Source organism: Gymnodraco acuticeps, unplaced genomic scaffold (assembly GCF_902827175.1).
Source record: "Gymnodraco acuticeps unplaced genomic scaffold, fGymAcu1.1, whole genome shotgun sequence".
Taxonomy (NCBI): domain Eukaryota; kingdom Metazoa; phylum Chordata; class Actinopteri; order Perciformes; family Bathydraconidae; genus Gymnodraco; species Gymnodraco acuticeps.
In genome coordinates this window covers 946,287-1,018,375 of record NW_022992187.1, presented here as the reverse complement: position 1 = coordinate 1,018,375, position 72,089 = coordinate 946,287, and the positions used below count along the sequence as shown (strand labels likewise).

The 72,089-nt window shown below is 40.8% G+C and overlaps 1 protein-coding gene across 1 annotated transcript; it reads right to left on the bottom strand.

The window, feature by feature from the left end:
- Positions 1-27,900: 27,900 nt before the first annotated feature.
- LOC117539128 lies at positions 27,901-43,613 on the bottom strand. The gene is made up of 10 exons (XM_034205159.1): positions 43,454-43,613; positions 40,380-40,467; positions 39,912-40,015; positions 39,116-39,388; positions 38,944-39,037; positions 30,073-30,140; positions 29,819-29,965; positions 29,262-29,345; positions 29,032-29,161; positions 27,901-28,222 (listed from the first exon to the last, which is right to left on the bottom strand). The coding sequence occupies exons 1-9, from the start codon at positions 43,592-43,594 to the stop codon at positions 29,066-29,068; spliced, it is 1,095 nt and encodes a 364-aa protein (XP_034061050.1). The 5' UTR covers positions 43,595-43,613; the 3' UTR covers positions 27,901-28,222; positions 29,032-29,065.
- Positions 43,614-72,089: the final 28,476 nt, after the last annotated feature.

Genomic DNA, 72,089 nt, shown 5'->3' with positions numbered 1-72,089 from the left:
AATCTTCATTCAGATGTGAATGTGTAATCTAACATTTTCAGCAAGAATAACGGACAAAAGGAGTGCAAATACAATTTATTGAAATGTGAACTAAAAGTTATCAAGCATGAACCATCACCATTTTTTTTTTAAAATAAAAACGAAATAATATACATAAGTTACACTAAATGTTAATTGACAGGCTAGGCCTGTGCAGGTGGTAACAGCTATGCCCAGCATGGGCTAAGTTCTGTAGGTGCAGCTGGTGTAAGTCCTCCTCCATCAGGGCTGAGGGTCTTTCCCTGCGAGGAGGACTCCTCGCAGGGAAAGACCCTCAGCCCTCTCTGGCCAAAGCAACAGACAGGACGTTCATGAAGCTGAGGTCTCCCCCAAAGTCTCTAATCATCCATCCTGTGAATATGAGAGGGGGAAAAATAGTGTAATAGATGCTTTGGACAATAAGAAATATAAAGTTAACTGTTGAGTTGCTCAGTTTTTTAGATTGACAGGGTTTAATAATACAAACAAAAGGAGAGAAATAAAGATTGGTCTTTCAATAAATTGTGTTGATTTTGTCTTTTCAATCAATCAATGTTTATTTATATAGCCCAATATCACAAATGTTACATTTGTCTCAGTGGTCTTCACAGTGTGTACAGAATATCAGTATGACAATACTGTCATACAATACAGTCTTTTGAATTGTTTGTCTGAAGTCAAGTAGCTAGAACTGTTACTTATAGTTTGAATGATACAGTCTGGTTATAATGTGTGGAGGAGGCATCACAAGTAAGAGCACCATTTGTTGTGTTCCATCCACAACAAATTGATGTGTGTGTATTTATTTATCTACTATTTCTTGAATCATTACTGTCAGTCCAAAACAAGAGATTTTGTTTTGGTAACATTTAAAAAAAAAACATTATCTCTTTTCCACTACACTATCTTGAATACTTTAGTTTTTACGTCACTACATTTATCTAACAGCTTTAACATTGTAAAGGTGTCACTTCGGACTCTGGGTAATTATGACAGCATGTCCTACTCAGAGCCCTAGAGTCTCTCGGGCTCTGGTCCTACTATTTTGAGAGTTTGAACAAACCAGACCTTCATCTATTAATGTAGAAAATAGTCGGCACATTACACCATTATGAAAGTAATAATTAGTTAGCTCATTGTTCAAATGAGCTCCAACTACAACAGTTAAGTCAACTCGTGCATCGGTAATAACAATAAATCAAATGATATAATATAATAGTATAACTTGTGTCTACTTTAAATACTCTAACAACACTTTCCTAATTATACTAGCATACTTTTACTAAAGTAACATTAACATGTTTAAATGCAGGGCTTTTGTAAGAGAGTATTTCGTATAGTGTAGCATGGTCTACTTGACTTATCTAACCGAAGTGATCGTTACGTTACTTTGCAAACCGTCACCCCCCCCCCCCCCCCCCCAACCACACACACACACAGTAACGTTGTGATTCACTTCAATTAATGATAAATGAAAGCTTTAGCGCAAGTTCAATAAGGAAGACCAAACACGAGTCACTTACACGTCACTCTATGGCTCCCTTCCCCCCTCATTAAATACGAGGGCGTCACCCCTCAGCAGCCAATCGCTGCACATGCTAAATTCCTTAAATGCCTGCTCTTCCTCCCTGTCAGTTGTCATTGCAGATGATCACACGCAACCCGCCTCCACCCCTCTCGCCTCCTGTCTCCTTCAGGACAAAGCTAAACCTTCCTCTTTCAGACCGGTCTCACCTACTCATCACCACCACCAGTGTCTAGACCCCGGGGATTTCTTCGGAGCGGTTCTTTCCCTCCTGAATGATTATCCTGCAAACCGGGGCCTAATCGCCAAACACCATTACATTCTCCTGTTGTATTATCATGGCAATCATTTCATTCATATGACGTGTAAACAATAAATATGTAATTCTTACATTACGTCTCTCCGGTTTGAACTACGGAGCTTGCTAACAGCAAGGCACAAGGCTACTTCACTCATTTAGCTAGCTAATGTAAGATACAAATGCTGTCGAGCCCTCACTGCTTGTAAAATAAAGAGCACAAACTGACTACTTACCCGAGCGGCGAGCCCCACTGTTCTCCGTCATTTTTCTCCCGGGTTGTTGTGATCACATGACTGACAAAGCCGTGCTCTGATAGGCCAGAAGTCGGAGTTGCATTAGGGCTCGATTGCTTATCCTGTCTGAGTAGTGTGTTGGAGGAGGGACTCTGTAAGAAAGTCTGAAGGAAGAGGCATATTTTTTCCGGTTGTGTACTTTCAAATTCTAGCGCACTCGAGCTGGTTTCTCCATTCTACCTTTAACTATTTTTAGGGTGCAGCTATATGTTTTATTTATTTCAAAGTGGGCCCATTTTAATAATCTTTTTTTCCCCTTCAAATGTGCAGAGAACTCCACAAGTGCTGTGTTTAATTTATTTTAAAGTAGGCCTGTGTATTATTTTTAATTCTCCTTATAAGAGTTATTTGTTTCTTATTAGAGGTTAACAGTTTTATATCATGTAATAAATAGCCTAATAAATGCCAAAAAACTGTAGTTTTTGTCTGATATAACAATAAAAACTATGAAATATGTTTTGCGGCTCCAGACAAAAAAATGTTTTGGAAAAAGGAGCAAAATGGCTCTTTTGGTCAAAAAGGTTGCAGACCCCTGCTCTAGATGGTATCATGAGATGGACCTTTTCTAAAGCAAATTGGGAGATGTTTGCTAAATTGTGTGATAATGAATTTGATCAGATTGATATGGCAGGAAGTATTGATGAAATAAATGAACAATTTACTTCAAATATAATTAAAAGCGCTAATCAAACTATTGGGAATAAAACTGGTAAACTTAGTAGATGTGTTAAGATGGTACCGTGGTGGAACAAAGAATGTAATGATGCAATTCGAAACAAAATCAGGCTGTTTGGAAAGCTAAGAAAGACACATTCATTACACAATTTATTAGAATATAAAAAGGCTCAGGTAAGGAACATTGTTAAAAGAGCAAAAAGGGAGTGTTGGAGAGGATTCTGTTCAAGTATTGGGAGAACTACACCATTAGATAAAGTATGGGGAATGGTTAAGAAGATGAGGGGAATAAGACAGCAGAGTAACCTGCCAGTGTTAGAGAATGGAGGGGAAATTGCCACTGGTGCTATGGAAAAGGCAGAAATTCTAGCTAAAAATTTTGTCAAAGTTCATTCTTCGGAACATTTGACAGAAGAAGGTAAGATCAGGAGGCAGGAAGTGTTAGATGAACATCCTAATGTATATGAAGAAAGACATTCGTCGCAGAGTGTTGTAAATGTACCTTTTTCTATTCAAGAGGTGAGAAGAGCATTAAGTAAGTGTAAAATGACTACTCCTGGGAAAGATAATGTATGCTATATAATGTTGACCAAATTAAGTGATTTTGCATTAGAAAAGCTGCTGGAGATGTACAATAAGATTTGGGAGAAAGGGAAGCTGCCAATAATATGGAAAGAGTCTGTCATTATTCCTATTAGAAAACCTGGGAAAGATCCAACCAGTGCAGGCAGTTATAGACCTATAGCTCTGACATTGCACTTGTGTAAAGTTATGGAAAGAATGATAACAGAAAGGCTGACATACTACATTGAGAAAAATGAACTAATGACTCCTTATCAGAGTGGGTTTAGAAGAGGGCGGAGTTCTTTAGATCCACTGCTGTGCCTGGAATCTGAAGTCAGGAAAGCACAAGTGAATAAGGAGTGTGTTGTAGCTGTATTCTTTGATGTGGAAAAAGCTTACGATATGATGTGGAAGGAAGGATTATTAATAAAACTGGACATTATGGGTCTGGGAGGTAATGTATATAATTGGATTTTTTGTTTGGCCGTGCCATCAGAGTCCGAGTTGGCAATTCATATTCTCGAAGGCATGAAGTTGAAAATGGAACCCCGCAGGGGAGTGTAATTAGTCCTCTTTTGTTTTCTATCATGATAAATGATATATACACACAAGTAGGATCTGATATTGGTAAGTCACTTTTTGCAGATGATGGAGCTATTTGGAAAAGGGGCAGAAATGTAAATGATATTGTAGCTAAGATTCAGGAAGCCATTACGGAAATTGAAAGCTGGTCTCTGACATGGGGGTTTAGATTGTCGGTGGAAAAAACTGAAACTTTATTTTTTACGAGGAAAAGGATTGGTGAGGAGGTTAGGTTAAAACTTTATGGACAAGATCTAAAGAAAGTGAAGACATTTAAATTTCTGGGAATATGGTTGGACGAGAGAGTCACATGGAGTACTGATTGATTGATTGATTGAAAAGTTTATTAACAGCTTGTATATTGGGTACAGTACAGTACAGCTCAAAACATACAATTGTTAAGGGGATGCAGACCAGAGAAAGACTTTCGTCTTGTTTACATCAGCGTCCCCCATTTCCAATTCATCATATCATTTAAGACATATAAGACATATTTGACATACAGATGGCTTATTTACAATTTACATACAGGTGGTTTTTTTACATACAGATTGCTTGTTTACAATTTTCATTTTAGATGTCGTTCTAATACATCCTAACCGGACATTTAAGACATACCAAGTCTACAGATATACAGTTAGTAACAGAGTCTAAAATGCGAGTATATACATAGATGGGGGGGGGGGAAGCTGTCCATTGAACGACAGGTTGAGATTTGTACCATTACCGGGGCCAGTTTTGCAATGCTCTCCCCCGAAGGTGCTCTTTAAGAGAGGTTTTGAAGGTAAGTATAGTTTTACTTTCCTTTACAGTTGTGGGAAGAGCATTCCACCTTGATGTGGCATAATTGCGAAACGTGTATTCCCCCTTTTTTGTGCCAAATCTGGGTTTCACATGATTTGTGGAGCTCCCTCTGGTGTTATGATCATGGTATTCCTTGACCTTTGGGAAGAATTTTGACATGTACATGGGTACCATAGAGGTGTAGTGGATCTTGTAGACCAGGCCCATTGCAAGTAGCTGTACTCTGTCATCTACTCTAAGCCATCCTAGGTTGTCAAAGTGGGCAGAGGTGAGGTGGGTTCTAGATGAAAGGTCAAGCAGTAGTCTGACCAGTTTATTTTGCGATGTTTGAATTTTAATTTTTAGCGCCTTGGAGGTGCTATGGTACTCACATTGATAAAGTAGTGGATAAATGTAAAAGGGTTTTAAATGTTATGAGGTGCTTGGCAGGCACTAAGTGGGGGGCTGATAAAGCTGCTTTGAGGAACGTATACACAGCCTTAATAAGATCAGCCATAGAATACGGACTAATAGTGTATGGTTCAGCTGCATATTCTTCTCTTCAAAAATGAGATAGAGTCCAGGCACAAGCACTAAGGATATGCTGTGGGGCAGTCAGATCTACACCAGTGTCTGCACTTCAGGTAGAGGTCGGAGAAATACCAATTTCTTTGAGGAGAAAACAGTTAATTGTTCATTACTGGGCAAATCTACAGGGCCATAAAGATACTCACCCTACCAAACAAACTGTACAAACAAGTTGGGAAAGTAACAACATAAAAAAAGAAAGTTTTTGTGTTTGTGTTTCGGAAATATGTAAGGAATTAAAAGTTAAAGAATGGAAGTTATCAGCTGTTCCACCATGGTTGCTACCTCAACCTATAGTAGATGTATCACTATTGAAACGGTTACATTCAATGAAAAACAAAATCAATGTACAGGCTTATGTGAATACTGTTTGTGAAGCTGACCGTTGAGCGGCCCAGACCAAGCAAGGAGGCAGAGGCAGACCGTCCAAAAATATAACCCGACGTGGGCATTTATTAAAATCATGTGCACAAAGTTCACAGCCTCAATCCTGCTGTTCTCCTTGCACACATCCTGCAGCCACAAGGATCTCACATACCCTACCAGCCTCCAAAACAGACAGGGCAACAGACCCTAAATACACACACTCTAATCAGCACAACCAGACACAGGTGAGGGGGGAGGAGACAACACAGGACACCAGGTGCACACAATCATCAGCCACAGACATCAACATATTATGTGCACCCTGATTACTCTCAACCGCTGTCATCCTTACACCAGCATAACTACTCTTGGCGCTCTCGCAAACTCCCCTATCTTTCCAGGCGGAGCCGAGGACCCGACCAGCACCTGCCAGACAACATTCCAATAAATACGGTTTAATCAGTTAAAAGATACTAGCTCAATAATTAGTATGAATTATGTGCAAATATGTAATGTCAACTGTACTGTGCAATCACGCTAATAAAGTGCAATATTACCCGGCCTGAAGCCGTCAGTCCTAGTGACGAAGTTACCTTCGTTACACTGTTCTACATGAACAATATGGGCACTTTATAAAAATATTTACTGATGGATCCAAAAATCCAGAAAATGGTCTAACTAGTTGTGCATTTTATGTTCTTGAATTAATGTTTAGGTTAGTTCATCTGGGAATTGTTGTTCAATTTGTGTGCTTTCCAGCGCATGTGGGTATTAGAGGGAATGAAGTAGTGGATCAACTGGCAAAATGTGGTTTGAAAGCAAACCAGATTGATATTATGGTACCCATCAGTAGAGCAGTCTCCGGCGGAGACGGACCGCTATGCTACCCACAATTCAGTTCGGCGAAAAAGCGAGGCAACGTGACGTCACCCCATTCAAAGTGAATGGGCAGATTGAAGCTGTCGACGCTGTAGTGTGGACGGGCCGTAAAAACTAATTTCCCTGCTTCTCGTGGTTTCCTTGCGTCTCTCCATGCTTCCCTGGTGGGAGGGACTAGTCACAGGGAAACAACGCAAGTGAGGGACGCAAATAATCCATTTAACCGAAGTGAGAAGGGCCCAGAGACTCCCGCAGGCATGGCGGACAGAGTGAAGCTATCGAAGGTCTGGGTGCACTTTAAAAAATGTAGTGGCGATAGTGCAAGGTGCAATCTATGTACTCAATTAGTTGCTTGTAAAGGGGGTAACACAAGCAACTTAATGAAGCATTTGCAAACGAGACACTCATTGAATCTAAAACGGTGCAGCGTATTTGACAGCCTAAACAATGTGGCTGCTAGTGCTAATAGTGCTAGCGGGCTTCAGCCGCGCCGTGTGTAAATGTGACCTGAGCGAAGGCTCGCAGGCAGGTTAGCTGCTGCGCACGGGTAATATGTTTATTTTACCTGAGTGAAGTCTTGCAGGCACATCGCCTTGTCTTTTTTTAGTTTATTAAGACTGACAGTGTATTAATGTGAGCTCCTACACCTAATAATTTGGCCTTTCATTGAATGCTTTATAAACCAGTTAAACTTACAGATGTCATTGTAAATTGGAAAATTTCATTTAAATGTTAAAGGTCAACGTTTCAATGGTTCAGCAATTGTTGATCGTTTACTAGGAATTGACATATTTTAAGCTCAAATACGTTGTTCTACGTATGTTTAAACCTTCAGACACATTTTGACGTGTTTGACACATGATTTATTTTGTGATGATTTAAAAGTACAATCCAGAATAATATACGTACTCGCCTTTATCTTTTTGCCATCTTAGCCTTTTTACCAATTTCTTCATATCACAGCTTTGCATGATGTCACTGTAGGACAATGTTTTAAGGATCTCTTGTCGAGCTAGGTTGTCAGTTTGAAATGTCTGGATGAAGATGTAACTGATTTACAAATGTTAAAACATGTTTAAAAAAATGCCTCTTCATCCTCTGTCTGAGGGAAAACCCCAAAAAGCATGATAGGGCGAGCCAGGCCCCTTTAAGTTATTTTATTTATTTTTTCTCTGCTTCTGAGAAGCTAATGTATAAGTTATACAGTTATCTCTGCAAGAAAATGACAATAAAATGACTGTTTAATCTTCACATCTTGTATTCATGTCTATCATTTTGAGCACCAAATTATTGAAAAGTATCGATAAGAGTATCGAAAAATACAGATACCGATAAGCAGTACCGGTATCGGTATCGGTAAAATCCTAACGTTACCCATCCCTAGTACTAACAGAGGCGGGGGTATTTGTGAACATAACGGGGACAGAGCTGATGCTCCGGAAGAAAGGACGTCCCATTGCTCTTAAAACTAATTTCCCTGCTTCTTGTGGTTTCTTGAGAGGCTTCTCAATATTCAAATGTCCCCTCCTCGACTCCTCGGGGCCCTTCTCACTTCGGTTAAATGGATTCCTTGCGTCCCTCACTTGCGTCGTTTCCCTGTGACTAGTCCCTCCCACCAGGGAAGCATGGAGGGACGCAAGGAAACCACGAGAAGCAGGGAAATTAGTTTTAAGAGTAATGGGACGTCCTTTCCTCCAGAGCGTCACGTGAAGCGACGTCTGTTTGTGATGACGCTGCATAGCTGATCGTCTGACAGCAGCTCTGTCCCCATTATTTCCACACACCCCCCCCGCCTCTGTTAGCACACATGTACTGACACTATCATCTGTTGTAGACCCAAATACATTAAATCAAATAAGAACTCATTCTCAAAAAAGATAAACGCCATTCTTAAAATGTATAAACGAACAATAGTTTGATTAATATTGATTAGAGTGCACAATAGAAATAAAATAATTGAGAGAAGAAAAAGAGATATGTTATCTATCAAAACCCAGTTAGATTAACATTCATTGGATTGCACACTTTGTTTGTTTGTGTGGATATGTAGCACATTAACATTTTAATAGCACTTAATGACTGACTGAATGGAAATGACAAAACGAAAAAAGCGATCATGAAAATGTTTCCAAAAAATGAATAAAATGATTTCTGACCACTTTGTTGTTCAGATATATCACATATTTGTAACTAAATGAAACATGAATTGAAACAAAACACAGTATAAACTGAGGAGTGACTCTCGTGAGGTTCATGTATTTTCTTCACTCTGCTGGGAAACTGCTCTCATGTCAAGAAGCATCAGATCAGTGCATGCACTGCATCGTCCAATCAGTGAGCGATACACAGTAAGGGGGCGGGGCAAGTGTCTGAGGATTTCATCGAAGGATGGTCTGGTGGTTCCTCGGTTATAGCTCCTCCATTATCGCTCCTCGATCCTCGCTCCTCCGGCAAAAATAAGGCCATTGGGACGGTACTCAAGATGGCGCAGACAAATCAACTTCCGGTGAGACCGAGGAGCGAGGAAATTAAAAATAAGAGAAGTGAGAAGGGCTCTCGGTCCTCCGGTAGTCACCCGGAAATGAATTTCAGCGCGCCATTTTGAAGGACATCTCATTTCTCTAAATGCACACCGAGGATCGAGCATCGAGAAGGCTCTCTGGAGGAGCTCTAACGGAGCGTCCACACAGCAGCGTGCGTTGACGCTTGGAGGTGGGCGTATCTGAAGCTTGGGGATTTTTTGCGAGCAACGCGACCAACAACCAATCACATGAATCTCCCGCCCCCGACATACAAAGCAATAGTAATGTTAAAACGAAGTAAACTGGATATAAAATCCCCAAACAGGCGAAAACCTACCCGTTTCACCCACTGTCTCTGCCACCTCCCTCCATGCCTCGCTCCTCCGGTTTGTATCCCGGTAGATGAACAGAGACTGATCATACAGCACCGGGTGATTCACTACCGCTATAATGAATTTTCCCTCCATTTTTTTGAACATGAGGAAATGACCTGCGTAGTCTCTCGCAGCATAAACGCGGTTTGATTGGCTAGCGCTTGTACTGGCAGATTTGCATAAACGGGATTTCATTGGCTGACGCTTCTGCCGAGGCGCCAAAAGTTGAACATTGCTCAACTTTTGAAGCGAGCAATGCCAGCAACGCTCCACGTCGCTTCCCAAAATGCAGTTCGGCTAAAAGTGACGTCACCCCATTCAAAGTGAATGGGCAGAAGCGTTGGAAGCTTCAACGCACGCCGCCGTGTGTAGGGGCCCGTTGCCGCTTGGCGGTGGGCGTGTCTTGAGCTTGGGGAGTCAACGCGAGCAACAACCAATCACATGAATGTCCCGCCCCGGACATACAAAGCAAAGCATTCACGCTACATCCATGCTGGCTAAATATACTGTCTATGCTTGCTAGCTGTCCATTCAAACGAAGTACACTGGATATAAACTCCCCAAACAAGCGAAAACCTACCAGTTTCACCCACTGTCTCTGCCACCTCCCCCCATGCCTGGCTCCTCCGGTTTGTATCCCTGTATGTAAAGAAGGACTGGTCATAGAGTACCGGGTGATTCCCTACCGCCACGATAATTTTCTCCTCCATTTTTTGACATATGGGAAATAACTGCGGTCTGGCTCTCCCAACATACACGCGGTTTGATTGGCTAGTGCTTGTACTGTCAGATTTGCATACGCGGGATTTGATTGACTGATGCCTTCGTCGAGGCGGCAAAAGTAGAACATTGCTCTACTTTTGCAGCGAGCACCGCGAGAGAAGCTATACGCTTTGCTCCCACAATGCAGTTCGGCGAATCGTGACGTCACCCCATTCAAAGTGAATGGGCAGAAGCGTTGAAGCGGCAACGCACGCCGCCGTGTGTAGGGGCCGTAACAGAGGATACACTGATGGTTCCTCCACGGATGCATTTCCGGGAACGGTGGAGGCGTGACGCACGGCCGGACTTATCTCAGCCAATGACAGCTCTGCATGCATCCCCTGGATATTATTTTAGAAACTGCTTTCATCAGACGCGATGTTTCCAGAGAGAAAAGCTGTGAGGTCCGTGCAGAAAGCAGAGCAGTGTGTATAATATATCACTCAGTATAACAGGCCTACTCTCTTTATTTGCTTTAGTTTAGTAGATATCTACAAACAAAGAGTCGATATTTTTCTAAAACCATTTAGTGCTTCACATAATAAAATACACAACCGCTGTAGCCTGATTATGCTTTAGGAGCTGTAGGTGTGTGTGTGGTACAGTGTGTAGGTGTGTGTGTGATACAGTGTGTAGCTGTGTGTGTTGTACAGTGTGTAGGTGTGCGTGTGGTACAGTGTGTAGGTGTGTGTGTGTGGTACAGTGTGTAGGTGTGTGTGGTACAGTGCGTAGATGCGGCGGACAGACGGGTCTCAGTTGGTTTGGTGTCCTATGCTTACTTTTAATACTTGTAAATACAACTTGTGGCCCGTAATTTCAATTCCCCATTTCAGCGACCAGAGATAGGGGGGGGATATATCCAGTCTCTGATTGTGTTACGTTATGAGAGTGCTCTCCAGTGACGTGCGGTGAGATTCATGGCTGGTGAGGCACTGACTCTTTCAGAGTCAGATTTACAAATATTATATTTTGACCTTAATCGAAATGTTCGGTTATTTTCAAAAGCTTTTTTAGTCTGATGCTTCGATTCATTTTAAACAGACCGTTCAACAAAAGGATACCCAACATCTAAATATTGGATTGTTCTTTCTTAGTAAGATCCCATTTTCATTACAATTGTGGTCTTACCTTGACTTGAAGATGAAGTCCATGCTATCCTTCTGGACAACAATCTCTATTGCTTTTTTGTAAAAGTCCTCCTTATCTTCCTCTAGTTTCAAAAGTCTAGTTTGTTGTTTGCGTCTACCGTCTCTGCGTAGAATAACAGTAGCAACAAGAACATGTGGGCTCACTTGCGCCCCCTTCAGTGCGGCAGAGGTTATGGCTGCCTCCCCTGGTGCTTTTTTCATTGCCGTTGTATGATGAGACCAGCGAGCCTAAATATCATATATACAGTGGCGTTTTTATATGTACAAAAGTGGTGGGGCACAAAAAACTTAGATGGCTATATATAAGCTTCTGAGGTTCATGGCTGGTGAGGCTCTGACTCTTCAGGTTTACAAATATTATATTTTGACCTAAATCAAAATATAATATTATTTTCAAAAGCTTTTTTTGTCTGATGCTTCAATTAATTTTAAACAGACAGTTCAACAAAAGGATACCCAAAAAATTTAATTGCATCATTTAAATATTGAATTGTTCTCTCTTAGTAAGATCCCATTTTCAATCAAATTGCAGTCTTACCTTGACATGAAGATGAAGTCCATTTGCCTATCCTTCTGGACAAAAATCTCTATTAGTTTTTTGTAAAAGTCCTCCTTATGTTCTTGTAGTTTCAAAAGTCTATCATAAATCTGATCTAATCAATAGATTTATGATTCGAAAATTATAAAAGTAGGGTAGACACGGATATTATCCGGCTGAACAAAACGTGCATTTATCTAACAGGTTTGTTTCCCACAGATCTTATTTTGAGCTATTTTCTAAAATCCTATGGAGAAATATCATTGCTTTTTTGTGGAGGGAAGCCATGCGCAGTTTATTTCCGGGTTTTAGGACGCCTCACTGCAGCTCTCTCTCCTCCTCTTCACACACCACACTTTTCGCGGCACACGTACTTACAGCCAATCAGCTCTGAATTATGTGAGATGACGTATGGTGGGGATGGCAGCACTATGCCCCTATGGTCATTATTTTTTTGCCACACACATTAAATAGGACAATACTCTGAGCATGCGCAGTGTAGTTTTTACAGTCACCATTGACTTAAACAGGGAGAGGGAGGGGCAGGATCGGGTTTTGTCCCACATGGCTCAAAACAGCTCAATAGGCACACACTGTAGACACTAATTAGAAGAACACAGACTAAAACAGCAATGTACAGACAAATCAGATGATTAAACATGATCTTAAAATATATTTTATATATTTTTTAATTTATTTTTTGCATTTTTTTGTAATCATTACTTTTAATACTTTCTGCTGACACTAGGTGGGGCTGTGCCCCACCTGCCCCTAATGACCAGTCGCCACTGCATATATACGTGAAATAAGTTATTTAGAGACTATGGATGGCGAGGATAAATGTAATAAAGGGATCTACAAACATTACATTGGTGACATACAGTGAGATAGTGCAGGCATGCGCTTAGGGCCCGCTTTCCAACCAGTTTCTGTGAGGTGACGCATTCTGAGGTGAGGCAGATCTCATCTGTGCCTCACCTTACCACACAGTAACTGGCTTGAGCGCGCTCACAAAATAAGTGCCCGCGTTAAATTAGTGCCCGCGCTCCAGCCAGTTACTGTGGGCTTACGTGAGGCAGAGCTCGTCCCTGCCTCACTTCTCATCGCTACACGTAGTTGTAGCGGAGCTCGTCAAATTAGCTGATTTTGACTATAAAAAGCGATTGGAATCATACATAAATCACATTTACAACACAGATCAGTGGAGACATTTTATTATTATTACTATTTAGTTTTTCTTTAGTTGTTTTTCCGTTACATTGGAGTATGACAGGTGAGGCTCTGCCTCCCCTGACTGCACGTCGCTGGTGCTCTCATACTTTAAATTGTATATAAATATATTTGTGTGTGTGTGTCCACATCTGTAGCCTGTTATTGTCTCATTATACCGCACTCTCAATGAATTCAAAGTAAATATGTGGGGGAACAATGTTCAGCTGATCTAACAGAGATTATAAAATACAGCGCTATGACAAAACACTCGACAGCTGATGCAGCTGTTGCCACGTAATAATGAATGGTCGCTTTAATATGACCGCTCAGAGGAGAGGAGTTCTCATTTCTTTAAACGCCTGCTGCTTCCCCTCCTCGGTCCTCCGCTCGCATCTCCTGTGGGCGGGACTGAGTCTCGAGGAGGGGAGTCGAGGAGGGGAGTCGAGGAGGGGACATTTAAGAATTGAGAAGCCTCTCTTGCGTCTCTCCAAGCTTCCCTGGTGGGAGGGACTAGTCGCAGGGAAACGACGCAAGTGAGGGACGCAAGGATTCCATTTAATCGACCTGAGAAGGACCCCCTGGGTTGCGTTCCGATAATCCAAAAATCAGCTCCTAAATTCTAACCCTATCTCCTATTCCTTGACCTCTGAGTGAAACGTCACGGGGTTAAGGGATAGTGGATAGGAGAATTCAAAAGGACTTAGGAGAAGAGACTGCGGTACTTTAGAGAATCCGAATGCACTTCCACTATCCGACGTGTTTATGATGCGCCAGCGGAACTATGGAAACTACAGTTTTCTATACAGCGGACTACAACATGGATGTTTAATAAGAACGAGGGACTACTGTAAACTCATCTAGAGACTCTGCACCGTGCTCTGATGCTGTTGCTTTATGCTTTATGAACGTGGACAACAGAGAAACATATTCTTCATGACCAAAGTTGGAATTGAAATAAAAAAGGAAAGTGAAACTTATGCTCGTCACCCTCTCCCTCCGGTCCACATTAATACAAATGATCCCAATACGTATGATTGTATGAACTATTAAAAGATCTTAAAATAAATACAAATGTATTTATTATAAACGTTAGTCCTTAACATCTATCACTGTGTATATCACCATTCAAACATCTTTTAAAAGTTGAACAAACCCCACACAGCTCAGTGAGATGTTGACTTTATTTGATAATTCCAGTAAAAACTAACGTTCATATTTCTCTTTTTGATTATAATACTGATGAATGTTCAAAACAAAGCACTTTGGCAACTTACCACATACGTTTTAAAATGCTTGATAAGCACCGTAACGTTCATGATATAATTTCTCGGTCATAATCGGTTGTTTTCCTGACTGTTGAGTGATGGCAAATGCTGCGGCTGCAATGCATTGTGGGGCAGCATTTTCTCCTCTCCTTTCGTCAAGGGAGGTCCAGTGGTTCCTAAGCTAAAGGAGGTTATAAAGGAAGTTTGAAACCTCCTTTCCTTTCATTTGGAGAATTGGAACGGCACTTAACATGGCTGCCACTGACGTACTTCCGGGTCATTTCACTTGGTTAGGAAGGTTCCTAAGCTAAATGGACTATTGGAATGCAACCCCGCTTCTCGTGGTTTCCTTGCGTCTCTCCATGCTTCCCTGGTGGGAGGGACTAGTCGCAGGGAAACGACGTAAGGAATCCATTTAACCGAAGTCAGAGCCCTAGAGAGATAAGAGTTACGACACTCTTTGATGTCGCCGCCAGCCGGTCACGTGGTTTATGTATGCCGGGATAGTTCAAAACGCACTTCCGTGGCAATGCTTCTCTATGGCAAAAACAGCACAAACATGGTCAAAATAGTCATAGATTAAACCAACGCTGTTATTTTTTAAAGATTGCTTTCATATTTACATGATGTGGTTACACTTTGTATGGATTGGCACTATTTATAAGTTTCGTTATTTAACGATATTTTGAGGGGAAAGTGTGGTAGCACAAGCAGGCTATGTTGCTGTCACTGCCAGGGCAGTCACGTCCGTAGTATAGTTGCGCTGCGCTGTCATGTTCTTCTATGGGACAGACAGACAGCAGCGATTGCGTTATTGAATGGTAAATATATATTTAAAAAAACACACACACCAAAGTACTTTTTCAGCTGTAATTGCATTATTGCATACTTTTTATTGACAGTTTTGCATTTGGAGAGGCAGGGTGACAACGGAAAGCTTGGTAGCCTATTACTTAGATACATTTTTGGAGGGAAACGCTTGTGTTCATGTTAGCATGGGTAGCATGATCATGTTAAGACTATGAATATCATTTTACCACAACAGTGGATGAACAATTGATATATGTGTTAGAACAAGAACAACAGGAAGAACAAAGTAAAAGGGACGAACAAATGTGTGAACAAGTATTAAGAACAGTGTATGCAAAAAGTGATGTGATGTGGGATGTGTGTTAGAACAAAACAAAGTCAAATGAATGAGAAGGAGAACAAAGAGGGTTAGGGTTCAACAGAAAAAGATTAATTCAGCCAAAAAACACAATTTTGATTAATCTAAAGTGTAAAACAATCTTCAACACAGACCAAATTAGTGCCCTTGGACAACAAAACATGGTGGGGCAAAGAAATGATAAATTAAATTGAGAGAGTGGGAGACTAAAAATGATTACTATGATAAATATTCAAACTATTTACAAAACTATTTACAGAAGCTCCTGTTGAACCAGCAACAAAAACAGGTTTGTCAACAATAACGAGGCCACTTTGCCAGGGGGAGGTGATCCAGCGACGAGACAATAAAGCAATTCATATTAGGTTCTGTTGAGACACTACAGAATATAAAACCTTCCAAGCCATGACCTCTGCCTGAAATCAGGACCACTCAGAGGAGAATGCAGCACATCAAACTGGAGTCAGGAGTGTGAATAACACATTTTGACCAAACAAATTGTTGCTTACCAATACAGTGACTGAACATTGGACACCAAAAAGTTTGACCTCATGTCGTCACGCAACACTGTTACTGCCCTAAGTCATTTCAAGATGGAGGAGTATGATAAGGCCATCAGCTTCCTCCGGGACTCCATCCATCTGTTTCGGGGCCTGAAGATCGGTCCCAATGGCAGCTGGAAACCAGTCCAGACAGGACTGGTGATGGCCACAACAACAATCCTGGAGGTCCAGCATGACCTGTTGAGACAAGGGCACACATTTGTTCTCACAAGCCGCTTCACTCAAGACTGCCTGGAAAACACATTTTCGTCCATTCGTCTGAGGAACTCTGTCCCAACACCTGTAGAGTTCCAATATGCTCTGCGCGCTGTCACTGTGGGTGAAAAAAAAAAGTGCTAATTATTTTTTTTTAAGTGTTTATTTTGTTAAAAATAAACATTTTGGATGCATGAAGGAATGAAGGATGAAGGAAGGATGAGCCTAAAAGGCTCATCCTTCATTCACTGCTGTAGAGTAGCCTGTTCAGTAGGCTATTATTTGTTTAAGACTGAATAATACCTTTGAAGAACAATCATTAAACTAGTGTGTATATTACAATACAAAGGAATCTATCCTAGCATGCCATCAAGCATTAAAAAGTAGCGCTAGGCTAGTTGTACAGTACAGATGAGTTAACACGGAACAGTACCAAAAAAAAAAAAGTACAGTCAACATGTCACATAATGAAATGTTAGTATATCCCGAAATTCAATGAAATATTAAATGAAATATTTATCACAAACGCCACCTCATTTCTACTAGTGCTAGCAGTTAAGTCATATCATACAGAAAAAGCCGACTAAGGATGGCTGACACTAGGGCTGTGCAATTAATCGTATTGTAATCGCGATTACGATTATGGCTTGCGACGATTAGGAAAACAGCATAATTGACAAAATACGATTATTTAGCTGGGTGCGCTTTCGCCCCTCCCTAAAAGCCCACTCGGCCACGTGGGAGTGACATGTGTTGTGAGTGTTCAGCGCAAGCGAAGATGTCAGAACAAGAGCAGCAACTAGTTAAAAAGAAGGGTCGCGGGGAGATTCCCAGTCGATCGCAAGATGTGTCTAAAAATAGAACAACAATATTCTGTTTTATCGTTAATGTCCTGTAACATAATGTTCCCGTGCCAGAATAATGCACTTGAACGCATCAAAGCTTTGTGATTGGCTGGCCTCACCCCATGTGTCCGGGCGTGGCTGGTGAGCAGTGCACTAGTTCGCTGACATTGTCCGTGTCAACAGCATGGATGGTCAACAGGAGTGACAGTCCGCACACACACAAGACCGCAATTATGGCAGAAGCAAAAAAGCCCAAAATATATAATTTTCACTCCAAGTGGGAGGATCATTATTTTTGTTTCTATTCCAATTCAAAGTCCATCTGTCTCATCTGCAATGCGAGCGTGGCTTTATCGAAGAAGGGTAATTTAGGAGCGGCTTTTCAAAACAGTGCACAAACGCTACGAGACGGAATTCCCTCCTAATTCTGCCCTACGCTCCAAAAGGGGAGGGGCCTGAGAGCACAGCTAAATGCACAGCAGTCCATTTTCACCAGGCCCAACAACAAGAGCAAGGCTGCTACCATAGCATCTTATCGTGTCAGTCACGTTCTTGCGAAACACATGAAGTCTTTCAAAGACGGCAAAGTTATGAAAGAAGCTTTCCTGGAGGCTGCGACGCGCTTTTGTGGGACAGTAAAAATAACAGCAGCATTTCAACAGGTTTTTGATATAATAAAAACTCAATTTAGATACCGTTATTAATCTGCTGTAAGTTTTAGTTTGTTTGAATTTATTCATGATAATTATTGTACAAAATGGTATAAGAATGCAAACATTAAGATCTGTTCTGTTTAAATTGATTATAGTCTATCAGTTCAGAAACTAGTGTTGCTTGCATCCTATTTTAAAGGCATTTCTTTTTATACTCTAATAAAATGCAACAAAAAATGGGTTTGATTCTATTAATGTTGTCTTTTTTATTGCACTGTTGCTGCAGCAGATTACTGTGTAGCTTCAGATCTGAGTTGTCTTATTAGTAAGCCTAATTTATACTTTTGTAGCAACACTATTTTTATATAATGGCAAAGAAAGGGTTCTTCAGAGTCTTTTCTTTTTTTCCTGTGTCATATGTGGCAGCACTGCCACAAGTTCCTCTTCAGAGAGGGTCTTCAGTACAGGTGGCAATATCGTCCCCTGTCTGCGCTCATCTCTGAAACCAGACCATGTAAACAGGCTGGTATTTCTTGCAAAAAAATCTTTAAGAGATGACATGAGCAGCCCTACCAGCATTTGCCATGGTGGCCTAAACATTTTTATTTGGTCTTAAATTGTAGTTCAACATTTATTTCCTGTTACTTCTGGACCATGACGGTTGGCCAGCCTTCAACGTTTAACTGAGTGGAATATGTTGAATATGTTTTACCAAAATGTTGGCTATATGTTAAGGAGTTTTCAGTAGGTTGTGACAGTGCACTGCAACATATTTGATTTCATTTATTTTGGTCTAATTTATTTTTATTTATCATATTAATATATGTTTAGTATGGTTTTGGAAGTGCGCTCCAACACATTTATTGATCTTGTTTATTGGTAAAATATTATTTGTTTTAAAGTTCAATAAATGGTCAATGAATAATCGTCAAAATAATCGTGATACCAATTATTGACCAAATAATCGTGATTATGATTTTTGCCATAATCGCACAGCCCTAGCTGACACGGTCAGGTTCAGCGGATAAAAACCAAAATAACAATAAAAACACATAATCAATCTAAATCCTGCTTGTTAGTTACCCAGCATCATTGATATATAAGCTGCTAGCGATTCATTACTGAAATCTTACCTTCAAAGCTGACGAAGTCGCGCTAGCTAACTAGCAGGCAATGCTAGCTAAATTGGTTGTAACAACCAAGATAAAATATAGATAATTACGCTGTGCATATACAAATGAAGACCAGTATAAGCATCATAAAGGGCCTCTGATACAATATAAACAGTTGACAATTCAAAAGAGTTCGATATTTCAGCAACTTACCTCTGGAACTAATCGACACGCCGTAGAATGAGGTTCAACCAAGCCCCCAGGAAGTGCGTCTGATGAGAATATTCGTGCTGGTCAAACGGCGGTACTACACTTCCTTTTGGTTGCTGGGCCCGGAAACACTTTTTCCCATTGACTTACATGGGGAAAGAGTGGTCTGTAACTCGTTGGATACTTTTTTTTAAACTAAATAAACTACCCAGTATGAACGTTTGTATAGCCCTTATTAAAAACATTCGTTCCTCAAGTTGTAAAAATGTGCTAATAACGTTATTCTGAGAGTTATTTCCCTCGGCATTATGAACGCGCATCTAACCCACGGGACCGCGCCGCCCGGCACGTTCATGTTAGGTGTTCAGTACAACCTGATCTCACCAGAATGCGTGACTCCACCACGACTCCTTAACACCGCATTGCGTGGAGGAGTCACGCATTCTGTTACATTTACGTGTCGGCACCACGCAAAAAACCCCAATGTAAAGTGAATGAGGTTCTTTTGTCGTGGTGCACACACGCATTTCTACAACGTCCCGCAGTGAGCTTTTATTCTATAAAACGTTTTTAAAATCTACTATATAGCTTGTAGTAACTCACGGGAGGCTTCTTTTATTTTATTTGTATTCATAATAATTTTTATTTTTCGTCAGAATGTATTATGGTGCATTAGTTACGAATTTTTGTTCTCAAAAAACAGTGCATTGTGTGTAATACAACTGTGATTTTTATTAAATTAGTTAGTTTTTAAGGAAGGCCAGAGCTTCAGCTGTGTCAATAGATTGTTCCCTTTAGTTAACGTTATTTAAAAGATAATGATCATGTCCCCTTTATTGTATTACGAGCGTCCATTCCCATTGGATAACGGAGAATTTTACACCCGGAAGTGAGTATTCTCCTTACTGTCGATTGATTTTACAGTGATATCTGCACTACTCATCTACTCAAAAACACCAGATTATCCTTGTTAATTACACAACATTGATTGGTTTAAATTGTGTACAATGCTTTTGTATTTTTCCCCTTCGATTCGGAGAAACTAATATTTGTTCGGAGTTTTTGGATGGCAGAAGACACTACACTACCCAGAATCCTCAGCTATCGTTTGTGACTACACCATGTGCTTAGCTTGACAAACCCCGTGATCAGTCCCCAAGCTCTGTGATTGGATGTTGGAGTGGCAGTGCGCGAAGTTTACACGGAGCGTCAAAAAGCACCTTGAAATGGAATGAAACCCATCGACGGCACACTATTCAAAACAGGAATCGAACGTGTCCTATCCCCCCCCCCCCCCCCCCCCCTTAGGTCGCAGGCTCCTCCAACAGTGCAACACAATAAAACAGATACACAGAAAAAATAGTGAAATAGTGCAATAAGAGTCTATATACAAGTGATTGGAATCTTTTTTTATTTTTATTTAACCTTTATTTAACCAGATAAAAGCATTGAGATACAATCTCATTTTCAATGCTGACCTGGCCAAGAAGGCAGCAACGTTACACATAACACACACATATAAAAGAGAACATAACTAAGAAAACAAAAGACAAAAAAGCAGTCACTACATTGTGAATATGATATATTAGATACATAATTTATATGTAGCAGCCAGATGAATGTTATGGATGTTGTTTCAAATATCAGGTGTTTAATAATCTTATGGCCTGTGGGATGAAGCTGTCCCTGAGTCTGGTGGTTTTAGTCCGGATGCTGCGGTACCGCCTGCCAGACGGCAGCAGACAGAACAGTTTGTGGCTGGGGTGATGGGGGTCTTTTATAATCCTGAGGGCTTTCTTTAAGGTTAACCTGGTGTTTTTACTCCACTACATTTATTTTAGTTACTTTACAGATTTGGATTAATGATGTGAAATATAAACAACCCTTAAATCAGACTTTAGTTACACCTGAGTAAAATTCAGTGAAGGTGATTGTCAAGTGCCAACAATCAGGAGAGATATTTGATAGTTCGTGCTTGAGAAGACTAAACATTTATCTGCAGATCCGTATAAAGCATATTCATTACTCGTTATTCTCTAATCGTTCATTAAAGACTATATATAATTGATATTTTGCACATCCCTTTCAAGATTTTCTAAGGTTCTAAGGTTACATATCATATACACAACTACGGTGTAGTTATGCAATGAATGCAAAACTTGGGTCACAGGTTCCTCAACAGTGCATTACAAGACATCTATCAATATGTGTATACCTCCACCATTAAACTGTCATATTCTGCACATTTATTATTCTATCTAACATCTTATAAGAATATAATAAATATGTATAAAATCGGTTAAAATAAGTGCTTCAACATAGTTAACATTGCAGGAAAGTTGATTGTCAAGTTCCAAAACAAACCATGCAATATATTAGACGTTAAGTACTTTGTCAGGCTTAATAAGTATCTGTAGATAGAGATACCCCCAAAGCTTTTTTCTTATTTAAAAGAAGACTTTAGCATAAAGTATTCTTTAATGTTTAAATAAAGCCTTATTAGTTTGTTTGTTTTGCACATCCTCCTATCAGGCACTAAACTATTTTATTGTAGATATTATTTACAGTATCTTCTTGATATTTTCTATTCTATATTTATATCATTGACCTTCTACTTTCCCACTATTTTGTATGTACTCTTAATATTGAAATGTTTTCATCAAATATAACACATTCAAAAGTGCTTTACAAAAATGAAAGACATTAAGAAAAAGGCATTTTAAACAGTCATTAAAAAGCAACATAATCTACCTGCATTGCAATTACTCCAAACGTGTAATAACGTGCTTTAACCAGTAGGTGGTTTGGGTTAAAAAGCTGTCAAGTTTACAGTGTTAACAAAATAAAATATACTGCTGTTTCCGGTTTAGTTTACGACGGATATATTTTGTTATTGTTTTGATATTTGTAACACAAAAGCGATGGAAAAACCCCACAGCAACACAGAAAAGATGGTCTTAACAGTCTGACCCAGCGGTCTAGTAGTTAATAAAAAACAATAATATCAAAACAGATGATTACTACTAACTTTATTGTGAAATTAAAACAGAACGGTAAAAGAATAGTTTCCGGTCTATTCTGATGCCCGATCTCTGTAGATAAATAAAGAACTACGATAGATGTGTAATATTTAATGCAGCCAAACCATTTATTACAATGCATTCATGTGATGACTTTCAAAGAGTAAAGCAAGCACTGCTGAATAAAGTATGATTTTATCTTTTACGAAACGTTTTTATATGGAATGCAGTTGGAGGTCAACCAATCACAGAGCTTGAGGACTGATCACGGGGTTTGTCAATCTAAGCACATGGTGTAGTCCCAAACGATAGCTGAGGATTCTGGGTAGTGTAGTGTCTTCTGCCATCCAAAAACTCCGAAAAAATATTCGTTTCTCCAAATCGAAAGGGAAAAATACAAAAGCATTGTAGACAATTTAAACCAATCAATGTTGTGTAATTAACAAGGATAATCTGGTGTTTATTAGTTGATGAGTAGTGCAGATATCACTGTAAAATCAATCGACAGTAAGGAGAATACTTACTTCCGGGTGTACAATTCTCCGTTATCCAATGGGAATGGACGCTCGTAATACAATAAAGGGGACATGATCATTATCTTTTAAATAACGTTAACTAAAGGGAACAATCTATTGGAGCCAGCTGAAGCTCTGGCCTTCCTTAAAAACTAACTAATTTAATAAAAATCACAGTTGTATTACACACAATGCACTGTTTTTTGAGAACAAAAATTCGTAACTAATGCACCATAATACATTCTGACGAAAAATAAAAATTATTATGAATACAAATAAAATAAAAGAAGCCTCCCGTGAGTTACTACAAGCTATAAAGTAGATTTTAAAAACGTTTTATAGAATAAAAGCTCACTGCAGGACGTTGTAGAAATGCGTGTGTGCACCACGACAAAAGAGCCTCATTCACTTTACATTGGGGTTTTTTGCGTGGTGCCGACACGTAAATGTAGCAGAATGCGTGACTCCACCACGCAATGCGGTGTTAAGGAGTCGTGGTAGAGTCACGCATTCTGGTGAGATCAGGTTGGTTCAGTACTACATGAGTTTCTCTTTACCCATGCATGGACAATAACAACGGACCATATCGCCTTACTGCCAGCCCACGGAGCTGTAATAATGGATATATTGCACGTTTGCTGTAATTCATCATTTGTAAAATATTATACTACATGGGCTGTATGATGTAAATCTTGTACCGTAAATGTTGTATTAAACAAAGTTAATATTACCGACGTAGATTAACGTTCCTGTAGCTTCTACTTGCAATTGTTTTAGTTACTTGTGGGCTACTTAACATGAATAATCACAGTTACTATCCTTTTACTCCATCACATTTCAAAAAGAAATAGGCTATTGTTATTTTAACTCCACCACAGTAATCCATCATCAGCTTTACTTTTTAAATAAAGTTTTAACTCACAATTGATCATAACAGGCTTCAACATATACATTTTTATATATTACCAAGTGGTTTCATGTACAACCCACACAAGTATCATGCTAAATGAAGCTCTGTTGCTTGGATATCACTAGATCCTGATGTCAGCGTAATATAAAAGTACATAACGATTGATGTGTAACTTAGCATAATTTACTAGCTAGCCGCTAGCTGCCGCCTCGTTCATATAAATCCAGTACCATGCTGTCATGAACGCGCGGTGCTGTTACGTGTACGTAAATTCACGTGCTTAATGTGAACGAGCCTTTTGGGCGGCGTGGATAAAGTTGCGCATGCTCGATGAGTGCACATACGGGTACTTCTCAGGCATGCCGGGTAATCTGTGACGTTTCGCTCTCTCAAAAGTTGGGCCATTTTGTCATCATGCGCCATTGAGCAACTCTCATAGGAATTAATGAGGCCCCGCCTCCCACGCTGTATCCAGTTCTTATTATACATCCATGGGTTCAACGCATGGATGTATAATAAGAACTGGATACAGCGTGGGAGGCGGGGCCTCATTCATTCCTATGAGAGCTGCTCATTAGCGCATGATGATAAAATGGCCCAACTTTTGAGAGAGTGAAACGTCACAGATTACCCAGCATGCCTGAGAAGTACCCGTATGTGCACTCATAGAGCATGCGCAACTTTAACCAAAATGCTCGTTCACATCAAGCACGTCAATTTGCGTACACGTAACAGCACCGCGCGTTCATGACAGCATGGTAATAGATTGTTGTTATCATGGATTTGATATGAACGAGGCGGCAGTTAGCAGCTAGCGGCTAGCTAGTAATGATGCTAATGTACACATCAATCGTTATGTACTTATATTACGCTGTAACAGGATCTAGTGATATCCAACAGAGCTTCATTTAGCATGAAATAATGATTGCACTGTATATATATATATATATATATTTATATATAGCCTATTTATATACAGTGCAATAAGCTTCTTAGTGCAATACGAAGCTACAGGGACGTTAATAATGTCGGTAATATTAACTTTATTTAATACAACATTTACGGTACAAGATTTAATCATACAGCCCATGTATGATAATGAATTACAGCAAACATGTGCAATATATCCATTATTACAACTCCGTGGGATGGCAGTAAGACGATATGGATCCGTTCTTATCCATGGGTAAAGATAAACGCAACTCACATTGGTTTCTCATACAGCATCTCTGTAAACTACGTGTATTCACTGAATTTCACTCTCTGCCTTTAACGGCTCGTTGTAGCTCCAATAGCTCCAGCCCCACCCTCCCTGTGAGCACAGTGTGCTCTGATTGGTCGGGACACGTAACATGAACGTGCCGGGCGGCGCGGTCCCGTGGGTTAGATGCGCGTTCATAATGCAGAGGGAAATAACTCTCAGAATAACGTTATTAGCACATTTTTACAACTTGAGGAATGAATGTTTTTAATAAGGGCTATACAAGTGTTCATACTGGGTAGTTTATTTAGTTTTAAAAAAAGTATCCAACGAGTTACAGACCACTCTTTCCCCATGTAAGTCAATGGGAAAAAGTGTTTCCGGGCCTGGCAACCAAACGGAAGTGTAGTACCGCCGTTTGGCCAGCACGAATATTTTCATCTTAGTCCGGCACACTTCCTGGGGGCTTGGTTCAACGCCCAAATGACAATATTTTTGAACTATTTCGATGTGCATACCCCGGAAGTAGGCGCCGCCATTTTTTACAACGGAGGTCTATGGGAGTGTCTTAACTCTTATCTCTCTAGGGCTCTGACCGAAGTGAAACGCACCCCAGGACATCATTTCATTCAAATGACTCCATTGAGCGGTCTGGTTTGTGTAAAGCTCATATTCAATTAAAATACAGCGTATTTACTCTAGAGACCTTGTATTCAAATGTGTGATTTATACAATTAAGGTGAGACACCCCAGGTGAATAGGGTAATTTGTTTAACTTAAAGGTATCAGCTAGACATTTCTCTAGTTAATTACTTACAATAAGGCAATTGTTTTTTGTATTACAAGTTTTCGGAAATAGCATGTTTAAATATGCAAATTATCATTATCTCATTAAATATGCACATATTTTAACACATTTCAGGAATCGAAATCTGAACTTTGGATAAAGCCAGGTTCAAAATTCTTGTTTCATTTTGTAGTCATATTAGCATCTAAGGCTTTTACAGAATGGATATTGGATATCTCTTTTTATCACTCCATAAATCAGAAAATATTGTCAACAGCCCTAAAATATCAATTTTCGCCATGTTTTTAGGTATACAATGTTGTATAATTCAGGCTATGAATGATATATTAACAAACTCTTCTGTAAAAGCCTTCATAATATTGATAGGAATATAACTGGAAGGTTTGGTGTCTCTACGTGCTACTGAAGTTCAAATTTCGAACTCGGAGTAGGAGAAAAAACTAATTTTGAGAAAACGACCTTTAAAGATTGCAGTGAGGCGCTAGCTAAACCTTCTTTGGATGATAGCTTGCGCATCGACGCACTCTGTGAAGGTATTTCATGTTCGGGGTCATTTGTTTTTTGTATAACCTTGCTTCGTGCAAGTGACAATTGTTGTCGTCTTTGTCACTGTCACTACCCGATCTGCAGCTCTGCCCGATCTGCATGGTCCGCCATATTGGACAACTCCGGACGGCAACCCAAGTAGAACAACATTGACACAGTGGCTTTTGGCAAAGCTCAAAAGGAAAACTCGAGAGAGATGAGTTATTGTTATTACAACGTGACTTCACTATTATTTAACAACTCTTTTTATTGGGTTCTTTTATTTGGGGTTAAGTACATTGTCAGAATAAGTGAGAAATGGATGTAACTTCTGTTAGACAGCCATATGCCATACATTTTTGCACACATTCACAGTAAATATGTATTCAGTATGATAGCTGTCTAACAGAAGTTACATCCATGTCTCACTTATTCTGACAATGTACTTAACCCCAAATAAAAGAACCCCATAAAAAGAGTTGTTAAATAATAGTGAAGTCACGTTGTAATAACAATAACACATCTCTCTCTCGTTTTAGTTTGAGCTTTGCCAAAAGCCACTGTGTCAATGTTGTCCTACTTGGGTTGCCGTCCGGAGTTGTCCAATATGGCGGACCATCTCGCACATGCGCACTGCAGATCGGGTAGTGACAGTCTTCTCTGTGAACGTTTTTTTCGCCGTTCTTTTGCCATTTTGAGATTTCTAGCGGAAAGCTAACCAGGAAGTGTTTTAGCACACCACGTGACGCATCTGAACGAATCATGTTGTCAGAAATTGACACCAGCCAATGAGATTTCGTTTATTGGTTTAAGACCCCTTTGTGCTTTCACGATTGGTTGCTGATACAAAGGAAATGAACATATTTGGATCCAATGAGATTGTGCAGGAGAGACACAGCTTTCCAGCGATACCTCTGTTGACATGTTGCACACAGCGGTCGCGGTACTTTATGTTACGTTAGAATGCTAACTTTTGGTGAATTTAGGAGAAATCTACAGACGCAAATAGACAAACTATAGTAAAATAAACACTTAAATGTGTATTTTGTACGTTTTCCTTCCAAAAGCCTGAAAGAAAACATGTTATAGAATCAAAATAGCTCAAAATTGACCAGTAGGCCTACTTGAAAAGCGATGTTTTTGCCTGCCGTGTCTCACCTTAACAAAAAAACCTAATATGAATGAAAACCCTTTGGAAGTACATTAAAGGCATATATTTTGCAACCTTGGATGGATGTATGATCTATTCGATTTACACACGTCAGTCCGTCCTGGGAGAGGGATCCCTCCTCTGTTGCTCTCCCTGAGGTTTCTCCCATTTTTCCCCTTAAACTGTGGGTTTTCTCTGGAAGTTTTTCCTTGTACGATGTGAGGGTCTAAGGACAGAGGGTGTCGTTTTTCTCATACTGATATTCTGCACAAACTGTGCTGTTGTATTTACTGTAAAGTGTCTTTACTGTAGGGTATTTTTATTATATGTATTTTTGGCTCGACCAAAAATAGTTTAAAAATGTGCTATATAAATAAAACTTGATTTGATGGACAATTAAAAAGGACCATTATTGTGGCATAATGTACTCTAATAATATTGTTCCAATTTCAAAAGTTCTCAAATGAGATTTCTGATGCAACCACTGTGGAAGCGTCCATTGAGATAACATAAACCGTTTGTCCCTGACCTCCATCACTACTGTGATCAACACCTTCTGGAAGCCCTCAGTGAGTATAGCAGCGTAATGTTAATCAATTCCATTTCTCATTATGGGATGACAACGCACAGTAGGAATACAATGACGTTTTATTACCATGAGGTCAAAGACATTCATTTCAGAGAATTGCACACAAATTAAGCAATATTGATACAATGCACACAGGAAGCAGGTTGTAACAGAACATGTCTCAGAACAATGACATTACACATTTTCTTTCTTCTTACATTTACAGGTTCCTCAAAAGGGTTCCAAATTTGAGGAGCCTTCAATATAACGTCAAATCCCTTGGCAGTAATGAAAATTGTCTTCATTGAAGACAGAACCCCTCTGCGGGTGAAAGACATCACTTTCAGAACTGCCAACCTGTCCAACGAGGGCTCAAACCGGAGACTGGTGGGGTTAGGAGAAGGTGGAGGGTCAGAAACAGACACATTAACATCGCATTCCTCGTAGCAAGTGTGAATAGGATACAAAAAACAAGATCATTACATTAATTTATAGTTATAGTAGTTTCTCTAACTGCTGGATAAAATAAAAGTAAAAGTATTAGAGTGTACTCTGTTACAGTAAAAGTCCTGCATTCAAAATGTTACTCAAGTAAAAGTATACAAGTATGATAATCAAAATATAGTGAAAGTAGCGACAGTAAAAGTAGTCATTGTGCAGATTGGTCCATTTCAGAATAATATATATGATATGTTTTATAATGATTGATCATGAAAGTGTTCTCAAAGCTGGTAAAGGTGCAGCTAATTTTACAAATTAGATCAAAGTCAAGTAAAGTACAAATATCTCAAAATTGTACTTAAGTAGAGTACTTGAATAAGTGTACTTAGTAACTTCCCACCTCTGAAATCAGATATGACTTCAAGTCATGTGATCATTTCTTAGTATTTGATCCTTCAACTTGGCCTCAGGAAATGCAAGGACTTCACAGTTTTGGCAACAAGTTTTGGAGAAAGCAAATCGGAGGCTTACAAAGAGACAGGGAGGTGCATCTTCATCATCTGCATCATCTAGCATGCAAGAAGTGTAAATAGAGGACAGTGAAGGAGACACTGAGGAGGACCACGCTTCGTGTGGGGTGAGTACCAAACGCTGTCTCCTGGTACTCATCTGAGTAACTCACTAAACAAGTGATGTGCACCCCTGATTATAATACTGTCTCTGCTGACAGATCAAGGGACAGAGCTCAGTACCTGTCTGGGTTTAGGAACCGTTGCTGTTGGGTCCTCAGGAGGATGTGATGGAACCACTTTTTATTACTTTCGCCAGATCTTCAGTGCTGATCCTCACACGTTTCAGGGGGATGAAACACTCTTTCATAACCTGTGGAAATCAACTTAGTAAACAGGCAAATACTGCACGTATCAACATCAATAAACAAATCTATATGTAAACATTGAAGTATACCGGAAGCATAACAAACCTGCGGCTGAACCCTCCTCCTTCTGTTAGTCTCCACGGACTGTTGAGGCCCCTCAGGGTGCCCCTCTCCCTCAGGGTGCCTCAGCTGTAAGATAAGACAAACGGGTTCCTGCACTGCCAATATCCATGAAATGACATTCTGGATGTGTCGTTTTGGGGATAGGGACGGTACCGTTGGTCCAGTATAGGGACAACACTCATGTAGCCCACTAGCCCCTGCCTCAGTGATGTGTGTCCTTATATTTAATATAATTAGTATTATTTATATAGTTGTTTTTATTTTCTCATTAAGTATATAATTGTGGGTGTATGTTTATGTGCATATTACATACTATAATAATATATTATTATTAGTTGTAGTAAAACTGTATTGCTAATGATTTGCGAACGCTACTGTAATTGTTTGTATCTACACATTTTCATGTGCTCTGTTCAGCATAATTGCTAAATTAATAAAAATAAGAAACACAACAACGCTCCCTGATCATTCAAATGTAAATTCCTTAAGAAAAGCTTTTCCCATAAATATCTTAACCCCTACAGTGTGAAGGCCATTACCTGCCAGCTCTGTCCTTCAGGCTCTGCCTTCACATCGGGCCCCGGAGCAGGTCCCCGGGGGGGCGGTGGTGACCCCAGGTGCAGAGAGGTGGCAGTCCAGATCAGCTGCAGCAGGAGGGGCATCCCCGCATCGTCACTCAAATGAATCTGCACACATAGGCAATTACAAAAACACTTCAGACGTTTTACTCACAAAACCTCGGCCATAACCTGCAGAAATGTGAATCGACATTTCCCCTTCACAGATAACTTACCCCATCTTTGGCCCACAGGTCATGGCAGTTTGCAGGAAAGTGATTATGAATGGAAAAGTATTGCAGACCTTCAAAAAATTTACATAGAAATGTCAGAGCATTTTCTTACTTATTAATTAAACAACATATCGTATAAAACCCCTTGTTGTTGTTGCTACTTTCCTTTCATTATTCTGAAATGGACCAATCTGCACAATGACTACTTTAACTATATTTTGATGATATTACTTTACTTTTCTTTTTTAAATGCAGTATTTTTACTTGTAACAGAGTATTCCTACACTCTGGTACTTCTACTGTTACCTAAGTACAAGATCTGAGTACTTTTTCCACATCTGCGTATATCTTTACTTGCCTAAATGTACCGCCAAGTTAGGCGCAGACTAGAATGTTCATTCGGTTTTGTGAGTTTATTTATGTGAGTAAATGACAGCTCGACAGCGGCTCCTTCTTGCACCATAGAGAGGATACTGACCTTCTACAGGTGCACCATAGAGAGGATCCTGACCTTCTACAGGTGCACCATAGAGAGGATCCTGACCTTCTACAGGTGCACCATAGAGAGGATCCTGACCTATAGGTGCACCATAGAGAGGATCCTGACCTTCTACAGGTGCACCATAGAGAGGATCCTGACCTTCTACAGGTGCTCCATAGAGAAGATCCTGACCTACAGGTGCACCATAGAGAGGATCCTGACCTTCAGGTGCACCATAGAGAGCATCCTGACCTTCTACATGTGCTCCATAGAGAGGATCCTGACCTTCAGGTGCACCATAGAGAGCATCCTGACCTTCTACATGTGCTCCATAGAGAGGATCCTGACCTACAGGTGCACCATAGAGAGGATCCTGACCTTCTACAGGTGCACCATAGAGAGGATCCTGACCTTCTACAGGTGCACCATAGAGAGGATCCTGACATTCTACAGGTGCACCATAGAGAGGATCCTGACCTTCTACAGGTGCACCATAGAGAGCATCCTGACCTTCTACAGGTGCACCATAGAGAGCATCCTGACCTTCTACAGGTGCACCATAGAGAGGATCCTGACCTTCTACAGGTGCACCATAGAGAGGATCCTGACCTTCTACAGGTGCACCATAGAGAGCATCCTGACCTTCTACAGGTGCAGAAAGGATCCTGACCTTCTACAGGTGCTCCATAGAGAGGATCCTTACCTTCTACAGGTGCACCATAGAGAGGATCCTGACCTTCTACAGGTGCACCATAGAGAGTATCCTGACTGGCTGCATCACGGCCTGGTACGGCAGCTGCCCCGCCCTTAATCATAAGACTCTACAGAGGGTGGTGAAAACTGCACAGCACATCACCAGGACGGAGCTGCCATCCATGGAGGACCTGTACTCCCAGCGGCTCAGGAAGAAAGCCCTCAGGATTATAAAAGACCCCCATCACCCCAGCCACAAACTGTTCAGTCTGTTGCCGTCTGGCAGGCGGTACCGAAGCATCCGGACTAAAACCACCAGACTCAGGGACAGCTTCATCCCACAGGCCATAAGACTGTTAAACAACTGAACCTTTTCAATAAACTATCAATAAACAATTCATCTGTTTGCATTAGGGTTGGGAACCAAAACTCGGTTCCAGATGAGAACCGATAAGAAAATGCCGGGTACCGGGTACCCATAGAAAATACACAACAATAAAAGGCCACTCTGAAACGTGCAGTTTTGCTTTATTGGGGGGGTCTGGGGGGTCCGAAAACCAGTCAGTATCTGGTGTGAGGGGTAGGGTTAGGGTTAGGGTAATGTTGTGAATCGAGTGGCCCATGGTGGTGGTGGGGTTATGGTATGGGCAGGCGTATGCAGTACTCGAGTTGAGGGGGGATGAGGGGGGATGGCATCCCCCCTGAAATAAAAACGGTCAAAATCATCCCCCTTCTAAAACTGCCATTCCCCCTTTCCATCCCTTATGTCATTTTATCAATGAACGTGGCACTGGTATTACTGCTATTTCAACATTAATTTTGCGCATTTTGAGTAAAATACTGTGGGCGAGGGAGCACGCACACATGCAATGACATTTTTACCAAGTCACTGACGCTATACTATGCGAGTGCCCTAGAGGGCGCCAGAGCGCCGTGATGCGCCTATTTGATCGATGCCAGAAGCGCAGGTAACGGTCATCACAATGGCCAAGCGACCAGGAGGACAACGCGATCTGAGGGACTTCATATTTAAAAATACTAAAAATAACATTTCAGGTAAGTCAAGAGTCAGTAATCTTACTCATTACTTTAGTCACCAAAGGTGGAATCTATGGACATAAGCAGCAATAACAACTTAGTTTTGAGTTATACGTTTTTCTCTCGTGTTAGTTAGCTGGTAAGACTCAAAACTGTTGATGAAATGATACCACCAGCACCAGAAGAGCTGAAACCCCTCCTTCAAGCAGTGAACACTCTGGTCATCTCCACAGCTGAGTGTGAACGTGGGTTTAGTCAAATGAACATTTTAACCACAACTAGAAGCTCCCTGGAGGTAAAAAGCATGTCAGCCTTGCTTTTCATCAAGTGTTGGCCCTCCACTGAACAAGTTCAGACCAGAGGTATATGTCAAGACTTGGCTTCAAAGCCATTGCTTAGCTAACAATCCGAAAGCAAGAGCCAGAAAAATTGAGACCAAAAAGCATGATTATGAAAATCTTTGGAAACTTCTATGAGATGGGGGAGAGTGGAATCGGCAGCCATTGACAACATTGGTCCTATTTTGTATTATCTGTATAATCTTTTAATATATTTTCATATTTTGTAAACAATTTCAATTTGCACTTAATGCCCTGTTAAAAAAAGTAACATTGGGAATGTTAACATAAAATATTTGTATTTGAACTGCAATAAAATGATGACGGATCAATATTTTTTTTTTAAATGTCCTCACATTTTTCATGAAGAATTTACATAATGATTTAATTAATTACGATACAAATGTAACACTTTAGATACCAGTTTTGATCGTATACCAGTAACTGCTTTTTTGAAAAAATACACTATAATTCAATATTCTAAAAACTATTTTGACTTTATTATTAGTATAATCAGTTGATCATCTGAATAATAAATGAGGGACTGTTAATCTACAAGATTTGTACCATAGACTTTCATTATAACCACATTTTTGTATCCCCTCCCCCCCTTTAAATTAAAGTGAAAAAAAGATTTAGCACTAATTGTCCTCTGCATTTGACCCTAAATGTTAGTGGTGCCATGGCAGCCCGGGGACCGACTCTAATTCTGAGGTGCCTTGGTCAAGAGCAATGACAGGAGTATCTGAACATCCATAACATGCATGTTGTTTTAGGAGTATAATAATTATCTTTATGCTGGTTGGTCTCCCACCCTCGGCGGGTTATCAGCACATGTCCCCATATGATAAAATCCACCATCCCCCCTGATTTTTTTTTACAACTTGAGTACTGGGCGTATGTAATGGACGACGAACACAGGCCACTCGATTCACAACATTACCCTAACCCTACCCCTCACACCAGATACTGCCTGGTTTTCGGACCCCCCCAGACCCCCCCCAATAAAGCAAAAATGCACGTTTCAGAGTGGCCTTTTATTGTGGCCAGCCTAAGGCACACCTGTGCAATAATCATGCTGTCTAATCAGCATCTTGATATGCCACACCTGTGAGGTGGGATGGATTATCTCGGCAAAGGAGAAGTGCTCACTATCACAGATTTTTCAGATTTTTGAACAATATTTGAGAGAAATGGTTATTTTGTGCATATAGAAAATGTTTTAGATCTTTGAGTTCATCTCATAAAAAATGGGAGCAAAAACAAAAGTGTTGCGTTTATATTTTTGTTCAATGTATATATTTTATTCGTAAAAATGTCAGTTAAAGCTTAAAAGAATAAAGATATTTTTGTTATCTAAACGTTTGACCTCTTTCTTTTACACTTTTGGAATCGAAACGGGGAATTGATAAGAACCGGAATCGATAAGCAGAACCGGAATCGGAATCGATAAATTTCAAACGATATCCATCCCTAGTTTGCATCTTGCTAATTATTTATCCAATATATCATATTCCATTTACTTGTATATGGACTCTTATTTCACTATTTCTATTTGATTTGTATTTACTTGCACATCTCAAAACATTGGTGTTCTCCTGACTGTTCTCCTCACTGTCTTCCTCTCTGTCAGACATGGTAGCTGATGATGTAGGCCTACTTCTTCCTCTCTGGTTGAGTCTGTGATTAGCTGCTTGCATCCACAAGTCAACAGCTGGTTTTGGGTCGAAAGTCTCTGTTGTCATCTTAGACAAGTGGATGTAATCAAATAAGTATGTGAACATAACCAATAACCTACCATAGCTAATAACAAATGAATGTAACTTATTTTATTTGTGTTGTTCATTCATATCTTATTTTACCTTAACATTTATTTATGCATTTTTCTTTATCTCCAGTTTTAAAGGATATTTTTGGTTACTGTCCTATAGTATACATTGGAATGATTTAAAACCTGTTTATCCCAATAATTATAAAGGAGTGCCTTGGAAATATGTGTTTACATAAATTGTGACCAAACTGTTTGAACTTAGACTAAAGCAGCGTTTCTCAAAGTGTGGGGCGCGCGAATGGACGCGATGAACGGGAGATTTTTTTTTTTTTATTTAAAAAAAATAAAAATGTTTTGGACCTCAGGCCGGAATCGAACCTGGGTCCTCACGGGCGGTAGTGGATTATTACAGCCGGAGACTCGCAACGGCGGTGGACTTTCATAGCAACGGCGGTGGACTTTCATAGCACCGCTGCACCGGACCTGCCGGAGCCGCCAGAGCCTCGCAACGGCGGATGCGGTACCGGCGGATGCGGTACCGGCGCAGCGGCGCTGTGAAAGTCCACGGCCCACCTATGCCAGAGCCAGCGGCCCACCAACGGCAGCGGCCCAACGGGAAAAGTCTCGAATCTCCTGATGGCCAATCCGAGCCTGCTCACACACACACAACTGAAACCAAAGTCATTTGCAGACATGTGTAAAAATCTCTCATACACACATGTGAAATGCTCTCACACACACACACACAAACAGCGTTGCAGTCAGGAAGAAAAGCAATGTGGTGCGATACCTCACCACTTCATAAGGAGTTTAACCTTGACGCTTTTCGAAATCCCGTTTGTGTCCCCCCATTTTACAAATAGGCCTATGTTTATTATTATCTTTTAACTAGGGCCGGGACTCGATTAAAAAAATTATTCTAATTAATTAGAGGCTTTGTAATTAATTAATCGAAATTAATCGCATTTTTAATCACATATAAATATTTGACCTAAGAACAGTGAGAAGCAATTTTTTTCACATGGATTTTAGTATACCATTAGGCGCATTCACACCGCAGTACTTTTCCCACAAAGGTTCATGAGAATTTAGTTCATGAGAACTCTTTGAACCTGGGGGTGGATTAGTCAAATTAAGCCGCTGACGTCACTTCTTCTTCTTCTGCTTTGGGTTTACTGGCAGGCCGCAAACCACTTCACGGCGTATACTGCCGCCCAAAGTCCCCGGCCGGAAGTCCCCGGAGTTGGGGACTGGCTTCAGTAGAAGCTGCTGGGAGTCCCAGCAGCCTTCCGAGTAAATCGCCAGAACGCCGACACCTCCTCATCTCCACCGCTCCCATGTTTTATTTTGTGTTGCCATAAGTTAGTCTCTCTGCGTTTCTGCGCTGGGCTAATGCTAATAATGCTAATGCGAGGATAATAAAATGGCGGCTTCACAAAACTTTTTGGGAGTTTTACGGGGCGTGGTTTGCAATCCGCCCAGCCAATCAGAAATATAGCTCTTTTCTCACAAGAGAGCCGTACGAAAGTCCCTGCTCTCTAGCAGCTCTCTGCTCTCTAGCAGGGACTTTCGTGGGGGTAAAAAGGTTCTCATGAACTAATTTTAGTACCGGCTCTTTTTGGTGTGAACGCGATAAAAGAGGCTAACGTCCACGCTAGCTTCCACGCTAGCTACTATATGTTTTGCATTGAGGTGATACTTGAGGCTTGATGTGCTGCGGTGATATGCAAATTCCTTTTTGCATAATTTGCACACAACCGTGCTCTTATCGACGCTTCCATCCGTCCGTTTTTTAAAACAACATTTTCCACTGTTGTTCACTGTGGTTTGTTGTTGTCTGAAGTCATGAACGTTAGTTGGTGCTCCAGTATAATCGGTACGCCTGAAACTCATCCAGTGAGAAACGTTCCGCGGTGCAAAAATAAGTGCGATTAAAATGCGTTAATTTTTTTAACGCGTTAATTGTTGTGTAATTAATTAATCTTAATTAACGCGTTAAAGTCCCGGCCCTACTTTTAACGCAAGCCATCATCGCCACGGAGGAGCACACAGCCTCTGTGAGCGAGCGAGACACACACACACAGACAGAGACAGAGACAGAGACAGAGACAGAGACAGAGAGAGAGAGAAAGAGAGAGAGAGAACCTTTATCTATTTAATATAGCCTAGTTGTACAAGATAAAGTAAGAAATCATTCCAATGTGTACTATCGGACAGTAAACAGTTTAAAAGGGGAGTGATTAGTAATGCATACATTAAAAGAAAGAATGCTAACTAGGTAACATAAGATAAGAATAAACCAGTTTAAATGATTTGTTATTGTGATCATATTCTAAAGATGTTTGGATTATTGAAAAGTATACAGCTCCCTTTCATCTGAGTGTTGAGAGATGTATCCATAAATTCATTTTGTGCTCAAAGTGCACCAGATTGATGCATTTAACTTCAACATTTAACACTAGAACCGCCAGAGGTCGCTGTATACCTAAAACCGCCAACGGGTAAAATGTACCCGCTATTGATTTGCAAGGTACAATGTTCTTTTATTTATCATACAGAACAGTGAGTTTTGATCGCACAGGGATGAAACCTATACCAATAGAATCTGTGGACTCTCAGCTTTTCATATGATATAGTTTGTGCAGATAGCATGAAGTATAAAATATCGCTAAGAGTGCTGATTTAAACACTTGGTGTTAGACTTGTGTTTTGTTTAGGTACAAATCTCTATCTCTCTCTCTCTCTCTATCTCTCTATAACTATCTATCGATCTATCCGTAATGTTCTGTTCTATGTTCATATAATTGTCTACATAAACAGACGACCCGGACTACTTCTCTCATTCCGAGTGTCCATCTTTATTCAACTTGCACGTAACCTGCACACATGCATTACGTCCTCAACGTGAGCTCAGTCATCCAAGATCTTGTATTCTCCAAGATGTTACACTATCTATAACTATCTATCTGTCTATATCTCTCTCTATCCATCTATCAATATATCTATATATCTATCTATCTATCTATCTATCTCTCTCAATCTATAAGGAACCGCAGTAGACAAAAGGCGTTGCTATAGCAACACGTCATGTTTACGCTGCATTTTCTATGAGGTAAATATTACCCGCTGGTGGATATGGGTATAAATGGCATTTTTTTTGCCGATTTTTTCAATCTGACTTCCTATTGACAATTGTTAACAACAGAGGGTGCTACATAACACACATTCAGGAAAAGTCACGGACTGGGAGACTTTAATATGTTATTGAAAAAAAGTTACATACAATCAAAAAACAGCTGCGGGTCAAATTTACCCGTTGGCGGTTCTAGTGATAAAAAAAAAATCATACATTTTCTTTTCACTGCAAACGGGTCCCACAGACCCAAACAGCACACAAAGGTTAAAGGTAAGCATATAATAATGTTAAAATGTGCTAAATATATACACTGCAAAAAAATTTAAAAAGAGGTGTAAAAGTAGCTCACAACTTTTTTTTTTTTAAAGTAGCTCTCATCCTAAAAAAGGTGGAGACCCCCGTTATAGAACGATACATTTGACCATTTTAAGCTTGGCCTACCATTTTATTGGAGATGAGGAACAGGTGGGGCTTGAAAAGGCCCACCTGTTCAAAGTGGGGAATGCCAGAAAAAGTTTGAGAACCACTGAGCTAAAGTGAACTATCTAAACACTCAGAGTCCTTTACCTCACTGAGCTGTAGTCATCAGCCTCTCAGTCTGACTGGAGAGGACTCTCCCTCCACATCATTGTAGAAACATCTTCTTCTTACATCTGTTAGAGCAGCTAGCACCAGATTCTAATAATAACAGCGCCGGTACCGGGCGGTGCGCCCTTCTCTCTCTCCCTCGCTCACTCGCATTTTGGCTGTGAGCTGCGGGCGCCAGATAAGCCAACATCCCCCATTTTCATCACTTACAGCGCCCATCGTACAGGGCAAATGAAATGTGTAACCGGGGTGAAAAGGGTGTTACATTTACTTAATAATGAATATTGTTACATCAAGGCCGAAAATTAGGATGAGCCCCAACGGTCAAAAATGTTTTTTTCCCTCCCAGAGCTACCAGCGCAGCGCCTCCACAGATCTGGCGCCCTAGGCGAAAATCAACGACAGTGCGACGGGCCGGCCCTGAGTTCATATGCAACTCGCAAATATCTTTCTCTCTCTCTCTCTCCTCTCTCTTTCTCAATGTTGGTACGCAAATGCGCCTTTTTTCAAATGACCCGGTGCTCTTTTTTTGGCGGAGGTGCGCATGCGCACCTGCGCATCTGTTATGTGCGGCCCTGTATATAGATGTTTTACTTTGTCTTTGCATTTCAGGTACAACACACGCCTTTTCACTGTTCAATTTCATAACCTGAAAAGTCAATGAAGTTTGTACATGTTGAAACAGACGTTCTTCAGCATCCGTCAGTCACACACACCGTGTCCTCAACACATATGACTGTTGTGGAAAGAACACAATTGATCTGTTTCATAAAAATAAATAACCCTTTATATATTGTTTAATGTACTGAAAATAAATCATAATACATACCCATCCTGGCAGCTACAAGGCGAAACTCCTGCCGCAAGGCATTCTGGTCATCTGCTGCAATGTCCAGACGTGGAGGGAAGTCCACGACAAGCACCTTTACAAAAGGACAATTCATATTGTAACACTCAATATTAAATGTCATTCACATTGAAAACATGAACAACATGCTTACGTTGGGGCAGCTGAGCAGGACTCTGGTCAGGAGAGAGCCAAAATCGGCACCAGCCGCTCCGGGGGTCCGGCTCTTTCCCAAGTTAATGCCGGGGGCCAGAACACAGACTGCATCGGGGGTCGAAGGCAGAACAGCTCCCTCAAACTCGCTCTTCAGAACCTGTGCGCCCCCCCCTGGTGTCGCCATGAGTCCGAAGGAAAGTCCCCCCCGAGGCATCTCCACAAATCCATCCACGACGGATCTGAGATGAGAGTCTCCAACCAGCAGCACAAACTGAAAAACATACCATTTATTTTGTTGATGAAATCACAACGTTTCCACAAACAATGTTTTATTTATAGGGCCTTTATATTTCACATGTATTTGATATATGAATTATGTCCATAGTTATCACGCAATTAATCGCAAATGAATCAACAACAAATGTTATTATACTTATACTAGCCGATTACATTCATTTTATGATTCACTACATTTGTCTGACAGATTTTAAAGATTCAGATTAGTTGCCAATACAAAATATAAATCAACTAATAAAAAAAACATGTACATATAATTATTGGTTAAGACATCCAGCAGCAGTATATCAAGTTATTCAAATTATTGACACCTTTACCAGCTGTGATGAAAATATGAATACTTCAATAATCAAAATCCAGTTATTTAACATATATGATTCTGAAATGAGGCATCACAGAAAACGATTACTTCTGGTACTTTGAGTATGTTTTGATGCCAATACTTTGGTAATTTAAATTAAGTGAAACACAGGAAGTTGAGTAGAGTACAGTTTTACTTTTTCCCCTGGATATCTGTCAGGAATGACCAACTGGTGGGGATGATCAGTCAAGGAGGATGTCGGCCATGTCCGCGCTTCATGACGGTAACCTGTACCGTAACCTTCATTATCGGAAGAAACAACATTTATGGAATGGAGAAAATAACCATGAAAATCAGAAAACAAGTTCATTCTGTTGATGAAAGATTGGAAGAATGGGTCAATTATAGAACACAAAACATTAATAATGACCAGGTGGAAAGATCTGTCAATGAATGTAAGCCTGAGTGTGAATGTTTCATTTATTTAGGTAGCTATCTGTGTTTATTTGGTCACAGTATGTATGCCTTGTAATTCAATAATTTCTTAAAATGCAAATCAAAAAACTAAATTTAAAATAAAAATCGTAAAAAGACATCAATGTAAAATTACAGTAAACAGGAATTGTGCAAACAAATCAGAAGGAACACGTTTCTCTTTACATACATGTTGAACTGGCAGCTGGTTGGGCCTTTTGTACAGCCCAATTCTTCTTAGCAGCCTGAGATCGACGGTACGATTTAAGTCTTGGCATCTTAAGGAATTACCAGAAGAATTATTAAATCAGACACGCATTACAAAATACATTTAGCCAACAATAATTGGATGTTGATATCACTGCTATTATAACAATAAAGGCTTGAAAACTATACATACAAATGAAAACAGACAACAAAATGTGAAATGTTCAACTGGTGGAGAGAATAACAACACATATGAAAGGTGTGATTGTATATCAGGGTTATTCCCACAATTATAAAAAGTTATAAAACCAAATATTCCCTCCTGAACTCTACCTTAATTAAAATATTGACTAATATGAACTAGTTTTTTATTTTATTTTTTTTTATTTTTAAATCGTTGAAAAAACTGAATACCCAGTGGCGAGCCGTCAGGGCCTAAAAAATAATATTTGAAAACATTAAAAAACATATATTTGTCATTAGTTTTACCAAAATAACTTGATTTAATTGTATTTAAAATAACATTTCCACAGAAATAAATCCTTCAAATCTGCCTGTTCAGTTTCTGTTGGAATGTGAAGGGTTAAATGCCGTCTCTGCGAGTTATGTGAAGACGGGAGAGCTTGTTGGTTCCTCTCTACATTCACAGAGGGCCAGCTATAGTAACTCAACGAGAGAGTAATGTCACATGACAGTACAATTGAATTGACCAATCATATCTTCCCTCTAAATGGGTGGGCTTTATTTTCAGAGGGCCTAGGTATAAAAGTCACGGCTCACCAGTGTGAAAACCACTACGCTTTTTTTTTGCCTAAGACCACATTACATTTGCTGTAAAAAATATATCTCTTAAGGACATTATATTATTCGCATGAGGCAGACGTGTTTATATTTCACTCAGTCAAATTCCTATAATAGAACCAGAGAGGACGTGTTGGCACTGCAGGACACCAGGGCACTTGTGCTGTGGTTTCTACAACACGAATGAGGTCTTGTTATCAACAGTTTAAGATGTTGTCCTACACTAAACCACACACAGGGAAGCTTGCTGTGTCCCATAATCACTACAAATACTCCATTATTACTGCTGGGGAGTACCGGAAGTCAAATATAGAGATATAATAGTTGTTAAAACCAGTGGTGTAAAGTAACTAAGTACATTTACTCAAGTACTGTACTTAAATACAATTTTGAGATACTTATACTTTACTTGAGAATGTCCATGTAAATGGTGTACTTTTACTCCATTACATGTATTTAATACCTTTAGTTACTAATCAGACCCGGCGCCAGAACAAATCTACAGAGAGGGCATATGATTTTCATGGGAGGGCACACAAAACCGTCGTGTGCCGCGGCCAGTGGTGGTGCCAGAGATTTGTTGGAGGTGCTGTGGAGTAGCTTGACGCTTCATAGAGGGTGCTCAAACATGTAGGGTTTCCCATCAATGTACCGGGCGGCGCTACAGTGGAATTTTCTACTTAGGGCTGCTCAATTAATCTTATTTTTAATCGCAATTACGATTATGGCTTGCAACGATTACGAAAACAACGTAATCGAAATATAACGTTTATTTTTTTATTATTATTATACATTTTTTAATTTATTGATTTTTCAGTTGAGTTATACTTAAAGTTCAGGGTGATCAACTGTTAAAAACATACTGTTCAAACATTTTTTCTCCAATAAATTGATGTTTTCAAAGTAAATGGATAATAATTTTTAATAATCGTGATATCACTTATTGACCCAAATAATCGAGATTATGATTTTTGCCATAATCGAGCAGCCCTAGTTTCTAGCAAAACATTTTTAAGAGATGACATGAGCAGCCCTACCAGCATTTGCGATGGTGGCCAAAACATTTTTATTTGGTCTTAAATTGTAGTTCAACATTTATTTCCTGTTACTTCTGGACCATGACGGTGGGCCAGCCTTTAATGTTTAACTGAGTGGAATGTGTTGAATATGTTTTACCAAAATGTTGGCTATATGTTAAGGAGTATTCAGGTTGTGACAGTGCACTGCAACATGTTTGTTGATCTTGTTTATTGGTATTTATTATTTTTATATTATTTATTTAAATGTGGATATTAATGTATAATTTATTTTTATTTTATATTGGTTTTTCAGTTGATTACCCTGAACGTGTAATTCAACAGTTAAAAATTCAAATTATTATTTGTATTTGTTTTAAAGTACAATAAATGGATGTTTTCAATGTCAATGAATAATCGCATTTAATAATCGCAATTACAATTATTGACCCAAATAATCGATTATGATTTTTGCCATAATCGAGCAGCCCTAGTTAGAGAGCAACATGAAGAGATCTATGGATACATCTCTCAACACCCATATGAAACAGAACTGTAAACAGATTTATTTTTCTTTATGGATATTTTACAAATCACTCCCCTTTATAACTGTATTCGTATTTTACTGTCGTATTTCATAACTGTTTTTCATGTATTGCTCTTATATTACTATCTGACATCACATACATCGTAGCATTAAAGTTCAGTTTATTTATAATTAAAAAAATAAAAACGTTTTTTGTTTTACTTTTTAAAAATAATAAAAAACGTGTTTATTGGGGGAGGGCAGGAGTGTGGCCCTCCCACGGCGCCGGGTCTGTTACTTTACAGATGTGGATGAATGATGTGAAATATAACCAAGTGTTAAATCAGACTTTAGTTCCACCTGGAGTAAATCCACCAGCTACCCTGCAGTATACAAAATCATTGAAACTAGCTGCACCTTTACCAGCTTTGAGAACACTTTCCCGATCAATCATTATAAAACATATCATATATATTATTCTGAAATTGACTAATCTGCACATATTTAGATACGTATATTTAGATGTCATACTTGTGTACTTTTACCTGAGTAACATGTGTAATGCAGGATGAAGAACTATAATCTGCTTCTACAGAGCTCTGCCGGGACCGTTTCAAACTCCGGTTGCTCCTCTGCTAATATTATATAGAGACATTAATTTTAATAAATGTTTGTCAACTGTTTCTAAATTAAAACACTATCAGAAAAACTTACCTCGAGGAGCAAAGAAGAGTGGGGTCCATGGGTGTTGATTGGTGAGACACGAAGGTAAATTCTTCTTCGTCTCTTGACCGTCCCAGCGCATGGATGTATAATAAGAACAGGATACAGCGTGGGAGGCGGGGCCTCATTCATTCCTATGAGAGCTGCTCATTAGCGCATGATGATAAAATGGCCCAACTTTTGAGAGAGTGAAACGTCACAGATTACCCAGCATGCCTGAGAAGTACCCGTATGTGCACTCATAGAGCATGCGCAACTTGAACCAAAATGCTCGTTCACATCAAGCACGTTAATTTGCGTACACGTAACAGCACCGCGCGTTCATGACAGCATGGTAATGGTTTGTTGTTATCATGGATTTGATATGAACGAGGCGGCAGTTAGAAGCTAGCTAGTAATGATGCTAATGTACACATCAATCGTTATGTACTTATATTACGCTGTAACAGGATCTAGTGATATCCAACAGAGCTTCATTTAGCATGAAATAATTATTGCACTGTATATATATATATATATATATATACATATTTATATACAGTGCAATAAGCTTCTTAGTGCAATACGAAGCTACAGGGACGTTAATAATGTCGGTAATATTAACTTTATTTAATACAACATTTACGGTACAAGATTTAATCATACAGCCCATGTAGTATGATAATGAATTACAGCAAACATGTGCAATATATCCATTATTACAGCTCCGTGGGATGGCAGTAAGACGATATGGATCCGTTCTTATTGTGCATCCATGGGTAAAGATAAACGCAACTCACATTGGCCTTTAACGGCTCGTTGTAGCTCCAATAGCTCCTATGGAGAGGCGAAGTCACGCCCATCTACTTCCGGACCATGGGACCCCGGAAGCGAAAAATTTACATTGAATTCAATGGAGAGAGAACACGTATCTTTTGATCCCGTTTGAATTGTGCCACGAACTACACATATGATGTTTGTCAATCTTAAACAATCATTTCCATGTCAAAAAAGTCACATTTTGTCGTAAAACTGCTGAAATATAAGACTATGAAAAATACGCTACTACAAAGACTACAAATCCCAAATCCCATTCTGGGTCGCGTAAGTGATGTCACAGGCATGCTCGGTGATTTATAATAAGACTCGTAATTAAAGCGAAGAAGAAGAAGATCTCATAACTGATTTATTCCCTCCAATAAATTATAGATCGCTAAAAATAAATTCACTTTTACAAGATGCCTGTGTGCTTTGTACCAGGTTGTAGTCATAAAAGTGATCATACCACTTGCTCCTTCTATCGATTCCCGTCTGATGAAAGGACCAGGAGTCGCTGGATCAGACATATCAGGTAATATCATAGGTAATATACATGTTGTGCATGGAACATAGTCAAGTTAGCTACCTAGCTAGTAGCGACGAGTAGCGAGCACGTTAGTTAGCATTACATTACTTAGCCTTGTCATTTTTAGTAGCCTTACCATGAAGTTATTATTTTATTACATGAAGTAAACCAAAATGTTAAACAGTAACCAAACATGATGGTAAGTATTTCGTGAAACTTTTGAAGAGTAGCCTACTGCGCCCTCCACCGGGTGCTAAGGAAGCAGTTCAGGGAGAGTCGAAGGCAGGCATGGAGCTTTGCATGACATTCTTCTGGACGTGTTTCATTGTGATGACAATCTGTTTGTTGGAAAGACAGTCGTTGTGTGCTTATTGAGAGAAAATTGTTAGAAGAGATAATTATTCAAAGTGTTGTTACTTTAAAGTGTTGTTACTGACCTTTTTCTCTTTTATTTTCTTTATCTCACCTGTAACTGCTGAGACGTTGAGGAACATGCACACTGACCTGCTCTGGCAACCTGATTTCCACTGTACGTAATAGTATTTGGTTATGGTATATTATTTATATACATCAAAGGCACAATGCACCCCCCAGAGACACACATGTATTGAGTGTGATATTTTGCATAGGTCATGTGAAATCATCTTTACATACTAGAAAACTGTAGGAGCGGCAACTTGTTTTGAAATTGAATTTTTAATATCCGATAATAAAGTTGATCTGTTTTCTTTATTCTTCTCTCTTCCCAGCTCCATCACCATTCTCTGTTCCTGCAGGTCCTGCTTGCTAATCAATGCTCATATTTTTTTACACAATTACAAATAAAGTCATTGTATTGTATGACATGAAGTTGTGCTTCATTCGGAGTCAATAATAAATTCATTCTGCCTTCAACTGCACAATGATTGTGGACTGCACCGACATCCATGTAGCTGCCCCCCAGTAAGATGAACCAAGCAAAGAGGGTCACCATCATGCCCAAGGATATCCAGCTGGCCCGCCGCATCCGCAGAGAGAGGGCTTAGACTGACCTGAGACCAGCACACCCAAACACAACAGCTCTTTTAAGAGCCACATACATTTTCAAAGAGTTGCAATCCTACGTTATTATAATGATTAAACTGGTTCATGTATCACTTAGTTTACTGAACCGTGATGAATGAAAGAAATTAGTGAGGTAGTGGTTTACTGAAGTTACAAAGACATTAATATATGAGTAACAGGTCAGTGTAAACACAAGCTTCTGTCAATTATGGATCATTCAAACTATTTATATAAAAATATGTAATAAAGTTCTAAAACAAGTATTCGGTATATTCCTTGATAGCTTTTGGAGAAGGTTGTTTTTAAGTGTACTAAAATCTATCGTTTCAACTGTTTCACTTTATAAAAAGGGAACAGGTGAGTAAAGCATCATTGAGTTTCTTATTCTGTCAGTAAATTATCCAAATGAATGTTTTTCATTATTTTAGTCAACCCTAAACAAATTGATTGCACCTTTTAATGATGACCTTACATGGTCGGCAAAGTTAAATTAACTTCAGAAAATCAAATCTGTTCTGAGAAAAAACTAATAAATGTTTAAAGATAGGAACTTGCCATCCCACTGAAAAACAGTCCGTAGAGATTTAAAGGCGTAGTTGTAGTTCAGTCCAACGTTTCATTTGGATTCATTTGACAACAGTCAACTATTTTCATAAAGAATATATATATTTTTCAAAGTCAACTTTATTGTCAATCTTACTCAGTTTGAGAGATCAAAAAGACGTTTAAATACAATTATACAATTTACAGATATGTATACAAATATATATATCCTATATACACCATCATGTATAATGATGGTGTATGATGTAGAAGGAAGTGTGGTAGATAACAAGTAAATATAGAGTTACATACAGATCCATGTTACAGCAAAAGATGGAATAACTCAGAAGCACGCAGTATAATAATAATTACATGCAACAATTAAATAACTGCTCAGCATCTCCACCACAATCCCAATCTGCTGTGTCCTGTTTTCCTCCCCTCTGCATAACACCCCATCACACATACGAAACACAACGCAGAGTCCGAGGGTGTTAAGAGTATGTTTATTGAAATGTCCTCCTCTCTACTGGCCAACACAGGGAGCATATGCTGGGTGTAGAATTGTTCCAGGAGGAGGAGATTTCCATGCCATGCAGGGTCTTTGGGGATGGGGATGATGATCGCCTCCTTCGTGGTCCACACAACAAAGTAGCAGAGACTCCGGTCTGTGATATGCAGCTGCCCTTGGACCTGATGCCAGTATGGGTGATTCTCCTTGAGAATATATGACCCACCCTCCTCATGGAGACAGAAGGATGGTAACTGGACTGCCTCCGCGATGGTCATGTTCCTCTGGCTGTGTGGACACTTCACCTCCAGCAGGACAGATGGCTGCACAAGTCCATCGGGTGATGCTCCCAAAACACCCGACTCACTCACAAAGAGACCAGACTCGATTCGAACACTGTCACTTGATAGGCCTCCACAAAAGCCTCCACAAAAGCCTTCACCCCTTCGGCTTCGTTTACAACCCCCCAGTTGACAGTTGGCGATGTCTCTGGCCAGTGGGTTGTATGTCTCCTCTCGCTGTTGGTAAAGTTGAGACACCGGCTGGACTACTTTTTAAGTGCCAGGCTTCCTCCACTGGCACTCAACATCTGTGGAGCTGATCTGCCACATGGCAAATATTGCCAATGCTGCAGCGTGGCTGCATTTGTACATCCCCCGTGCACAATCACAGACAGCGCTCTGCATCGCGCCATCGTCTCCCATGCAGATCTGTAAAAATAAAGTAAATACCATTTGTTAGCATGCTATAATAGATTGAATGAGCAATAATACAAGGATGGTCCGGATCTGGGGGTGGGAGGGTTTATTTTTCCATAGTTTTGTCCTCTTGTCTGTTGTTATTGTTTGTTTTTTCTGTATTTTTTGTAATTTGTGTTGTATTGGTTGTGATTGTACATTGTATTTTTCTAAATGTGTATGAATACATTTTTGAAAAACATTTGATCAACAATAAAAAAGGATTTGGTCAGGATCTAGACTCAGTGTGTAGTTTATTAATTAATCAATGCTCTCTACATTAGGAAAACACATACCAGTGTACCAGAGGGAGTCACACACAGCTGTGCCTAGATAACCAAAATCCTTGAATCTACACACAGCAAATAAAGTCAAATGACACAACGAGAAAAAGGAGATCACACATACAGTATAATCGATATAAAACTGGCCGCTTCAATCTGAAGAGCAACTAAAACAAAACACGGGAGTGTACCTTGTTCTTGTGAACACTAATGTTATCCACAGCATACACAGAGACCACGAAGTTCTTAAGGAGAAAACTAGTTGCTAAAACAAAACACGTTAGTGTGCCTTGTTAGCTAATGTTAGCTAGCTGACATTAACGTTAAACATTGCACTCATATTACTCACCGAAACCTTGTAAAGCCGGTCCCGCATGCTGGCTCTTGCAGAACCGACTAACTCCCCTTTCATATAGGTACAGCTCTCAACTTGCCCAGACTTGTAGTGATTTTCACCTCGTAAAATAATTGTATTCTCATTCTGAAAGAATGTGGTGAAATGTGCTAACGTGACGGCCATCTTTATGTTGGTGACGCGTATTGTGCGAGACCAGAGACCTGTAGTTCACTGAGCGGTTTCACACAAACAAATGTGTAACTTCACAGTTTTACGACACATTTTTATTTTTTTGACTTGCAAAATGTTCTATTAAATTGACAAACATCATATGTGTCATTCGTGGCACAATTCAAACGGGATCAAAAGATAACCTTTCTCTCTCCATTGACTTCAATGTATAATTTTCCGCTTCCGGGGTCCCATGGAGGCTTTCGGAAGGGGAGGGACTTCGCCTCTCCATAGCTCCAGCCCCACCCTCCCTGTGAGCACAGTGTGCTCTGATTGGTCGGGACACGTAACATGAACGTGCCGGGCGGCGCGGTCCCGTGGGTTAGATGCGCGTTCATAATGCAGAGGGAAATAACTCTCAGAATAACGTTATTAGCAAATGTTTACAACTTGAGGAACGAATGTTTTTAATAAGGGCTATACAAGTGTTCATACTGGGTAGTTTATTTAGTTTAAAAAAAATTATCCAACGAGTTACAGACCACTCTTTCCCCATGTAAGTCAATGGGAAAAAGTGTTTCCGGGCCTGGCAACCAAACGGAAGTGTAGTACCGCCGTTTGGCCAGCACGAATATTTTCATCTGAGTCCGGCGCACTTCCTGGGGGCTTGTCCCAGCGCCACCGTCCTAATGTGGGTGGCAACCAGCGTTATAGGTGCACTACCGCCACCTACTGGATTGGAGTGTGGACCAGAATTATGAACCCTAAAAATAAAAATAAAAGAAAGATAGAAAAAAAAATAAAAAATAAAATGTTAAGTTCTCTAATTTAGTTAGTCTTAGATAATATAAAATATATCTCTTTGAGTGTTGGTTGTTCCACTCCAAGCTTCCTGATTTCTGTCTTTAGAGTTTGTCTTTCTTGTCTGTATTTTTCACAGAATGACATGTTCTACTGATTCTTCGACCTGGCAGTGTTCACATAATCCTGATGGATGTTTTCCTACTAAATCTAGTGTTTTGTTCAGTCTTGTATTGTATGTCCTAATCTTAGTCTGGTTAATACTTTTTCTTCCTTGGTGCTCCTTTTGACTGTCCTGACTTTGTAGATGTGTGGGTGCGATGCACAAAGGTGTCGTCCTGTGTTTCCTGTGTCCCAATTGTGTTGCAACTCCTTGAAGACATTCCTTCTTGCTATTTATGTTTGCAATTAGAGTGCAATTTCCATTATTTCTTCATGTTTGAGAGATTGCTTGGCTAATTTTTCTACTATTTCATTTATCTAAATTCCTCTTTGAGCTTATCCACATAAATGTAATCTCAATATTTTTACTGCTAAAACTGTATAGTGTTTCATACATTTCATTTACAATATCCTGTCTACTATGGGATGTATTATGACTAAAGTGACATTATATTATGCTATTTTAAAAAGCCAAAAAGACACCGGAGACCACTTTGGATATTACTACGCAAGGAAAGTAATTGAAGTGGTTGTTTGTTATAAATACCTTGGTATCTGGCTTGATGATTGCCTCTCTTTTAAACTTCAGGTCAATAATCTCCTTTGAAAGCTAAGAGTGTAGCTAGGTTTCTTTTTCAGAAACAAGTCCTGTTTCTCACTTGAGGCCAGGAAAAGTCTCTGTGACCTTTTGACCTGTGCTGGACTATGGGGATCTGATCTGAATGCACCTGCACATTACCTGATCAAGTTAGATGCCGCGTATCACAGTGCCCTGAGATTTGTTACTAACTGTAAAGTATTAACTCATCACTGTACCCTGTATGCCAAGGCAGGTCTGCCTTCACTAACTGTACGGAGGCTCGGTCATTGGTACATGTTGATCTATAAAGCCATGTTGGGTAAACTACCAACTTATATATTTGATCTCACAGAGAGTGGCAAGTAGCTATTGCCTGAGATCCCAGGATGTGTTTTTATTACATGTGCCAAGTGCTAGGACTGTTTTAGGTACAAAAGCTTGTATGTGCCCAGCTCCTCTAGCTTGGAACACTATGTCATTTTTTTTTAAACTGAGCATTTTGGTTCCCCTGCATCATTTTAAAGCTCGGATAGATTAAATGTTATTTGATACCTGTCATTGTGAATACGTTTGTAATTTGTACCCCTGTAATTATGTTGTGTGATGTCCTTTTTGTTTTCTGTTGTTTTTATGTGTAACCAATGTGCTGCAGGTCTCCCTTGAAAAAGAGATCGTTGATCTCAATGGGATCTTACCTGGTTAAATAAAATAAAGGCTACAAACAATTATTGCTGAACATGAGTCTGAACAATTTGCATCTCTTCTATCCACTGCAGTGATGTTGCAATTGCCATCATCTCAATTGTAAATACCGATAATGATCTGAAGTAGTCTGTTTAATTGCAATGTTAAATGTTGGTATAGTAAATGCATTCTGTGTTCCCTGTGTTAGGATCCTTTGAACCATCAGTATATACTGGGCCATATGACTGGTATACTGTTTGTAATCATTCCTCAACAGAAGCTGTAATATTGCCAAGACCTTTTTGCCCCTTAATTTTCTCCCGAAAATACAAATCTGTGCCAGGGTGGCGTCACTGTTAATGGAACTGTAGCTTTAAATCTTATTTGGTATAATGACATGTCTTTGGCTTCTCTCTCACTAATCATGCAAAACATTCCTGTTGGCCTTTTCCTCTCTCCGAACATGGGAGAAGTACTTTGGTAGTTGGATGCCGATCTTCTGAATGCCCTTGAAGGTAAGGTATCCTTAACTGCTTACATCTAATGTGTAAAGGTATTTCACCTTCTTCAACCTGGAGAGCTGACAGGTGTCGTTTTGAAAGCACCACAGTAAAGTCTCAAAGCTTGCGCTTGTACTACATTCAACTTTTTTAATGAGGTTTTTGCAACTGAGCTATATGCAATCCATCCGCTGTTAGGGATTAATTTTGTCTTTACTCCTAAGTGTCAAAGAATAATTCTCCTTACTCCTAAGATATTTGACCTTTCGGTCTGTTGACGTTTTACGACGAAGCCGAAGTCTGTTATCTGTCTTAAGGAATGGGAACTGTCAGCTATTGCTGCCATTATGAGTTTTATGACCGGTCAACTCTCGGTCACAAGAGCCATAGAGTCAGATAAAGTGATTCAGTGCCCCCAGGTGTTCACAGATGCTTTCCCCAATATGGGGGTTGACTCTGAGTGAAGCTAATTAAAGGTCTGCCAAAATGAGAAGGGAGGCAGAATTGACATGGCAACCCACCGGTGCAGTCAGAACTTTCTGATGCTGTGACTTGTGATATGAATTCTCCGGCCGATGCTTGTAATAAACTGCTAGTGTTTGACATCAGAACTCCTGCTCGTCCCGTGTCTCTCTGAGTCCTGACTCTCCATTGCTACAGAAGTTTCCCTTACAAATGACGTTGTCGGCAGGATACCAATACATCTTCAGAACTGGTAAGTGTAATTTCAAATCCACATTTGGACATTGCCTTACCAGAATCTGTGATTGACGGTATCCTAAAATTACCTGTGAAACTGAGCGGTTGTGTTTCATTTTTGGTTGATGAACATTTGGCTGATTGCCTCTGTGCATGCTGCTTGGGACGAAATTACCATACAAGCATGCACAGCTTATGTTCAGAGTAACCTTAAAGAGATACATCAGTAAAGTGTAGCTTCTGTATGAAAGCAATGTAAAGATTTGTATTGAACAAATCGCCGAATTCTGGGGTTTCAGCGGCCAAACACAGCAGTTAAAAATAAGCAGCCAGAGATATTCCCCCTATCGCCTCTGTGAGCACGGCTCCAGCAGCAGCCGCGGGGGTGTGTGTAAACATCCCCCGTGTCTGGGTGGCTGCAGCCATGCAGCTGAGAGGAAGAAAGTCACAGTTTCTGTCTATATCTTTAACTCACACCACCGCCATCCCTATTAAAAACGAGATGGTCTAAAAGCACTCGTTGTTTGTGACAGTCTTCTGGATTGCTGGTAAGGCTGGGGCAGCACGAGGTGCGTGCATCACCTGATGCGCCACGGCTCTCTACTCTGCTGGAGGAACATTTCCTACATTGCTTGGAAGTGTTGCCTACGTTGCTGGACCAGCTGGTGGCGGTCCGGGGTGCATACATAACAATTATAGGCTAATTGATCACAGGTGGGCAGTGGCAAGCAAGAGTGGAACAGAAGCTGTGTTTCACCGTTGTGATGAACTCGATGGCGGGTGTATAGGCTGGTCGAGTAGGACTACAGTTAACTGGGCTGTTTTTGGAGAGAAAGGGTAGAGAAAAAAAAGTCTATGTTCTCCTGGTCGGGGGATCATAGCACCACTAACTAGTGGTGTCGCAAGAGGATAAGCTAGTTATCGCTTTTGGACGGTCTTCAGGCACGATCTTAGCACTTGTACAAGGGTGGATGCGCGAGTCAAGGTGCTCCATTTCTATAATTCCCTACCCCCTCTGAAAACCTCCTAATTCGGACTAAATTGAGCTGAATGGACTTTGCTGTCGCGCTGGTGTTTATTGCGAGTTCATGTTTGTTTGTCTAATTATTTCTATATTGGTTTGCCTACCCGCCGCCTTGTGTATGCTTTGTAACAACTAATAATGAATCAGTCCATAGCCAGGGTCAAATGAACTAAACTTTAGTTATCTCACCAAAAGTAAATGACTTGAGAAAAATAAATAATGTAAAGATATAAAGCAAAATTATACATTGTAGTATAAATGTGCTGTAAATGTGCTGCAAAATGAAAATAAATAGCAAAAGAGTGTTTTTATGTCCTGCATCTGTCTCACACCCTGAGACCCTCAGAGGCATCACTGCTGGTCATAAATACCGGCCTGAGGAAATCAGGGTTGCAAAAAAATCGGTCTGCTCAAATAGGTCAATGTTATATTATTTGTTTCATTTATTCTTAATCTATGTATTGTATGGTAATAATGAATAAAAAAAACGTAATGTATTGAACACATTCCGAAACAAAGCAGATAAGACAGAACTAGACTCAGACATAATTGTGATTGAAACCTTTTGCGCTGTTGCTGCAAAATGAAAACGTTGTTGATTGTCTATTCCAACTGGCCACTGGAATTGGACAATTGATATAAGTTGAAGTTCAATTACAGTTTTAAATATAGTTTAACATTCTTTATTAAACTGTTTCAAATTATTTCTAGTACAATTGGTCTACAGACATTACTACAATTCTAATAGTTGTTAAACTACTGAGCTTATGAACAATAGAGTAGAGGTAGCTGGTTAAGCCAGGATCAATATATTTGTTGAGGTTTTTATTGTGTACATAATAAATGGTTTTAAATGAATTGAGCAATTTTTAAAGGAGTATAATGTTGCAATCTCTTTAAGATAAGTAATTGCAGTTCCAAGATAGATGTTGTTTTCCCTGGGCCTCTCCTTCACAAGCCCACACAATAAATCATGAGACTTCCAAATCTGAACAGACAGAGATCAGTATCACAAATCCATGAAGGGGTTCTACTTGGCCCAATTTAAATACCATAAAGAGAGTATTCACCCAGTTGTTTTGATTTCTTAAAAAAAATGTTTTAGTCTAGTTTCCTTCGAGTTCAGTCTAAGCTACGAATTGTTTCTCATAAACATTCGCACCGTTGGTTTTAAACCTTGAGCAGACAAGCTGCTCGCTCACACACACACACACACACACACACACACACACACACACACACACACACACACACACACACACACACACACACACACACACACACACACACACACACACACACACACACACACACACACACACACACACACACACACACACACACACACACACACACACACACACACACACACACACACACACACACACACACACACACACACACACACACACACACACACACACACACACAGTTTTGTCTGCCCACATACATATCCCATAGTGGTTGAATGCACAGTATTGGGAAACACTAAATGCTTACTGGACATGTTATACTCATTACATACTGTATATAAAATATGACCAAGAATGTGAGACAACTTTATAGAAATTCATATCACATCTGTTACTGATGCCATTTGTCATACTTTGTTAAACTCACAAATAATAAAGTTCCATAACTTCAGTTGGGAACAAAGACCACACCTTATCTCCCCAAGGCAATTTCCCATCCAATAGGTGTGCTATATAGGTGTGTATAACCCTTTCTCCTGTCTGTTTATCCCTCTTTCAGCACAAGAACCAGAGGGGGATTCAATGGAGCCTGAATACCTGCACTGAGACCCTCACCCTGAGTCTCAACTCTCAGAGTTGTTCAAGCCTTTCCCTGTTATTTGTATTAAACCAAACATTAAGCTTCCCAATGGTGTGTTCTTCGTTTTGTGAAAAAGTGCAAATGCAGTGTTTGAATATGATTACCTCACATATTTTGTTGTGGTTGTCTGTTTTGATAGTTAAGTTGCTCCTGCTGACTTGAGCTAGCCATTTTCTCCTCTCTGTGTCAGTCTTTTTTCGGAACGATTGGAGCATCCCCAGGCAGCACAGCAAACCATGGTGGAGACTATATGCCAGGACAACACAGAGGAAAAGGCACAGACAAACTGCATGACATGCTATTCCATGTTTATTGAATTCCATGTATTTACAATGGATGTTCCTAAAACAACACATTTAACGTCATAATCATGCTGCTGCTGCTAGTCCTTTGATAGTCACCTGTTGGTCTCCTGTCCTTTCTGAAAGTCATAAAGATTAGATTAGTCATTTAGATAACTTGTGTCCTCAATTACCATGGGATTACTGAAACCACCATGAAATGAGGCGAAGCCTGCGAGCTAGTTCAGGCAGTCAACTCGAGCACTTATGCTGCATTCATACATAACGCCCCTTGCCACTCTACAACCAACCAAACAGAGTCTCCTTAATATGCCGCTCTATTTAACCTGCAGATCTCTCTCCATGCATTGCTTGCTGCTGCTATTGCCGCAGCTACCTCTACGTCGCTGCTGCTTGCCTGCTGCCACTGCTGTGTTCACTTGCTATTGCTGCGTTCATGTTCCTGCTGCTGTGTTTCATGTTGCTGCTGCTTGCCTGTCGGTGCTGTCCTTGCAAATGTCTATTGCAATCTCCGACTCTGGAACCGAATCATCATACGCAAGAAGCCGTAAGAAATGCCTCATTCCCGAAACACAGGCTAGCTCAGAGCATGGTTCAGACGCCGCTGGAACGAGCCATAGCTCCCGCGCGACACACATTCAGGTGTCCCAATTCCGTACTCATCTGGAGTAGCTTTTAATATCCTTTGGGCCAGAGGAAGTCCCGAGTTCTACGGCAGCTCCGGTAACAACCCCTTTCTTGTGTGTCAGCTAAGAGTCTCTCGGTCGGCGGGTATTTAAACACCAAAAAAGGCAGGAGCAAGCTGACCCCGGCATTCCCAAAGTACCTGCCTCCCTGTCCTACCTTCTCAAAGTGAAATCAGCGCTTGAAGCCTTTGTTCACGATATATTCCCGTGAACAAACTCGATTTCCTCTGCCTGCATGTAAACAAATGTTTCTACTTCCGCGTTCAACCACTTGTGCCACTGACGTCACACACCCGAGGATTCTGGGAATTGGAGTCCCAGATCCAGCCACGAGTTCTTGTTTCCGGCCCCTGCAGCAGCAATTCCTTAGGAATCGCATCTTGGCAGGTATATAATACTGTTCTGCATAAGCAATGTTTTATTATGGAAATATTTGGCCTGCAGTAAGTCATATTTGAGGCAATTATACAGAAGTTGTATGTGTATAAGTATTTATACTACTATAAATTAAAAATGGAAATAAATTAATAATTTCCATCACGGGAATATGAAGGGAAGCTCGATACATTTTTGACCATCATTTTAGACTTCAATCTCTCCTACAGTGTCTTTTCTATGAATACCATGAATCATTCTCTGCCAAGCGGCCATGTACATTTAATCACCTACCAAACAAGAGTTTTTCCTTACAGGAATTAAGCTCTACCTGCAATATTCTGCCCCTCTCTGGGTGTGCCTTAGGAGGCTTCATGCTGCAAATCGTTTCCAAGCTCTTTCTAATCACAGATGTTCGTCAAATGACCTTATCACAGGCTTAAATCAAGGTTTCTTAGCAGGTTAGGCTGGCTCCCAGGGACCCATGTCTGTTGAAACCTGCACTCAAGACTGAAGTTTGCACTGAAGGAGCCAGGAGTATTACACGTGCTGCTATTTAAATGTTTAAAAACACGACAGGTCCCCTAGCCTAGTGCTAGGAGGAATTATTCTAGCAACGTTTCTTGAGCCGTTAGTTCCTCACGATTATTCTGTTAAGAGTATTAATAACTACTAAAGATTTTCCCGTTTCTTTGCTCTGTAGATGACATGGCAGGGAAAGCATACATCCCATATGCCTTCTGTGGCATATATATTTTAAGGTTTTACAATCAAATGTGTATTTGGTTGCCATAGTAGCCCACGTTTCTTTGACACCTCATCAGAAGCAGTATGCTGGATTCTCTGCAACACCTGCAAGCACCCCTTGGTGTCCATCTTTTAACCATTTCCTAGTTGTTAACTTTCCCAGATAAAACTTTTCAACAGCTAGGCCTACCTCTTTCAGAACAGGAACTGGAAGCCCTTCCACACGTCTAGAATTATCGGTATCATTCTCGATAGTGTGCTGATGCAAGCTTCACTGCCACCAGACAAGCTGTCCCGCATCAGAACAGCCATAATTACAATTCATGTTATTTATTTAGCGCCTTTCCAAATGTTCAAAGTGCTCTACGTTATACTACATATTAGACTTGTAATACATTCAATACTGATTACTGCCTTCAATTATGGTCTCCCACTGGTAGTCTCTCTAAAAGAGATGTTTTATATTTATAAGGAACAAGCGCTGGCCTTTCTGTCCAAACCTTAAGGCACCATAGTCTTAGGTCACGTTCACACCTGCTTGGTTAGTACTATTGAATCGGTCCTATAGCGTTAACCCCTTGATGCGGTTCGTTGGATTGGTGTGGAAGCAGTCTGATACCTCTGCTCCGCTAAAAGAGATGGTCTCGGGTCGCTCGCTAGTAAATGTTAAAAACATTATAACACAAAATGCGACGTTATGCAGTGAGGAGGTTTCACCGAGGAGGTTTCACCGATGACAGGTGGCTCTGATGAGATTGTACCACTGCCTTTTCTCTGCACGTTGTCTGATTTATAATCCTATGTGCCGGCCGCAGAGTTTGCTGATGCACTCTCCAGATTAACAGCAGTATGAAAATAACCTGCCAATGCTCCATGATGCATGCTACTGTAGAAATGGCTGGGATCTGCATTTTATCCGCTTGATGTCCCGCCAATTGTTGAAAAAGCATCTCCGTACAATGACTTTAGTTTACAGTTCATAGTCTATTTGAAGTTGCCTGGGTGAACGCAAACCCAACCTTCTGCAAATGAAACGATGTAATACACTTGTGTCTGGTGTAAAGACGCGGACTATTCGGCATGAATGCAATCTTAGAGATGGTTATTGCTCAGATCTTTGGTCCTTAGCCCCTCTGCGACGAGTGGAATGTTATGTTCATTCTTTTATAATGACCTTGCGGTGTCCTCAGATCCTCTCTAGTTACTTACAGATGCTGCACCTTCTGCTGGTTCGGGGGATTTCACAATGAGTGGTTTGCCCCACCAGCTTGCCATGCCCTTCGTTCAACCAAATTACTCTGGATCTACACGTCAAGCCCTCAAGGATTTCCCATATTCTGCCTCCAACCAAGAGCATGATTCAAAGCATACAATTCAGCTTGGTACTTTATCTTCTTCTGTCCCTCCTCTGTGTACTTGTGCAATAGATATAATAGTCGTTCATGCATTATATATAATTGTATTTTCATTCGAATCCTGCAATCTTCAAGTGCTAAGTATTAAGCCACGCTAGAGTTCATTAATTTGCTCCTCAAGGGCCTTAAGAAGGCACGTCCTCCACGCAATGATAAAGACTGGCAAAGGGGTTTCACTATACATTGATAAACGTCAGATGCAGTTGTTACAGATTTCTATTGGTTTCTCAGGTGGCGAATATACACAGACCTCTCACCTTTTAATCCTCAGCATAATCTCACCCTTACTGAATTAACGTTGGAGATCAAATATACACAGTTTTGAAACATTCAATGTCTGACAGTTCTGTCTGGGGAGTCAAGGAACCCCGAATAATCATTGCTAAAACTAACACTGTTTTCTTTGTCCTTTATCTTCCATGCTGAACTTCTCGCATCATTGCCCTCTGACACATGGGTCGGCACCCATGTTTATTCGATGGCTGCAAACCCAACGACGAGGGTTCTCCTCCAAGCTGCGCAATCTCTGCCTAAGCTGCGATCTGCCCCAGATCGCTATTCCCACTGTTTAAGAATCTGCACAGCCACAACCGCAGCTCTATATCCGCCTACCTCAACCCTGAGTATCCTGGGCCGTCGGTCATCTTCTGCCTACCAGCGCTATATCATGCCTCACATGAATGAGATCCTTTCAGCACAAACAACCATGAGCTCTTGCACTACTCGATGATGAGTAAACGTTCAAATATGTATATCTGTAGAATTATTTTATTGCATACCAGGTGGTTGCTGGGTTAGATTATATTTATTTCATTATAGTATATTCCCCTCATAGCTGCATGCTTGGGGGGGAAAGCTCATTGTCGCTGCCTCAAAGACCTAGATACAGCAGTCTTGATAGGTAGTATATTCCCCTCAAAGCCGCGGTGCTTAAGGGGGATGGCTTTTCGGGCTGTTCCCGGGCCTTCACATAGCAGTTTCACTAGGTAGTATATTCCCCTTAAATCCGTGGTGCTTAAGGGGGATGGCTTTTCGGGCTGTTCCCGGGCCTTCACATAGCAGTCACTAGGTAGTATATTCCCCTCAAAGCTGTGGTGCTTAATGGGGATGGCTTTTCGGGCTGTTCCCGGGCCTTCACATAGCAGTTTCACTAGGTAGTGTATATAGGTAGTATATTCCTCTCCAAGCCGCTGTGCTCAGGGAAGAATCGGCTCTGGGCTATTCCTCAGGCCTACACATAGCAGTCTCACCTAGTAGTATATTCCCCTTAAAGCCGCTGTGCTTAGGGGGAATGGCCACATGGCAGCTCGCCAGGCCCTCTACTTATCAGTCTTACATCACCAGCGTCAGGCTCGGGCTACGCAGTTTTGGGGGATAGTATCTAATCTCCACGCAGTTTTGGGGGTTAGTTATTTAATCATCACTCATCGTGCTATGTATATCTGTGGAGTGATGATGCCCGAGCCTAGTCGCCAAACTCAACTATATGCTGCTTCTAATAAACATGTTAAAGGAACACGTGAGTTGTCTGACTGAATTTAGAAAATGGTAGAAATTGATCTAATCTGAATTTTGAAGCATTTCTTGCCATCCCCTCCCTTTAAATATATCAAACATTAGGAAGTGATGCTCCTGACTACCATACAAGTTTAAGAAGATAATATTTGTTTTAAATAATTCAAAGCAACAGCAACAGGCTCTTTAACTAAGGCAACGTTAGCCTAACATCAGGGTTGGGAGGGTTACTTTGTAAATGTAATCAGTTACTGATTACTGATTACATGGCTCTGAAAGTAATCCGAATACAGTTACAGTTACGTGTCTTAAAAAAGTAACGTAATCAGATTACTTTTAGATTACTTTTGGATTACTTTCTTTTTCCATCACAGATGGGTATGTTTTGGTGTACAGGAGACACAAAAAGCAAAAGGAATGTGTTTTTACTGTTTTAATGGCTTATCAAGAGCACAACTGAAACATAACATCTGAAACGATGTAACAACATAATAAACTTTTTGGGGATGCAGCTTGGGATGTGAGGAGTGAGGGACACGGCTTAGAACGAGCGTGTCGCCTTCTGTCCTGCCAGTGTTGGCAGGACATGAATTAAAATGTCAAACTCGGACTTCATTTTAAGGACATTACGGCCAGGGGTGTAGAGCTATATTTGTTTAAGCACCGGATTGGCAAAACAGGAGAGTGTGTGCACCAGTCTGCCTTGATCTATGAATTCATGTCCGTGACTCTCACAGTATCTGCTGCCCACAGCTGTTTTATAGAAGGAACACCTCCTTCACTTCATGAAATCTCTGCAGCGCCAGGAGGCAGCGGGAGGGTTAACTCAGCCTCTGAGAAGACGAGCACGCAGTGCCTTTCACGCACAGCCTTCACTGTGTTTACCTTCAGAAATAATCATTAGTAAGGCTAAAGAAAGAGCGACCGCAGGCTGATGTGTTTTAACCACTCACACGCAATTTAAACGCAGACTTGTGTTCCTCCATGTTTCGTTGTTATTGTTTCACTGAGCGGACCCGCGATTTTTTTTCAAACGCTTTTTTGTTCCATCTGCGGCGGTAATAGGTTTTGTGGGCTGTGATGATTCGGCTGTACCTTTAGTAATGAATATTAAATGTTGTGAGGAAATCTTTCCACCAATAATTCCAATAAGTAATCCAAAATGTATTCACTTCAGGTTTACGAAAGTAACTGTAATCAGATTACTCGTTTTTCAAATGTAACGTGAGCTGAATACAGTTACTTGCTTTTTGTATTCTGATTACGTAACGCCGTTACATGTATTCCGTTACAACCCAACCCTGCCTAACATGTATATGTTAACAAGTAAACTAGCTTTTCACACTATTCCTAATATACATAAATATTAGCATTTTTAGCATAGTATTTTTAAAACATATTAATGTAAATACATACACATATCAGTATGTTGTATAAATATTGCAAATCAAAACCTTTATTCACTACTTATTACCAAAAATCGTAGTTCTATCTTCGGTAATCATGCATTCAAATGTCCCGCCACGAACTTCCGGGGAACTATTGAGTCTCCCTGAACCACGTGACGATCAAGCATTTTGGTCCTCCGCTGTCGTAACTCTTCTATCTATATGGCGCTGACACAAACGAATGCCGTGCTTCCATGAGCGTCAAATCCCGCCGCAGATGGGAATACATTGAAATCGGTTGAAAGCTATTTGCGTCCCTTTATGAAGCTGAAGGAGCCTAGGAGCGTCATAACTGCACGCCACGGGACCCCGACCAAATGTCGCTCCTGGACGATTATGGAGTGAGAGTGTGTTGCATGGTGAGAACGGGGAAGAGAAGAAAGTTGTTACAAGCAGCGGTGCTCAGATTGCAGAGCGACCATACACATACTGTATATATTAAGTCAGGCAAAGTGTGTGTTTTTACCATACTTTTAATGATTACTATATTTAATAGGGATGCTCCGATCGATCGACCGCCGATCGATATCGGCCGATATTCACTCTCTGCCGATCGATCGGTACTCTCTATTAAGGCCAATCGGGAGAGCTGATCACATGACGTAAAATACATGACACTTTTCTCTGTGCGCGGCAAAACAAGCTCGCCAAAATGGCTTAACCAGTCTGACAGTATTTTAAGGTGTCCGAAAATGACAATAAAATAGCCGTATGCAACGGAGCTAGAACGGCCCGTCCACACAGCGGCATGCTTTGAAAGCTTCACCATTCACTTTGAATGGGGGGACGTCACTTTTCGCAGAACTGCATTGTGGGAAGCGGAGCTTTGCTGGCGTGGCTCGCTGCAAAAGTTGAGCAATGTTCAACTTTTGAAGCTTTGGCAGAAGCGTCAGCCAATCGAATCATATGCCAGTACAAGCTCTAGCCAATCAAACCGCTGCTTGTGTGTCAGGGGCGGGAGATCCATATGATTGGTTGTTGGTCGAATTTCAGATACGCCCGCCGGCAAGCTTCAACACACGCCGCTGTGTTGACGGGCCGTAAGAGTAACATGCTATTTTATCTACCTCTGGAACAAGCTAAACTAGTTATACATATATTTATTCTTCACTGTCGGGTCACTCATTACTGGATCAGTGAGCTGCATGAGATACTGACAGGCTGTCAGGAGAGAGAGAGAGGGGGAGAGGGAGAGAGGAAAAGAGAGCGCTTCCGCTCATTTCTCCCGTGTTATTATCCAAAGTTAATGGAAACTTGAATAATGTACTTCATTTGAATGTAATAATTATGTTGGTTGTTGTTTGTGGAAGCGCCAGTGAATGAGCCCCATTAACTTGAGTTTTAAACATCACTTTAAATCAGGGGTGGGGAACCTTTTTCCTCTCAAGGGCCATTTCAATTTTTCCAACATCCTCCGAGGGCCGTACAAATGATTGACCTCTGCTTAAAAATATTAAAATCACAGCCCATTCATTTGGCCTTTCTTTCATGCTGTGCAAAGAAAAAGCAACCTCTTAATACCAGATATTTTACCATGACTCATGCATGCACGTGCACGGTTGTGGCATGACCACCCAAACAGAAATATATGGACACAAGATGTGTGCAAATGTATTTAGTTTCCTATCCATGTGAACATGTTTTAAGTGGGGGGGACCTAACCTCCTCTAGGGGGGTGTTCTCCCCCGGGAAGATTTTTTTTTAAATGTTGAAGTTAAAAGCATCAATCTGGTGCACTTTGAGAGCAACATTAAGAGATCTATGGATACATCTCTCAACACCAGAGATGGGGTCGTTACTAAAAAAAAGTAATATATTACATATTACATATTACTTTAAAAAAAAAAAGCAATATATTACACTACTTCGTTACTCTCTAGATAAAGTAACTCGTTACTTTGCTCGTTACTTTACTCGTTACTTTACTCGTTACTTTACTCGCAGGGCCGGCCCGCCCCTCCCTACAGGCAGATCACGCAGACTGCGGCGCACCTACAGTGTAAGCGCGCCACAGTTTTGCCTCTGCGAGACTCCACTTGCACCCCCAATTACTATTGCATTAAGGAAGACATAACACAAGTCTTTCTTTTGATATGCTCTAAAATAGGCTACCAGCCACACAACAAGCTAACAGTCTGTGAAACGTCAAGACACTAATTAATGAAACCAGTTCAAGACGCATTATTCTTATCATTCTTTATGAGCGCATAACGGTAAGGTATCCAATTACTTATGTATTTAGTATTCCATAACTTAGTAACAGAGATGGTCAAACTAAAGTGGTAGAGACAGAATTCCTACAATGAAGCGGGGCATTGAACTGTTCACCCGTGAGAGGGCGATCAACAAAAGAGAGCGAGCGACGCGTTGAGGGAGTTTACAGATGAAAAGACTCAGCCATGTTTATGCAGCACTGCACGTGGAGATGTGGTCTCGCGCAGATTACATAGGCCTACATGTATATAAACCGATATAAACCTGCGGCGGAAACCCCTCTTGTCTGTCAGTGAGTGTGATTATTTTTATAAAAGTAACGAAGTAACGCGTGTCGGGGCAATGTTAGTAACTGTAGTGTGATTACTGAATTATAAAAGTAACGCGTTACACTACTCCGTTACCGACACAAGTAGTATTATTACAGTAACGCGTTACACCCAACTCTGCTCAACACCCATATGAAACAGAACTGTAAGCAGATTTTCTTTTTCTTTATGGATATTTTACATAAATCACTCTCCTTTCAAACTGTATTCTTGTTTATTAATAACAACTTTTTTTACTGTCATATAGTATTTTATACCTGTTTACTTTATTCTCTTGTTTTTTTATAACTATAATGATCATATAAAGATGTGCCTTTACCTCACTGGTTGTAGACAAAGCTTCTTATATTCGTTAGCATAGCTAGCTAACCAGATGCTAATAACAACACAGTTATTGACTGTATGATCAGTATGACAGATGAACAGACCACTGGGCTTACAACTAAAACACAGCCACGCAAAAACTGCGGCATGTACGGCTCCTTATGGGTACTGCAATTTGTGGAAGTGGCGGAGCGGCGTTCTGGTGCTCTCCGTCAGAACCATGGTCATAACTGCACCCCTGTCAGACGAGACATATACCACGTGATGACACGTTAGGCTCGTGATGTGTTCAAGGACCCTCACCTTGGCCAGGAAAAACAGGCACTCGCTTGTTTAATTTTTTTGCGGTCTAGATTTCTTTCCTTTTTTGCGTATGTTTATAAATTACCTCGAGGGCCGTAGAGAAAGGTCTCGCGGGCCGTATACGGCCCGGAGGCCGGAGGTTCCCCACCCCTGCTTTAAATGGAAGATCCTCATAGGCCCCGCCCACTCGATCGGATCGGCGATCAATATCGGCCGATACTGATTCCGGCGATCGGACCCAAAATTGGCGATCGATAATAGCGATACTATTATTGACTGTTACAGTCCATAGGGATTTTGACATTGGACCGAAGGGTTGCTGGTTCACGTCCAGATCGGACCAGTGTGGACTGCCAATTCACCTCCTGGTCACTGAGGAGCCCTTGAGCAAGGCAATGAACCCCCCCCCCCACGACCGCAACCTGTGTAGCCCCTGTAATTAATACAGGGGCTACACAGGTTGCCATTTCAGACTATCACAAGAAATATAATGATAAATACGCCGGTAAAATATCCCAATAGAAAACGGCTTATGCCACCATATGTTAGCAACAAGCAGTCAAAATAGTCAGATTATTTTCGGTGGCTATATTAACATCACCTATCTATCTAGAACCAGTGTCAATTCAAACTAAATCGAATATTGACACGTAGGGTAGAAAATATGCAAGATTAGGGGACGTTGCTTCTGTGACAGTCAGACAGTGAATTACTACTTTCCAGCGGCCGCTGCCATGAGTTAACGACTAAACGCCGGTGGATTAGCAGCACTGCAGCGGAAGGTAAATACAGCTGAACCACATTAATAAACAATGGACGGATGGTCCACGGCACTCAATGAACCACGGCAAGTTGGAGAAGTTGTTTTTAAATTCAATCTGGCTTCATATGATCAAAGGCTAAATGTGCATCAGCAACAGAACGGTGATGTCACAACATGGCACCACTTGGGCTTTGAGCAATGGACAATGAAGCCAAGTCGCACGTTGAACTAATTGTGAACCAAATAAGCCCTAGCAGGAGCTGGAACCATGGGTGTTTCCTGGACCAGGAAACATTAGGGGCTTAGCCCAAAGTGGCGGCGCCAGAAATGTTCTTTTGGGGGTGCTGTGGGGTAGCTTGACGTTTCATAGAGGGTGATCAAACATTTAGGGTTTCCCATGAAGGTACCGGGCGCTACAGTGGAATTTTCTACTGCAACACTCCCCACACGCGCATACACAGTACACCCGCGACTATTGCCACATACACACAGAGCCGAGCTTGAATGAAACACAGAGACCAAGAAGTACTAGTACTGTATTTCCATGCAACTCTCTGATTGGTCTGGTGTCTTGCCTCTGTTGCATTCACTGAACACGGGAAATTAAAATCCTGCCGTCCTCTTTAGTGTCATGATGAGGTTCAGGTAAAGCACGGTTAATGTATTATATTATTGAGGGAGAATTGTCCGGGGCTACAGAAAAAACATAATTTTCAGTGAAAATAGGGGAAATTGATACGCAACGTGCTTTGGAAGTAATATGGTCTGTGTTTACATTAGCAACCATCACCTCAAACTTTTCACTGCTACTGTATGCCTACAAATAGTATAATAGGAGACCTTTAAACTCCATGCACCAAGCTCTAATTGGTCAGCAGCAGGCCCGGTTCTAGACAATTTGCTGCCCTAGGTGAGATTTTAGCTGGCTATTGTTCATTCATATCTTATTTTACCTAGTTAACAATTATTTATTTATACATATTTTGTTATCTCTCCAGTTTTAAACGATAGTTTTGGTTTACTGTCCTATAGTATACATTGAAATAATTTCAAACCTGTTTATCCCAATAATTATAAAGTATCATAGAGTGCCTTGGAAATATGTGTTTACATAAATTGTGATCAAAACGTTTGAGACCCACTGAGATAACTTAGACTGAAGTTAACTATCTAAACCAGGGATGGGAAACTTGGATGGTGGTGGGGCCACATAATTCATGTACTGGCCACCAGGGGGCCGCAGATTCCCTTGGAACACACACACACACAAATTCCATGTATTGTATGTAATTATTAACAAATATACTAAGTCTGACATCTTCATTGACATTTTACAATCTTTCAGGGAACATCCTCTAATGAGCTCACTAAACAAATATCAGTTCACAGAAATGCTATTTAATTTTTATAAGTGGCATGTTTGTATTGAACAGGCCGCATGCGGCCCCCGGGCCACCATTTGCCCATCCCTGATCTAGTAGATCGCGTTCACACTGGAATAAGTCCCTGAGGGAGGATTACGCAAATGAAGCCGCTGACGTCACTTCTTCTTCTTCTGCTTTGGGTTTACTGGCAGGCCGCAAACAACTTCACGGCGTATACTGCCACCCGAAGTCCTCGGCTGGAAGTCTCCGGAGTTGGGGACTGGCTTAGAAGCTGCTGGGAGTCTTCCCATCAGCTTCTACTGAAGCCTTCCAAGTAAATCGCCAGAAACGCAGACACCTCCTCATCACTCCACCGTTCCTATGTTTTTTTTGGGTTGCCATAAGTTAGTCTCTCTCCGTTGGTGCGCTGGGCTAATGCTAATGCTAATAATGCTTATGCGAGCAAATAAAATGGCGGTTTCACAAAACTTTTCTGAGTTTTACGAGGCGTGGTTTGCAATTCGCCCAGCCATTCAGAAATTGGAACCCTTTCCTCCCCAGGAAAGTACCACCTCTCTAGCAGGGACTGAAAAGGGGTGAAAAGGTTCCCGAAAAAAAGTTCTAGTTCCAGATATTTTTGGTGTGAACGCAAAATCCCAGAACTATTCCTGGGAAAAGTACTCCGGTGTGAAAGTGCCTAAAGATGCATTTGCCCGACAATGCAAACATGTTGGTTTTCCTTGCTCGAAATCTTTGAAATACAGATTTGGATATGGCCTGTTGATGCATCTGGGTCTTTGTATGGACAGTGGACTGTACACTTGATGTTAGGATCTGTCTGTGTTGGTGTTTTTCTTGTCTTTTTCTATCTTTGGGTTTCCTGTTTTATTTTGTAAAGTGTTCACCCCCGTTTCCTGCCGGTTTGCTTTCTGTCTGTTTCCCTCCCTGATTACCCGATTGTGTTCACCTGGTGCCTCTGTGTTTTCTTCTCCCTCCTCACCTGTCTCGTGTTTATGTGATTAGTCCTGGGTGTATTTAAGTTCTGGGTTTTCTGTCTCTCTTTGTCGGGTTGTCTTGTGTATTGACGTGGTCTTCGGTGAGTGTCCTGTTCTGTCTGTGTATATATAGCCTTGAAATAAAGGAAATATTTTTGTCACTTAATCTGCATTTGGGTCCTGCTTCCTACACACACCGTAACACTTGACTGTTGTGTTGTTGAGAGAGAGAGAGAGAATTTAATTCATTGTTTTGGTTGTGTGTGATTTAATACATTTTTTATAATTTCATTTATTTTATTTATTATATATAATTAATATATTTGAATAATCATTATGTCAGTGGTCCAAAATGGTCTTACAACGGTGCCGACAATATTATCGTTTATCGCAATAATTTCCGGGAACATTTCTCGTCCAACAAAATTAATTATCGTGACAGTACTTGATAGCTTTAAACTCTGCACACTGAGCTCTGATTGGTCAGCAGGCGGTGCTTTCACTGAGTTTATCTCTTATCTGGAACATAACCTGCCCCGGAGCAGGTTAGGTGTTCAGGGACCGGAAACCCCGAGTTAACCCTGAAGTTACCTCTCTAACCCAGAGTTAACCCTGAAGTTATCTCGCTAAGCGCAAATCCGGCTTCGTAGTACAGGGCACTGGGCTCTGGGCAGTGGAAAGCAAAACGAGTTGTCACTTAGAACTAATTGAGAATCAAACTATCACCAACACAGAGCTAGAACCAAACTGATTTTCAGTGGAAAAGGGTTCAAAGAGAAGAAGATGTGAAAGATTAAAGGCGGAAGTAGCGGACCTTTGAGTTTCAAGACATCATTACAGTAGTAGAAGAAAATAATCTTCCAAATCTTGTTAAGACATATGTCCTTTAATCTTCCATATATTCTTAAGATGATAGCGTGTGGACTTTCAGGTCTGAGTCCATTGCTACACCTACATTTCTGGCCTCTCTAAGCACTGTTGCGGTAGTCATCTGTGAATAAAGGGAAATCATACTGCTAATTCACTTTAGCGTTAGTTCTACTTACTAACATAGGACTGAGAATGTCATAAAAATGTTAACATATGGCAAGAGTCTATTGCAGTATCCAGGAGCGGCTGCTATGCATCAGAGGTGGAACTTTACTTATGCAGCATGCCCACTTCAGTGTAAAGGCCTCTCAAAAACCTGCAAAGCAAATATACAACACAACATTGCAGAATACTCGGTTGACAACATTTATGGTAGCTATTGTTCACAGAGGATGCATTGTGATAATATTGATCATATTATTATTATATTCTCAAGGGTAGTTTTTGGTGTAAAACTTGAGTAAATCCAGTTGTTTGAAAATGTTTCACAGCAATATAAAACAGATATTAGAGAGGTCATTTTGAACGGTTTGAGTTCCCAACACAAGCTCTAAGCAGCTTGCAATACATCATCTACATTTCTAATGGCCAAGCAAATATAAATATGATATAATGATAATAACAAACTAATGACATTCTGAGTTTTTACTGGTTAAAGTAAACTTCAGGATCTATATCAGCGGTAATAAACATGATCCAGCCAGAGATCAGAGAAACTTCCCAGCAACAGTCCTCCATTTGAACATGGTCCTGTTTTACCTGCAGAGGCAGTTGTTTACATTTCAACTAAACTAATCAAAAGAAGGTCCATCATTATGGTTATTTTGCCAACTCTTTTTCTCTGTTTGTTACGATTCAAACTAGAACTTACAATTTGTAATAATTATTTGTATTCCTGGTTTAGTTGTGGTCAGTGACGTCAGTGTGTTTCACATTTCCTGCAAACATCCAGCAGCTGGTGGTGGTTAAAGAAGAGCTTCCCCCTGAGCAGCAGGAGTGGAGCTCCAGTCCAGGAGGACCCAGAGCCCCCCCCTCACATTAAAGAGGAACAGGAAGAACTCTGGAGCAGTCAGGAGGGAGAGCAGCTTCAAGGGCTGGAGGAGGCTGATATCATTGAGTCCACCTTCACTCCTGTCCCTGTGAAGACTGAAGGTGATGAAGAGAAACCTCAGTCCTCACAGCTTCATCAAAGACAAACTGAACACATGGAAGCAGAAGCTGATGGAGAGGACTGTGGAGGACCAGAACCAGCCAGGAGCTCAGATCCAGAGAGACATTTACTACCATCTACTAGTGATAAGGTCTCAAAATGTTACAAACAACATGTCATGGATAAGTCTAGGGAGACCGGAGAACCGCCGTGAGGTTTACACTTTTGGAGAAATAATTAAAGTACAAAATATTTTGCTGCTCTCATTGTGGTAAACATCCATCCATCCATCCATCTTCTCCCGCTTATCCGTGGTCGGGTCGCGGGGGTAGCAGTTCCAGCAGAGAGCCCCAAACTTTATTTTCCCTGGCGACATCAACCAGCTCTGACTGGGGGATCCCAAGGCGCTCCCAGGCCAACGAAGAGATATAATCCCTCCACCTGGTCCTAGGTCTACCCCTTGGTCTCTTCCCAGCTGGACGTGCCTGGAACACCTCCCTAGGGAGGCGCCCAGGTGGCATCCTAACTAGGTGCCCGAACCACCTCAACTGGCTCCTTTCAACGCAAAGGAGGAGCGGCTCAACTCCGAGTCCCTCCCTGATGACCGAACTTCTCACCTTATCCCTAAGGGAGACACCAGCCACCAGGGGCGGACTGGGACTAAAATTCAGCCCTGGAAACTGACCCAGTCCGGCCACATGAAATGTCAAATGTTAGAAATCCGCTGTTTATTATTTAAAGTTTTACGTCCGATTCGCTCCTTTTTTCATCTCAGTACACAGCTCCAGTTTGGGCATTGGCCTGTCATCAGATTTCATTTTTAGTTGCTGCTGTAGCGGAAGTTTAGTAAAATTATTTTTGATGAAATACTCCACCCTCCATAATTGCACTTGCTTCAGTTGCTTGCTACTTTTTAAGGGCAGTGATGACAGTTACAGTACGAACTGAAGTTGATGCGATTTGGTTGGATTGTGAGGCATGACGTGAGCCTCATCTGATTGGTCAATCCCTCCATTTTTTTTCACTAAGGGAAGCCAATTTCGGCTAGCCTCCTCTCACAACAGAGAGTGCAATCTACTGTTTCACCATAACATCTAGAGGGGCGCTGTTTCACTCTTTGTAAAATACTCAATGAGAATGGGGGAGAGACGGGCCGGCAGCATAATTACCGAAACTAAACGAAGTGTTTTTATGTATTTATTAATATTATAACTACAATACAAAAAAACAGGGGAAGCCTGGCTTCCCTTGGCCTCCAGGAGAAAACGCCACTGAGTTCAAGGGATAATTCTCACCCACCTCTTGCTCTTGCCCTGCACTTGTATACGTGCCAGTTGAGCTGGTTCTTCCAGCAGCTCAACTCTGTCCCTCATCATGAACGCAGGAGGCTGGCTGTATATCTGAACTCGCGCCCACATCATTCTCTTCATCATCTTGCACTTGTTCTAAGCTGCTGCTGCTGATAGTGCTTGTAGCAGCGCTGCTGCCAAAAAGGTCTGTCAATTTGCCACATTGATATGCTTCACCTGCGAGTGACTTCACCTTTTTTTCTCTTGCCTTCTCGGCCCCACCTTTTTCTTTTCGTTTTCTTTGATTTTTAACCATGTTTTTTCATTCTCCCTGTCTGCCGTGGCGTCTAATCCCTTCTCTTCATGTGGCCGGTCTTTTTTCTTCTTCGTGTGTGATTATTTGACAAAAACCATACAACTGCATTAGCGGCCGCTGTCGCCCTCTGTCGGCTGTCAGCGCAATTTAAATGATGACGTTAAACCTTTTTTTTTTTAAGTGCCGGCCGTCAACGCCGCTTGACGACCGGCCGTTCTGTGGTTCTCCAGATTCTACAGATGGCCAGTCCGCCCCTGCCAGCCACCCTGCGGAGAAAACCCATCTCGGCCGCTTGTATCCACGATCTCGTTCTTTTGGTCATGACCCATCCTTCATGACCATAGGTGAGGGTAGGAACGAAAATGGCCCGGTAGACAGAGAGCTTTGCCTTCTGGCTCAGCTCCCTTTTCGTCACAACGGTGCGGTAAAGCGACTGCAGTACCGCTCCCGCTGCTCCGATTCTCCGGCCCATCTCACGCTCCATTGTTCCCTCACTCAAGAACAAGACCCCGAGATACTTGAACTCCTTCACTTGGGGTAAGGACTCATTCCCTACTTGAAGTGGACAGTCCATCGGTTTCCTGCTGAGAACCGTGGCCTCAGATTTGGAGGTGCTGATCCTCATCCCAGCCGCTTCACACTCGGTTGCGAACCGATCCAGTGAGTGCTGAAGGTCGCAGACCGATGAAGCCATTAGAACCACATCATCTGCAAAAAGCAGTGGTGCAATCTGTAGGAGTTTTGAGGTTTTTACAACCCCACTCTGCTCCGCGTGTCGTTTTGACGAGTCCTGCTAAAAATCATAACAGGAAGGAAATCAGAGAACACCCAGATACCAGTTTAAACAATAATCTGTTTTAATTATAAAAGGTAATAATGCAATGCAATATAATACATTACAATACAATATAATACAATACAATTAAATTGTAATGTGTAAGAAGTAGCCGGCCCACTTCTGCCCTGTTCGCGTGCTGCGGAGATCCTT

What these genes read in the sequence shown, in the direction of transcription:
- LOC117539128 (XM_034205159.1), bottom strand. Translation starts at nt 43,594, where the DNA reads ATGAATGAGGCCCCGCCTCCCACGCTGTATCCTGTTCTTATTATACAT. An exon ending in ACTCTTCTTTGCTCCTCGAG is followed by an intron (nt 40,468 to 43,453) that starts GTAAGTTTTTCT and finishes TAATTCCTTAAG; the next exon opens with ATGCCAAGACTTAAATCGTA. An exon ending in ACCTGTGGGCCAAAGATGGG is followed by an intron (nt 29,966 to 30,072) that starts GTAAGTTATCTG and finishes CTATGTGTGCAG; the next exon opens with ATTCATTTGAGTGACGATGC.